The sequence below is a fragment of the Phaseolus vulgaris genome, chromosome 3 (assembly GCF_000499845.2).
Source record: "Phaseolus vulgaris cultivar G19833 chromosome 3, P. vulgaris v2.0, whole genome shotgun sequence".
Taxonomy (NCBI): domain Eukaryota; kingdom Viridiplantae; phylum Streptophyta; class Magnoliopsida; order Fabales; family Fabaceae; genus Phaseolus; species Phaseolus vulgaris.
Window position 1 is genome coordinate 45944133 of NC_023757.2, and position 56817 is coordinate 46000949.

The window sequence follows — 56817 nt, forward strand, 5'->3', positions numbered from 1 at the left end:
TAAGGAAATTTTTGTCTTTTTCGCTGGTGCAGTGATATGGTGATTGCCTTTTATTTCCTAAAAGAGCATCCATTTGAACTTGGCTGAAAATTTTAAAAAAAATGAAACGTTAATAAATTCAAAAGATTAGTTATACACATTCGAAAAATTTCAGAAGTTGCAAATCTATTGAAAATAATCTATTTCCCCCTTATCCAATGGTTACGGAATAATTTTATCGAGTACTTTAATTTTGTGAAAATTCATATTTCCATATTAATTAATAATCTTGATAAAAATAAAGTGAAAAAAAAACATGTTAAATTAGTTCTTAAATGTAGCCCTAAAATGGTGAAATTTTAATAAAAAAAGGTTAACTGGTTTTATTTCAAAAATTGCATGGTCAATCAATTTAATTCTTACTGTTACATTTCTAATTAATTTAATGTTTAAACTTGACAACTATTAACCAATTTAACCGTATAAAGACCAAGTTGACTAATACATTACAACGTATTAACTAAATTTGCATATGGTTATTTATTAAATTTCAGAGTATTTTTTTCATTCAAAATTGTAAGAATTAATTGAATATATTACCCTGGTACACATCACCGGAGTTCTGAATCGGAGAAGAACAGCGTAAGCATGAAAAAAAAATCAATAAATGGAATTCTTCTAATCTTTTAGCATTAAAAGTTCCATCGAATTAAGTGAGGATTCATTTCATCCCGACCAACAAAGAGCTTCAATCTCATCCCTTGCTGAGCTGTATAACTCCAACCTCTTGGCGCATTGCTGTCTTCTTTCCATCAACTCGGAATCTTCACCAAGCAACTGTGCAAGTTGCCTTTCCTGAAAAATAAAAGTATTCAATATTTAGCCATAGATGTTTAGTTTGATATGGCAGTAGCATGTGATTCATAAGTTACGTATTATATACCTCCTTTTTGCACAGTTGTGCGTAAAAATGTTCTAGTAAAGATCGCTTAGCCTCCCTCACTTGACAATGAACCACGGCCTTTGGTATGGAATTCCTCAACGTTTCTGACACCATCTCCACATAAGATGAAACATTTGAACCAATTCTCTGGAAGTGTCCCTCAGCATAGCGTTCTGCAGAGGAGGAAGCTGGATTCTTTCCCTTCTCAACTTCCTGAGGGAGTTTTCGGAAGAAATCAACAGTGATGTAGGAAGATTCCATTTCCACCAGCCGTATCGTTGTCTTCCTACCGTCTTCACGGAATTTCTCTAATGCCTCATTAGCTGCTGCTGCTACTTCGGCTTGAAGAGTTGGAAACCGCTTCAATTCCTGCAATCATTGTCATAGCATATTACTTCATTCACCCCATCAGCAACCAAAACTAAATAAATAAATTCAACTCAAACCTGTGTTTCTGCAATTGACTTTCTCACTAGTTCCTTCAGTACGAAATGAACCTGCCACAAATATATAGCATAAGAATTAGGAAATACCAGGCAGCAATAATAAAGCAAAATTACTTCCAATCGAAGAATATGACTGAATCAAAATATTTAAAGCAAAAGCGCTTACAGCATCGACGGAAGCTTGCGCGGGACCTTTGAAATAGTGGAGTGAGCTCTCCAGGAGACGCCGGTAACCTTGTTCTGGAGCGATTAAATGAGGTTGGTACCCGTCTGCCTCAGAAATCACTTTTCTCACATTTTGCAACGACAAATGACGGTCCAGTGGAAGCTTTCTCAATGCAGCAGGAAGCTGGTGATCGAAAATCCCATAAATTCTATCGCCACCTGGTCGCCTGAGAGGGGAAATACAAGAAACTAGAAAAGGTCAAGGCCTTTCTTTCACGAAAATGTTATATCCAATTTATAGAATTAGATGCCTAAACAGTCAACGGTCGAAGTAGCTTGATTATCACCGATAATCTCGTCACTCTGTAAATCAAACAGATTATAGCTGACGAACATGGATGATTATTGAGGAAAATGATCTAAATTACGACTTCATTTGTTATATTACACTTTAGTTACCGCAATTTCTTAAAGTTCTCCATTCGTCTTACCGTCCACACCTTGTGTAGTTTGTAGTATCTAGTTACTGTTTCCTGTCGTGTTAAAAAAAATATTTTTTTGGGTGGAACATAAGAATTAATAGCATTGATATAATGAGGTCTAATTCATGAGAAAGTTGATTTGAATTACTAATAAAACACAATCACGCCCAAAATATTGAAAAGAAAAACACAAAAACAAAATATATAGTTGTGATTTCAAGGGGTTCTCAATAAAGATTAAATAATCAGCTCCTCTATTCAATTGATATGGTTGCTAGTTTGAACAGAAAATAAAATACAAAACTTACCCACCATCCAAATGCTCCTTAAATACTTGTTCAAAATCGCGGCACAATTCTAGAATAGTGTACAGCTGAGCCTGATCAAATTAGAGGGATCAAATTAAAGGAATAACTTCAACTTTAAATACATCAGTAGTAGACGGAAGAAAAAAAAACCTCCTCACCCCAGCATCAACAGCAACTGGTCTACCAAGGCGTGTCATCTCTGCTACGAGCTCATCAATGTTTTTATTAATTAATGATGCAATTCTTGGAATCCGAACTCTTATCAGAGACTCTAGATGCTGAAACCAAATCAGTTCTATAAGTAACCAACCAAGTGGACAGCAGAAAAAAATTAGCAAAAATGCATGTCCTGCCAACATGCAAAACTTCACGAGAGTCAGGTAAATAGAAACCTTGGAGAGAATCCTTGCTAGATATTCCGAGCCCATTTGGCTGGCTAAGTGTGAGTAATCAGGGCTGGTAGTGAAAAATTCACGTTCCCTCCGCCGAGCAGCAATCATATCCACACTCCTATTAATATCTGCCTGAGAACGGTTTACAATTCCCACCCAAGGGTTTTGAAGTCGATAAGATCTTCCCTCAAGGACCTACAGGATGTTCAAAATGGTAACATTAAGGGTGAGTTGTAAAATTATTCTGTATTCATGTCAATAAGATTCACGTAAAATCGGTACTAGGTTCATCACAGGCCAACAATACAATCTACGAGTTTACACAGTACTAGAAAACCAAGATTCTTACGTCCAGAGCATTTGTTCCTTTGTCCATCAAATCGAGCTTTGTTAACACACCAAACGTTCTTTCCCCTAAACGAAATTTTTTTTGAACCCAGTATCAAGAAAACACCATAATAGCATAATAAAAAAATAAATGCATATAATTTGAATAGTTGAAGCATAATGGTGCACAAAATGAATGAAGCATACCAGAAGGGTCAACTTGTCTGGAAACCTTGATGGCATCTGAAGTTGCTATATCTTGATTTGCAGGTGTAATGGCCAAAATCAAGCAATTAGGCTGCAAAAACACAAAAAATAATAAGTGATGAATAGATTTTGAAAAAATGCTCTTAACTGAAACAACAGTAAATCTATGATAATGTCAAATTCTGTAAAATGAGGAATTAATTAGAAGGTGCAAGTTCAAATTATTATCATCGTTTTGCCACACGTTCAAGGGTATAATTTCATATTGGAAAAGGTTTAAAAAGTCCGAACAACATTTACAATTCAGAATGCTAACAACTTTTGACCGAAAAAATAATGTGACCAACAATTGCCAGTACATTAATCACAGGTGATGGAGAAGTAATTTAAATTAAGATAATGAACTTATTATATATCATCCTCCATAGGCTTTTTATCCAACGTGGGATAGGCAACCAAATACGAAAAATAAAGAAAGAGAAAAGACCAATAGGTAGTTTTTTCTTATAGCTATAAATAAAAGTACGTCTTCTACTACCTTCTCAACATATGAGTGAATCATCCTTTCAATGTCTTGAACAGTACTTTCTGGCTGTCCCTCTGAAAAAAATGGAAGATCCTTAACTTATTATTGGAAAAAAGGAAAATGATAATAAGAATCTTTGTATATTTGAGAAAAAAAATAATGAAAAGAAAGCATACCTACAGCAACCTTTGTCAAACCAGGCAGGTCGATCAGTGTTAGATTGACAACTATCAAGAACAAAACATAAAACCTTTAATGTCACAATGCAAAACGCAAAACTAAAAATTCACATACAGACAGCAACCTCCCTGCAGGCAGAGGCAGAGCAGCCAAGCACACACAATTCCCTTGTAACATTAGAATGATGGTTCTTTGATTGTTATAATAAATTTCTTCTTCCATCAGAATGATATTAGTTCTTGGACAACTTATAATGCAATTCAATTATAAATACGGTACTAAAGGAAAAACACTGAATCGCCTGTAATTGATACGCAATGCAAGTCACATAACACGCTAACTAAAATCTAAAAATATAGCATAAATAGCCATAAAACTATCAAGATATCAGGGTACGTGTAAAAGTGACAAGGACTGATTACATATTCTCTCCGGCAAACATCATTTATACTTTAAGACAACAGCAAAAGCCTTTTCCTTCCATATCGCAGAACCATGAGGGGATTTCTAAATCAGGCATAGCGGGATACATATCCCACCAAAAAATGAAAATGTAAAGTATAAATTCTTTACCGTTTGGAGAATAAATGCTGAGATGAATAGGAACAGGAGATATCCGCTTTGATTTCTCGGTCAGTCTATCAGTTTCATCTTCAATTTCTTTTCGAACCATAGCTACAGAAGATGAAAATTACCGAACATCAAAAATTGAAAATCGTTTATCTAAAATAACACATATATATATATATATATAAATAGATGACAACATATTGCTTATCCACTTCTGACTAATGCAAACCATATATTAAAAGATTCCTACACTGTCAAAAACATACTAATTCATGTCATTACGATTGCAGAGACCACGGATGAGATTTTAAGTCTTTGACCAGGAAATGCTAACGTAGCAAGCCAAATAGAAACTAAGATATTGTATGTAGAAGCAAAGCATGCAGTTGTGGAATACACAAATTTAGCAAGCAATGCAAAAAAGAATTAAACCTCAAAGAATGACAGATCGGCAAGAAAAGAAAATTCAGAGATAAACCAGGCTAGAAAGAAACACTTCACTACATTTTAAATTACATATTTTGAAAAGACAGAAAGGCATGCATGCATGCAGAGTATGCACTCTGTAGTCTAAGGAACTCTTTTTTCCAGAATCTTGAAATGGGGAATAAAAATCAAATATCATTTGCATGAGAAGGAAGAAGACGTACAGAAATCAGTAAAGCGTTTCTTAGGCAAGTGCAGAAACTCCGCATAATCCTGTAGTTCCTGTTCTATTTTGTGCAGCTGCAGCACCAAAGGCCTCCGAGTCACAATCCCTAAACATGACGTAAAACTTAAATTACACAAGCAAGGTTCACGAGAAAACGAAAAGAATTTATCTTTCAAAAGATCCAACAATTTCCTTCTCCTAACCAAACAGCATAGATCGGAATAAAAACAAAGAAACTAATCGTCAAAGAATGAACGATTAAAGCTATAAAAATAAAGAACCTGATCCCCGCGGAAGAAAATCGCGGCCGACAATGCTCTCCAGAACTGAAGACTTTCCAGAACTCTGCATTACGTACAAAAACTAAAAATCAGTAGCGCAGACAGCGAAATGGATTGAAAGGGAAGGAATGGAAGAAGCGAGAAGAGAGAACCTGGCCGCCGACGACGGCGACGGAGGGAAGAGCTTCCCAGAGTGTAGGCAACGCGGCGTCGGCGCCGTGATCGCCGAGGACCGTACAGGCGCGCTGAATTCGGTTAACGAGTGCGATCAAGGTGTCCATTGGTTTGTTGGGAGAGGGAAGGAGTGAGAGTGAAGGTGTGGAAGTGGAAGAGAGGAAGAGGAGTAGCAGAGGAAGGAGGAGGAAGAAGAAGAGAGGAATGAGCAGAAGGGAAGCTATTTTTGTTGTTTCCGTTACGTGCTTACGCTTTTTCTGAGAGAAAATTTTTAAAATTTGGGATGATGGACCACATAAGCGAGAGGCGTCTTTAATAGTGGACTTGGCGTTGATCCTATTGCCTTCTCAGCTCAACTTTCCGTTCCTCTTTCTTCCGTTTTTTCCTGTCAGTCAATTCCTTTTGAAAATTAATCATACTATTTTCTTTTTCTTTTTCGCTCGCAGATTTTATTACATGTACGTTAATAGTTATTTTTCATAAAATTAAATAAATATGTAAATATATTACCTTCCATTCAGGGATTAGTAATAACTTCATAAAAGATAACTCTAAAAGGTTACATTCAAATAAATTATTTTGTTTATTATACTAAAATTACAAACAATCAAAAAATTATTTAAATTTTATAAATAATTAATTATTAATATATAATTAAATTACTCATCAAATCATTCTTCTTACTTTTTAACTCATGTTATCCACGTTTATTCAACTTTAATCCATAACTACAATTATTCAATGAAAAATACATTAAAGTTTATCATGATGAAAGATACAGTGAAAAATATGTTTATTACATCATTATTTTTATATCAATTATCCAAAAAAATAACATAATAAATATCCGATTACATTTCGAAATTAAATCCAACTCTTTTTTTTATGTAGGATCTCCTAATCGTGATGTGAAAGGTCTGTTTTCATGTTTCTTGACCTAAAATCAGGCCATCACTAATATTGCAACCAAATCTGAAATACATATGAAAGCGTGGGATAATTGTTAATTACAAGAAAAGTAACTAACTAAAAAACAAGATAACTAAATTAGAGGTATGGAAACTCTACAATATCTTTCAGTCAGTTGATATTTCAACTGCAAAAGAAACTCGAATACTGAAATTGGTAAAAACGAAAATGTCTCAATAGTTATGTCATGAGTAGAATGTGTTGGAACTGAAATAAAAATCAACATTGACAATATATCTGCATATATTGTAGTACTGAAGACCGTGAACAAAAGTTCATAGTTTTAAAAAAAAATGGTTGTGACTTTTACAATTATTTAGGAAACTAAAAAAATAAAGATTAAGTTAAATTTTGTATACTTTTGATAAGTGTGAAAAATAATTCAAATTTAAAAACTTTAAATTTTTTTAAATGAATTTATTTCAAATTCAAATCAATTTTTTGGATTTTAAATCCAAATCACTAATTGAATTTGGATTGCATATATACATAGGATAATTTCTTAGATTTGTGTATAGTTCATATAATTTATTAGATCCAAATAAGATAGTACTAAATCAAATTCATACAAAGTCGGTTAAAGTTAAGTCAAGTCAACTCATATTTAAATTGAGTCAAATTAGTTTATTTCCAAGTCAAACTGACTCGACCCATACTCAAGTAAAATTGAGTTGTTTTAGACTTAAATTGCGTTAAGTTGGGACAAGTCCACATTCACTTGAATCAAAGGTTGTAAGTGACATCAATTATCCCAGGACAATGTTTCATATCACAATTAAATTATATTATTTGGGTTGTTACACTTTTAAATAGAAAAAGTTACATTCTTACTATTAATTATAGTTTTTAACTTAGTGATATTTATTTAATCTAAATATAGTTCAATAATTTATATTAGAGTCAATGTTATAAATTCAATTTTTACTAGAACAATTTTGGAGAAAATTGTTGGAAGTTATGTAATTTTCTGTTATTTTAGTAAATCTAGACTGAATTATGATTAAAAAATATAACTAAAATATTTTATATATAACTTTTAACAAAATCTTTATAAATATCAAACAAATTTACTATATATGACAATATAACAAAAAATATACTTTACTTTAAACTTTAAAAGCTCTGGTGTAGCGAATCTCAATGCATAAATATATAGTTTTGATAAATATGTGCTACATTACCATCAATTCTATTATCAAATTTGTTCTTCTCCCTTTAAAACCTGAAGGCCATCATCACTTCTATCTTGGTTGGCCATTTGGTCATCGAGATAATGTTGATATATATAGGACAGAAAGCCCCATATAGCTAAAAAGAAGGCTACAATCTTCACCGCATAAATCTTGTCATGGAAGACAAATACAGCAAGGATAGGAGTTATGGTGAGTTCCAGGTTACCTATTACAACAGAGAACAATGAAGATACTTCAAAAATCAACCCTAACATACCAATGCATGCTATTTGCCATGACGCAGCAGTCCAAACCAGAGTCATTACATAAGACACCCTACCGTATTCAAATTCCTTCATCTCCATTCCCATACTTCTCCAATCTCCGCTTCCAACCAATCCCACAACGGCACCAACTGAAGCAATGATCATAGGGTAAAAATTCAGCCTCAAAAGAACAGAAAAGACTCCTGTCTTTGCAACCTTCTCAAAATAGAACTGCAAGAGAGAGTGCTGTAAAGCAAACGTGGCAGATGCAGCAAGGGCACAAAACAACCCGATTAGTCGCTTCTCTTTGGGAAGGTCCGTTGAGTCCTCGGATTCAGTGTTGAGTGCAATTAGGATAACTGACATAGTAAGAACAACTATAGAGTTTAATATCAATGCAGTGAACTTTTGGGAATTGAGGAAGTAAGTAGCTACCCCATTGAAAGCTAATTGTGTGGCACAAACTAGAGCAAAAGTGGAAAGAGAAAGATATGAAAGTCCACATGAATACAAGAAGTCCATTGCTATCATCAATAGACCAAAACCTAGGTAGAAGGTAATCATGACTGAACGTTTGGGTTTGGAGAAATCATGGTTGGTTGATTTGGAGGAGTAAAATAGAAGCGGAATTAGTATAGGGAACCCGGCTGATTGAACAGATGTTGCAATCCATTTGCTTTTACCACCTTTGGCAAAGTAGAATCTTCCCAAAAGTGTGGCTGTGCATTGGCCTGTCAGAAGTAAGATTGTATAAAGGGACACACGCAACCAACGTTTGTATTCTCCCAGCGTTGAATGTTGAGGTTGCTGAGTAACAGTTGTGGACATTGTGTTCAAGTTCCGCACTCAGTAATCTAGCAGAATACAAATCAGAAATTGAGATTACAAATAGAATTGGTTCACAAATGCAGACCAGTTTCTTAACTTGATTTTCACCAAATCTTTACACTAACTAATAAAATTGGACTATTGAAACATTGTTGGGGCAACCTCTATGGTTTAATCAGATACTCTTCCTCACTCCTTTTTATATTGTTTTCCAGCATATAGCCATTGTCTCTTTTTGTTCCTGATGCAATATTTCACCATTTTTTTTATTGAAGAAACATTTTTGGCCTTCGTGAAAAGTTTAATCGCTCTTATCTGATTTTAAATTGTTTTTATTAAATATTCATACAGGTATACTTTGTTTTTACCGTCCACTGTGTAAAACAAATAAATTTTTCAAAGTACGCATCTCCGTAATATTTTATTGCTCAATTTTTTTTAAAATAATTATTTGATTTAAGCAATGGGCAGTACATACGCTTTATAAAATTTAAAAATAGATATGGATATGATCATGCTCATTTAAATAAACTTCTTCTCAAATAATTATAAAGAGGAGAAAAAAAAACTAATTAGGGGTAAAATAAATAAATAAAGATAAAATTAACTTTTTTTTATATAAACTCCTCCTAGAAGTTTTCTCGTTCGGTCTTCTATAAATTGAGATAAACTGATTAATTTACTTCGGTAAGAAATTTTGAATTCATAATTTTATTTTTTATTTGTATTTGTTGAAAGATCTATTCACAACTAACATACACGGCACATGTATCCCCCAATATTTTATTTGTAATATATTTGATAAAAAATATTTTTTTCTCCACAAAATTCTTCCCAAAAGACACAAAATGATTATTTCACCAAAAACAACCAAATCTAAGTAATCTATATTAATGCTGTATTTTTTTAATAGTAGTACCGCATGTTTGATAAACATGGCTAAAAAACCAAAAGAAATTCCATATTTGTAAGAAACGAGGGTTAAGTTAGATTAATAAATTTTCATTAAAAATATTTATTTAATAAAAAAAATATATAAAAATCATGTAATTTTCTTTTCTTTAATTAATTTGTAAGAATATAGATGTTGAACAAATCATTAAAGGCAGTTCAAATATTTTTCGAAACACAAAATCAAAACTTTTAAAATGTATTTATTGGATTTATTAAACATCAGTTTTAAGATGCAATATTGATAGGTATTAGTTCTAATATGTAAAGAAAACTAAAAAAAAATACAATAAAGAAACCTAATTAGAGCATCTCATATAATAATTAAGTTTTGTGTCACTCACAATCCTTCCTCATATTCATGTTTACATGTGAAGACACTCAACAAAAACAAATATAGATATCATTAATATATAGTAATTAAATCGTTAAATTATATAAAAAAAATATTTTTTGTAGTTTTTATTTAAGTTTTAGTCAATATATTATTTTTAACAGAAGATAGATGAATATTATTTCAAAAAAAATTATAATAATATTTAATACTAATTTATTTTTATTTTAATTAAAAAATGAGAACAATTAATAGGCGCAAAACCTATTTTTTAGCTAGTTTATTATAAAAATAATTAATATATTTTAAAAGTTATAGAGTATGATTGCAATTCTATTAAAAAGTTGCTAAAGTAAAACTATATTGTGTAAGTGTTAATTAGCATAATAGAAGGAATATAATGGTAATTTCATCATAAATTAACTTAACTTTTTTTTGTTTAGGAGGTAGGGTGCACAGCATCCCAAACTTATCATAGAATAGCAAGAGACAAGTGTTTATTGTATTTATTTATTTTTTTCTTAAATTTACAAATTAAATAAATACTTTATAATAGAAATAATAATAAACAGTCTTACGTTAACGAAAAGTAAAGAAAATTGTTTTTTCTAAGTTTTTTTTTTGTATAACTTGTTTATTTTTTGAAAATTTCATTTGATCATAGTCTAAGTTAATTGACGGAAAACAAAAAACATTTTTGCCTTTTGGTGGTGAATAGTTTAATTAACTGAGATGAAGGCTTCTCATGGTCCAATTACATTTCAATCATGTTGTGGGATAAGAATTTAAAATGTTGAGAGTTTGTTCTAAGTTTCTTCTCTTTTTAGAGAGATTCACGTATAACAGATATGCAATGCAGGATAAAAAATATTATATAATTTCAGAATGTGAAAAGTATATATAATAATCTCATATAGTTAATTATAATCAATATTACATAATCATATTAATTTCTATAAAATATTTTATTTTACTTGTAAAGTACAAATCAAGCTGTGCTGTAATATCTACAAAGACACAAACACTTCACAGAATTGCAACAGCAACAGCAGCATCATCCTGAGCCATAATAATTTCATCAAAATTTGTTCCATCCCATTCCAATCAGCAAATTTCTACCTCAGCTTGTGAAACCACAAGGCCGTTACTTTTATCTGCCTCGGCTTTTTTGTGATCTACATAATGTTGATACACATAAGATAGAAAGCCCCACACTGCTAACAACAAGGCTATAAACTTCACCCCATTTACCTTGTCATGGAAGAAGATCACTGCAAGGATGGGAACAATGGGCAATGCCAAGGTACCTATCACATTTGAAAACAGTGAAGACACTTCAAAAATCAATCCCAGCATACCAATAGATGATATTTGCCATGTTACAGCAGTCCAAAGTAGAGTCATTCTATATGACACCCTTCCCTTCTCATAATCCTTAGTCTCCTTGTCCAAACTTTTCCACTCTCCACTTGCAAACAAGCCCACAACAGAAGCACAGGTAGCAATGAAGGATGGGTAAATCTGCATGTCCAACACAGCAGTAAAGGTTTCTCTCTTTATAACCTTCTCGAAAGAAAGCTGCACAAGAGAGAGATATAAAGAAAATGTAGCTGATGCACCTATAGTGCAGAAGAACCCAATTATATGTTTTTCTCTGGAAAGTCCCATTTGATCCTCAGAATCAGCATTGATTGCTACCAGGGAAGCTGATATGGTAAGGAGGACTACAGAATTGAATATAAATGCTGTGAACTTCTGCGAATTGAGGAAGAAAGAGAACACTGCATTGAAGCCTAATTGGGTTGCACATAGTAGAGAATAAGTGGAAAGAGGGAGATATAGAAGTCCATAGGAATACATCAAGTTGTCCCCTGCCAGAATTAAGCCAAAAGCTAGGTAGAGGAAAACAAGGGTACAAAATTTTGGTTTTGGTTTGAGGGAATCATTGTTGAGCTCGGTAGTTAATTTGTCCTGTTTTTGCGTTGAGAAGTAAAAAAGGAGTGGAAAAAGTAGAGGGAATCCAGCTGATTGAACAAAAGTAGCCATCCATTTGCTATTACCACCATTGTCATAGTATAACCCTCCCAGAAGAGTAGCTGCAGATTGGCCTGCCAGAAGAAAGATTGTGTAGAGGGACACACGCAACCACCATCTGTATTTTTTGAATCTTGGAAGTTGAAGTTGCTTTCTGACATTTGTGCTTCTGTTCAAGTTGTGCACTTTTCCATCATCTGAGGAATACACACGAGATACCTAGATTAGCTCTATGATTTCTAACATAATCAGAAGTAGTTTAAACTAGTGGGATGCTAGGGACAATATTTTTTGTTTTTTCGCGAAAGTGTTCCTCTAATCCAAATAATAAACAATAGAATTATTTCACGCCCTAGACCCTAAACAATGAGTACTTAGGCCTTATATATTTGTTTAGTTTATGGCATTAATAATTTCTTTGTGAAGAAAATGACATAAAACCAAAGACATACTGTTTTCAACCAAACATTCTCTAACTTTTTCAAGTTTCATCATTAGATATCGAAACGGGACATGACCATGTTATTAGCCAATTACAAGGAACACTTTCTTAAGAGAATTGACCAAACACAAGGAGGCTAAGCATCCAGCTGTTTGTCGTCATAATATCTAACTTGATATTAAATCCTATTAGAAGAAACACAGTGATTGCGTACGATAAAGAAAGAGGATGTTGGAAATCAGAGAGAATCATGTTTCGTTAGTGTCTATTTCTGTTCCAGAATAACCAAGCAGGTTCCACTCACCCCTCTCTCTTAAAAAAATGCAATAGTTTCTTTAACCAGAGAGAGTGTTTAAGAAACTAACCTGTATTTTGTAGCTGCTGCTGGTCTTGAACCATCTCCATTGAATGAAAAGTAATAAAAACTGGGAAGAGGATATCATCAAGATTTGAAGTGGAGCTTGAAAAGCATAAGTAAGCCGCAGATTTTGAAGTATACGAAGTAAATTCAGAGCCGACATATTAATGTTTGACTTCGCTAAGTCGATCCTATTGGACTTTTGCGTACTTCTATGAATACTAATTTGTAAGAATTGACATGGTAACTATTGTGAAAATCATAAGCACCGCAACATTTTTAGCATTTCTTTGCTTGACAGATGTACTTTCCCCCAATTCGTCGTTGCAACGTAAATTCGTTGTCCGACTCGTTTGTGTTTTCTCGTAATCCAGTTGAAAATTATTATTTTCAATCTTAAAATATTAGTGTTTTGATTCCCACTAAATATTTTTTACATAAAAATATTACTTATTCAGAAATAATGTTTTGATAACTATTTTTAGTGTATAATACAAATTAAAAAAGTATCATCAATTACGTTCTAACCATGAATATAATTAATATTAATTATCAATATGATTGTTTTGTACCATTTCCAAATGTTTTATCACATAAAGAAAAAATTTGATTCTGAAAACAAAGATGATAAGGTATGCACCAAAATTAACATAAGTATACAGAATTCAAATTTTTAAGACTATCGTCTAAAATATCAATCATGTTGATAATAACAAATAATACCATATTTTGTTTATTAAAAAAGTTTAATGTGATATAAGTTATTTAGTGTACATAAGTTTATTACGACCAAATAATCATACATAAGTCTTAGATGTAATGTAAAGAAAGACCACACACATACAACTTAGACAAAGTCTTCATAAATATAGAGCGGTAAACCATTTTATTTATAGAATTGATGAATTCTACTAAGAAATGTCGGATAAATAAAAAGATAGATGTAATATGATGAAGCAATAAATGCAAGCTCAAGAAAACCAAGTCTAATGAAGAGTTGGACGCAAGCAACGAAGACAACACACCTAAAATAAATACACAAAGTTAACACGTGTATATCACAAGATGTATTTGATAAAAATGCAAGAACATATAACATGAAGAATCTGATTCACAATTCCCAAATATATTTTGAAACATACCTCCCTAGTATCTGAGTTTGTATATACTGGTTTTAGTGTTGTCAAATGTACAAAGAAAAATACATCTTTCACCAAGCACATTTAGTGTAACAGTGGGAGTTGTTAGCATAAAGATTAACATATTGTGAAAACACTAAAACAAAGTACAACAAAAACACACATATTACAAAAGTAATTCTTAAGACTATATAAGTAGAAAGCAAAGTCATGCAAGATGCTTAATGAATGAAAGGAGTGAAAAGCAATATACAAGTGTTTGTGAAAGTATTTATAAACATATTTTAAAATTATTACATGATATATAAGGGTTGGTTTCATAAGAAGCTAGTAGTGTACAAAACATATTCATCAGTGGAGAAGGGAAGACTGATCAAAGTAAAAACACAACCAGAAGATGCTTCAATCATCAACCGAACGTTAAATCATCTAATATGTCTATAAAAATGTACAATCAATCCCCATTGCTTTGGATGAAAAACCTTCCAACTCTGGTCCTCTAACTTTGAGGTCTCTACAGAGTGTTAATTGTTAAACGCCATTTAACAGGGCCTCTTCGTTTCAAATGGGTTAAAGATGATGAATTTGATATGTAAAAGAAAGAAAAAAAGGTGACGACGCTCCTACAAGCAAACAAATCAACTGCAAAGTAAATAAATACATTTTCTTACAGGAAGAAGGAAGCCTCTCATGCCCTCAGTTCAAAGAATACTATAATGATCTTCATCGTTCATCCTCATGTAACACATTATGGCAGATACAAACACAAAGAATGAAGAGAGTTCCATTGCAAGGGCTCCCCAACTGATAACACCACAATGCTTTAATATGGCTGGAATGGCAATGCTTCCAACAGTTGATGCCCCACTTAAGAACTTGCTTGCATTCACCCAGCTGCTCCATCATTTATCAGACCACAAATTAAAAACACAAACTTATTTTATATTTCCAGACTAAAGTTAAAGATTTACTTGTTATCAGATTCAGAAAATAAAGAAGAATGCTCAGATCCCGCAGAGAAGAGCAGAGGTATTGGAAGAAACACATATGTTATCGCTGCATGAGGAATAAAAAAAAATTAATAACATACAAGGATGCTTTCTTGTCTCCCATAAATGAAAAAGAAACAATTAATTAGGATAACAGAGATGCTTTATCTTACTAGTCAGCATTGGCCACCAATTTTTATATAACGCACATGCCTGCCACACAGAATAAATCTAAGTAAGCAGTGAACTTTTTTTCCTACTAAGACATCTATTATCACATTTTATATTAAAAAGGAATTGGTGTTCATGAACTCATGTCACATTTTAGTTTACAGAATAAGAAAACACAACTAGATCTCATTAAATAGCTAAAATCATAATGATTCTGAATTGTAAAATAATTCTCTTTGACTAGGATCCTAATTCCCTTTGAAATGAAATGGAATGATCTTTTTCTGCAACCACATATTTATATAGGTGGGGGGAGAAATACTGACCAAAACATGCAAGACAACTCCTCCAGAGACCAAAACTGCTAAAAGGAGAAGTTTCCCAGTGTTCAAGCAGTAACGAAAATATCCTGCAAACTCTGCCATCTCCTACTCAACTCAGTTTATGAGAACTATCTGAGTAAAAATATAATAACATACTGCTATGAGAGCATTAAATTTGAAGAAAATGATAAATAAAGAAGTAATTTTAAAGATTACGTTAATGCAGCAGTCACAAGTAATATAATTTATTTTGGAAACCTCACATGCACAACAAAGATTTGAAGGGGAGACACACAAAGTACATACAACATCAGTTAATCAACAAAGTTTATATTTAATTATTTTTAGTGTGATCCATCATACATCTTAACTCAAATATGTAGTACACCCTGTCTGTAGAAGATAACAGAAACAAAATCTAGTATAGCTTAAGAACTAGAACGAGCAAGTGAGACTCCCAGTTTGACAGACACAAACACAAACAAGAAATGATGTCAAATAGAGAGTAAAAGCCATAGTTTTTTTAGCTGACACAAGTGAAAGATGTATGATTTTATCCAAATTTTTGAAAAGAACATTACATGAAGATTATCTGTGTATAATATACTTGTTTGTCTGTGTTTGTGTCTATTGTCTTTCTATATCTATCTTTAATCTTCCTTAACCAAAAAGCAAAGAAGCCCAAAGAACCCAATCTAGTACAAGAACTGAAGAAAAAATTTATAAGAGCAACAAAATTGAATATATAGATGTATATATGCTCGAAAAAAAAAAAGATAATAACAGATAGAAGAATGTTTGGAAAGATATTTTGTTCCACCCCAACTGCTAAGGTTTTTAAACGCTTGGAGCTAACTTTGTTTATACCAATAGCAAACTTATTTCTAACATTTTTATGAGATAAAAATAAAAAGAAAAAATAAATTAATTTTTTTATACACTAATTTACAGATCTTTTGAGATATTATATTTTTTATTTTTAATTATTGTATAAATTAACATTAACTTAGAAATAAAAAGTATTTTTTTATTTTATTTTATTCTTAAAAATATTAAATAACTAGTTAAATCCTATCTTAAAACAGTTAGTTACATCTACTCCACCAGCGTCCATCCACCAGTCAGGCTCTGACAGACGGTGGCCAATTCTCAAAGCTTCGTCAAATAGAAATTGTATTAAAAAAAATATAGATTTTTTTGTAGGTGCCAGTTGTCTGTTGCCGAACTTCTTTTTACTTTGACTGGTAGCAGCATTCTCTCATAAACCTGTTATTTTTTTCATTCGTCTTTTAAACATGTTATTTGTTAATAGTAAACCTCATAAAATTATATATAAAATCTAATAAAAAAAAAATAAGTGTTAGATTCTTGAGTTTAAATAAATTGTAAAAAATAAGTGTTAGATTCTTGATTACTGTTAAAAGAAATTAATATTTGTGTTTATATTCTACAATTTATTTATGAGTGATGAAGAAAGGTACAGAAATACAGAGAAAATCACAACTAAAAGTGATTTTACAATGTTAATTTTTGCTTTTTCAAATAAACCAAGGTCATTCAATAGTATTAATATTTCATATGCAGAAATAATATTTTAATATATCAAAAATAATATTTTAAGTTAAAACAATTATAATTTATAAATAATCAATCAAATTATTTTTTCAACTATTTTTAAATACAAAAATAAATGTTAAACTTACATTTTTTATCAATTAAAAATACAATTTAAATCACACTAATCACATAACTTACAAACTTTCATAAATTTTTTTTATATTTTTATTTTATTTATCTATCCAAACATCTTAACTTTTTTAAAATTTTCTTTTCAAATCATTTCAAATCCACTCCATCAATTTTATCTTTTTAATGCAAACAAAAAATTAATCAAAATTTCAATTATAATAATATAAATAAATCATATTAAATATTTTTTTTCTAGACGGTGGAGATAAGGGTGAAAATGATTAGGAAGGGTTGAGAGAAGGCTGAAGAAATATGAGTGGAGTGCTGCTACGATAACCCAAATGCTTGCACCCATATGTCATGCGAACGTTCCACTATATTTAAAGAAAATGTTACATACACATAATATGAAATATATAAGATATATAATGTGATAAAAAAGAGAAAAAATAAATGGTGTATAATAGTAATCCACATGCTAATTTGTAAATTCCTATAAAAAACATTGATATGTCGCTACTGTGACATCATGTGTCGGTATTTCGGCTCTTGATAAATAATCATTCAGGTAAAACCGACCAATCTACAGGCATAAATCAACATTGAAACTATCATTAAGGAGACCTTGAATCTACTTGGCCATAAATTAACTATGCTTACATATAGAAGTGCAATTCAGATAGTATTAATATTTATATGTACTAAGATAAAAGGTAATAACTATTTGAAGACTCATTTTCTTTAATTCACACTATAATTGAAGGTACCCTCTTCCGGAAGAGGTCAAGATAGAGACAAAAATTAAAGACAAAAAAATCATCGTTATAATAATCACGTGAATTAATTCCAACTTATAATAATAGTAGATAATATTAGGTGCTCATATTTATGTATATTATTAATGTAACTGCGTTGAGGTTTTTTTTAGAATATATATAATTTTCTTATAATTTTTTGATAAAACAAAATTCATATTTTTTAGTTTTTAAATAATTATTGTTTCGGCCGGTTGACCTGGATACGTCTTTGTGCACAACCTTACCCGTCAGCTAAGGACACCTTCCCTCTGGCAACCTGTGAACACCTGCAAAGAAGGACAAATAGGCACCCTAACGGCCGTTTGCACTCCGACGCTCAAGTCAGCGAGCAAAAAACACCAAAATTTTGTACCTCCGTATCGAAACACCGTGGATGGTGCTCTGAAGGTGGTAAAAAGAACTGTGTATTGTGTCTATTTCTCCCTCTGGCAAACAACCTTTCTCTAGTCCCTTCTGCGTAGCCTCAAGACTCGCGCAAGCAACTAGAGTGTATTCTGGGAAAATTTGCCAAAAGTCCGAACCCCGTTTAACATCCCAGGTTAACGCCTCTAGCATTTAAAGCGTCTTAAAGCGCATTTAATTATGAAACGTTCAGCGCCTTTAAGACGTTTAAACCGCCTGAAGCATTTAAAGTACCTTAAAACGCTTGAAACGTAAACTTTAATTACCTTTAAATAGCTTTAATTACCTTATACCTGACAAATGGATGTTGCTATTCTGACTTGGCTGTTATTACACGTGGAGGGCCTCACAGCATCGTGACCCAACTTGGGGGTATTTGGTCGTGTGAGTCCTCCTTCCTTGGAGTGCATCTGGCGCAAGGGGTGACTTTTTGGGTGCCAACTCATGCCCCCAAACCTCTAGTTACTCGCTCTGAGAGCGTATCTACCTTCCTCTCGTACCCTGTCCCCGGTTACCCCTGGGCGTGACCCTCTCATGAGTCGTATCTATCCCAAGGGTCTCCCTGAGGTGACATGGGCACTTCGCGAGTCAGATTGCTCTCCACTAGCACTAGTACTATGGCCTTGAAGCCACCTTTCTCTTCACTTTATCATTGTTTCTGCGCTAGGCGGGCCCGAAGCCTCCATGGCGTCACTCCCTCCATGGTCTTCCCTACCCATGGGTATCGGGGAGTGACACTACTGGTGGCTTGTTTGGCGACGCCTTATCTTGGCGGCACCTTGTTTAGGCGACGCCTTGCTTGGGCGACGCCTTACCTTGGCGACGCTATGTTAAGGCGGTGCCCTTCGTTGGCGACGCCTTGTCCTGGCGACGCCTTGTCCTGGCGACGCCTTGCTTAATTATTCCGTTGATTTCCTTTCTTTGACCCCTTCGCAGGGTCTTGCCACATGTTGACCTTGGCCCCGACGTTGACTTTGACTTTGGTCAACGCCCCGGGGGCGGGACGGTACAATTATTTACCTTGTTTATATTTTTATTAATAATATTTATTTTTCTTAAATTTTTTATAAGGTATGTTTTTTCTTATTTTATTTAAAATCCTATTAACGAAAAGTAAAATAAGAAATATTCTGAAATATTAAATTTTAAAATATAAAAAATTAAATAATTTTATTAAAAATGTGAGCAAGATATATGTGTTTTTAAAAAATATAGGAAACATGAATGTCTTTTATTAATAATAGAGATGAGTATCTATTTTAAAATTAGAGTTATGTGAATGTTATTTAATATAAATTTTACGGTAGGTAAAGGTATTTTTTTTCCTATATATAAATATGCACCTACTTCTCTTTTTTACATATTTTGTATTATATTTTGCATTTCTTTATTTTTTTACTAGTTTTTATTTGTATCTTTTTTTACTTTTCTTCTTAATTTTTTACTTTTTTTTCTCTGTTATTGTCGTCTCATCTCATGTTACTCTAGTGTGTTTAATCAAAACTCCATTACTTGGATCACATTCTTTTTCTCCAAAAACATTGTCGTTTTGTCTGAAATTCTAAATCATTGGTCCATCACTATTATTGTCATATGACTCTTTCCTTCGAACAAAACCCCTTAACTGCGTCTTTATTTCTTAGTTTTTCCTCTGCCACACCTTCACCTTGTAGTCAACGAAGTTCACGAACATGTGCCCTTCAAAACCTACTACCATCATTCTCTCATAATTGTTGTCACTGTCATTCGATTCAAATCTCATAAGATCACACACACACCACAACTTTTAATTTAATCCCATGACACAGTATTTATAACAACACACACTCCTTATTGATGCTCAAAATTGAAGGTTATGAAGCACAAGATTTTGGTTCTGAAGGAATTATGTTTGCTTGGAGGGAAAAATATCCATTGTTAGGCTCTTTAAGATGTTAAGTTAGCAAATATAAATAACAATAATGGAAGTTAGTGGTACATGTTAGAGTTGGTTAAACCAAGTGAGAGATATTTGTTGACCATTATTTCACGTATAATACTTTCATCGTATCTTCTTTTACATGAAATTACCATTTATTCCTTTTGTGTTATTTATCTTCTTTTTTGTGTTATATTTATCATGATGCGAAGCAATCATTTTGCTTCCACTTCTAACGTCAATAATGGTTCTAATGAAATTATTTCTGATTCGCAACATCAAATTCATGTAAGCAAAAATTCACGGTGAATCTAGTTATAATTAGGGTGGCAAAGTGGGGCGAGCTGTGCGGGTTAGTCTACGGCCCGTTAAAAAAAGCGGAACGAATTTCTTATTTCAACTCACTGATCTGCTTAGACCTGTCCTACGTAATTTACAGTCTGCGTGGGTTAATGGCGGGATGGGGCGGGTTGGTCCGCATAACGTGCATAACTTTAAAATATATAAAAAAAAATTCTGCACCTCCATATTTTTTTCATGTAACCTCGTATTTCACATTCTAAAAATTTTAATAACTTTTAACTACACAAGTCTTGTGAAAATAATATTATGAGATCATTTATTCAATGCATCTAAATAAATAAATAAATAAAAACAAAATTTTTATTTAAAAAATATTTCTTATGCGAAATGATCCGTGAGTCAACCCTTATGCGGGACATACTAAAAAATCAGCCCGCAAATTCTATGCGGGGCGGGGCAACCTGACCCGCTTTTTGCAGACCAAGTGCGGAGCGAACCAGCCCGCTTATCACCCCTAGTTATGATGAAAAATAACTATCATTCCTTGGAGCAAGTGATGTTTCCCAGTATGGTTTCAAAACACAAGTTTAAATTTGTTTATTATTTACTTCCTTCACTTAATGTCTTATATTCCAAACATAAATACATGCAATAATGTGTGTATCTTTGATCTATTTCTATTGCACCCACAGATCTCACACCCAAAAATTACTAATTATTATGTTGTGAAACCAATAAATAATCTGTACAGAGTATTTATAAAACAAACAAACATATGAAAGTATAAGTGAAAAAAAACATTTAAATTTGAAATTCATATACAAATATAGACACACAAAATTTATCTATCAACCACAAGAATTCAATTTCATTCAAATGGCAGTATACAACAATCATATAAATCACACATAAATCTATACATTAAGGATATTCAATAAAGGGAGTATCAATTGATGTCTTCTTGAAGACCCGTATTAAGTATGTCCCTGCTAGATAACATTCGATCTAATACCAAAGACTTAGATTTACAAACCGATCTAAGAAAATGGATGATGGTAAGTTCAAAAATTCAATATTGCAAGTCTACAATGGGTCATGGTGTGTATAAACTCTCTCATCAGTTTCTCACCACTTGATGTTTTAGCTTATATGACTTAGACAATCACTAAAGTTAGAGGATCTTTGTTACAACATAGGCTTTTTATACTTAATACACAATCAAACAACAACTCATACATTATCTCAAATGTATGACCTCAATTTCATCTTAAAATCAATACAAATTTTTTCAACATTTATACAATTAGTACTATATAAAACATAGAATTATTGGTAATAATATATATATATACATTCAAGTTTTTCATATATTATATGAATTTTAAATATTTAAGTAAAATATATAAGTGAACATAATATATTTTTATTATTGATAATGAATACATAATTATATTAAATAGATAAAAGTCTTTTAAAATCATTAAAAAATTATGAAATAAGTTATTCAAATCAAGACATATTATATTTATTAATAAGAGATAACATGTATTTTCGATCATAGAAAAAAAAATATTACTAAATATTTATCTGATACATATTTAAAAAATATTTCAAGATTATACGTTACTGAAAAATCAAGTATTGTGATAATTTGTGTTATGAAGTGTGATGGGTGCAAATACGGAGTATGAATATAATTTAAATTATGAAAGTCTTCAAATTAAATTCTATACATTGATTTAAATTATGAATGTTTATAAATGAAGTTTTAAACATTGATTGCAATTGACTAATTTAATATGTAAACATATACTTAAACTTGAAATAATAGTATTCTCAATTTATTTAACTAGAGATATTATAGTTGATAAATTAAAAATTAAAAAAATTAAAAATTAAAAATTCAAAAATGAGTGTGTTTTTAACACATACATATACTTAAAAAAAATAAAAGTAAAAAATTAAAAATTCAATGAATTAGCATGTCAACCTGTTTTTTTTACAATATAGATTAAGACTTTCAATCCCTTCTCATTATAATTTGGCTCCATATATTTACGAAGAATCGTGTCAAAATAGGTTGATTAGTCCATTTTCCAACTTAAATCTTAGTCCTTTTAAAGAGAAAATTAAAAATTAAAAAAAATATAAACTAAAAAGGTAATTAATTTTTAAAAACTCAAGTCATATAAATAAAATTAATTTCCACATTTAGATGCTGTAATTTGATATATAAATTTTATCACATTATATATTTTAATAAGATAATGTTATTTCCAACTTTTCTAAATTATAATTATTATTCTAAAAATAAACAGTGAGAATAAATGAAGGTTGGAGTTGGGGGAGATTAGTATAGCTTAACAAGTTTTATTTTGTGTATTTTTCTTATTTTATGATTCTTAAATATTCCCTTTAGTGAATTCTTAGGGACTTTGGCGTTCAATTTACAAAAGAAAAAAAAACCATCAACACGTTTAATGTTATGATAAATTTTTAAAAAACTGATAATATATTTTAATATGTTTTTATTATTAAATAAGTTATATGCGAGTTTTTATTGAATAGAAAATACAAACTGAAACTATTTTATAGGTATTACAGATAAAACTTATAAATAATAAAATATTAAAATATATTATTAATACCTTTAAATTTATACATTTTTTATTAATAATAAATTAATTTAATTGTGTAATATTATTATTGTCTATTTAAAAGTATTAATTATCCGTCACATTTTATTTAACCTTTAAAATATATCACACCAAATTAACTATTGGAAGCAAATTACTATCAAGACAAATAATGTCATATTATATATCTCTCAGAGTATTTTAATTTATCGTATTAACTTATTTTATTAAAATAATATTTATCAATTTTGTAATAGTAATTTCATTTACAATATCTAATCTAAATAAGTAAAAGGATTCGTAGTCATACTCCAATCTTTTTAAAAGGTCACTATGTAATAAAAAAACTCCTTTATAATATAATAACTTGTGTAATCAATAATTTTTATAAGAGAGCATATATTATCTTAAAAGATATATAATATGAAATGGAAGAAGTACTTTCTAAATTTGCGTTTGATAATATTTTATTTTATAAGATCCAATTAATTAATTTATTGAATATATGTTAATTTTTCCAAGAGGTATGCTACTGGAAGATCCAACACTTCACACCTTTTTCTGGATTCTCTTGACTCGTATTAAATGTACACGCGTCTCCAAGCAAATCATTCTACTTAGTTTTCGTCGTCTCATTAAGGACTACAATTAATCAATTTTATTAATCATATTTTTAATATTATTTTTTTATTAATTGAAAAGATATGTTTGAGTCCCTGAATTTTGGGTAGATCTATTTCCTACTTTATTTAAGACAAATTAGTTTTTATCCAATGTCACAAATGATGACAATATTGGTATGGTAGAAACTATTTTTTATTACCTGATATTTGTCTTAAAATTTGTAACAGACATTAATAGCTTTAATAAATATGAGTATGTGAGTATGTGTGGCATTTTACATGTAGATATTTGTTATTGTTAATTATTATGAATACTTTTTTAAATATTTCTTTTAAAAATAAATCAAGTGGTTAAAATAAAATTATTAATAAAAATATTTATTATTAAATATTTTTTTACAATTTAACTTTATATATGTATATTTTATATTTATATAGATGAAATTGAAATTATTTTAAAAAATTATTTCTTAAAACTTATATTTTATTTCTCGATTTATTTATACTAATAAAAATTTATTTAAATTATATTTTGAATTAATTTTTATCAAAGTTTATATTTTAAGTAATTTTTTAACAGAATTTTATTTAAAGATAAAAAAAATACCCATAAATATTTATAGATAGTTATAGACATAAAAAAGATTTGTAACTATTTTTTTCGGCAAATAGTGATATAAATAGAATATCAAGATTTTTTAATATCTTTTTATGGTGGAAAAAAATAAATAAAGATTTTTTATTTGTGAATGAAAACCCAATCCACTTGCAATTTCAAAAAATATAAAAAGATATTAAACAAGTTGACTAATTAAAGAGAAAATTTTGTGATTCATAATAATTTTTCATTGGATAAGATCTATACAAAAAATTAAAGTGGTAAAAAAACAGCAAAAAGATGTTGAATATCCTAACATATGACATTATTAATTTTTTGTCGTTGAAAAAGGGGTAAAAGTAGTAAATGAAATACTTATGGAAGAAAGATAAATTAGTAAGATATGTTGAGTTGGTTGGGTAAAGTTTCATGAGCACTGGAATTCAATAAATTGAGTGTGCTTAGGGGAGAATTGCAGGCCAAATGGTGTGAAGTTCTGGATTTGGATGTATTTGAAGGGGTGAGAACACAACATTCCAAAAACAAGTGGAGGAAGTTAAAAACCAAGCAGTAATGAGTTTATGTTACGGTCTGTCGGCAATAATAAAGGGTGAATAGCCAAAATTGATGTATTCCACTACTCCAACTGTCACAACTCAATTTTTTTCCTTCCCTTCCCCTTTTCATCCCCCATTCAGCAGTCACTTTCCAACATTGTTCCACTGAAACACACACACTGCCATCTCTCTCTTTCTCTCTTACTCTCTTTGTCTCAGGTAACTCACCTTGCTGCTGTCTCTCTTTTGAGTGATTTGGATCTAGAAGGTGAAAGAGAACTAAAGACTCATTTTTCAGCATACTTTTCTTTCTGGGTCATTTCTCAAATGATATTTCCATGCTCCTGTTGCTTCCTTCTTCTTCTTTTTGCCAAAACATAGCATTTATTTGGCTGTGTCATTATTATTATTGTAATAATCTTTATGTCGTTGCTAAAGTAATTGGATTTAGTTGCGACCTTCCAGCTTAATTTGTTCATCTTCTGAGTTCGTTCACATGTGTGCTCATAAGTTTCAATTTTTGTGAGCTTTATCTCTTGCCGGATGTAATTTTAGATCATCAGCTAACTCGGATAAAAAGTTCAGATTGGGGGTTGAGAGAGTGTTCTAAGGAGATTAAAGTGGCTTTTTGGATTTTGTGAAGATCGGTTAATAGTGGCAAACAATTTCTGATTTAAAAATTTGCCTTTATCTTTGTGTAAATTCATTAGCAATCTCATTTTAGATCGGCTTGCATGCTTGTGAAAAAAACCCCGAAGTTCTGATGAAACTTTGGTTGAAAGAGAGTTAAAGTTGTTTCCTTTCATTTGGTTTTCATTTAGTTTATGTGGGGAATATAGGTCTTTCCGTGCTAGAAATTGTGCCCCCAAAACTGGCTTATAATTATAAGTCAGTGCTACCTTTTTTTTAATATATACTAATAAATTCTTTGTGATTAGATAATTGTTAGTTCGATTTCGGTGGATTGCTTGATTTGTGATGATATACTGTAACTTGTCACTCACTAATTTCAGTATACATGGCATAGGGTTGAGAGGGTAGTACCGGCCAATTAATGGGTTCTAAAACTAATCCATCTGGGCATAGAGCACGAAGGCCACTGTCAATATTTGCTGTGCTTGGTCTGTGCTGTTTCTTTTATCTTTTGGGAGCATGGCAAAGAAGTGGGTCTGGGAAGGGAGACAACCTTGCTTTGAAAGTTAATAAGCTGATGACAGACTGCACTGTTTTACCCAATTTGAGTTTTGAATCCCATCACAATGATGTAGAAATTGTTGAACCTTCTGAGCCAAAAGCTAAAGTATTCAAGCCATGTGATGTAAAATATAGAGATTATACACCTTGCCAAGAGCAAGACCGAGCAATGACATTCCCAAGAGAAAACATGATCTATAGGGAGAGGCATTGCCCTGCTGAAGAAGAAAAATTGCGCTGCCTCATTCCAGCTCCTAAAGGGTACACAACTCCTTTTCCGTGGCCCAAAAGCCGTGATTATGCCTACTACGCTAATGTTCCTTACAAGAGCCTGACAGTGGAGAAGGCTGTTCAAAATTGGGTGCAATTCCAGGGAAATGTTTTTAAATTTCCCGGTGGAGGGACTATGTTTCCTCAAGGAGCAGATGCATATATTGATGAACTTGCATCAGTTATTCCAATTGCAGATGGGTCTGTCAGAACAGCACTGGACACTGGTTGTGGGGTAAGTTTTAATGTTTAATTTATCCTTCTGATAGTATTTTTTTTTATAGTTTAAGGATACATACTAGATGGAAAAAGCTCTTCTGATGTAGATTGAGACCAGGAAGCTCTGTAACTCAACTTATAGATGCATACACTCTTACTTTTTCCCTTTACCCTCTAGAAGATTCTTAACTAAAGGGTCAGATTACTTTTTCATGTTAAATGTGTACATTTTCACAGTTCTTGTGCCAATATTCTCTTGAAGTCTTCCCTCTAGAATACTTATAACTGCCCTGAGATGCATTTGAGCAGAAAGAAATTAGTTCTGATGGCTACTACTTGGGAGCATCATGCTGACCATCTATATATATATATATAATGTTCTTTTGTCTATTCTATTCCAAATTTCTCCATTTTCATGTATATAATTTGAGTATACTCATAATCTATTGCCATTTTGTTGCTTGCACAGGTTACTTGTTTCAATAGGTACAATTTCAATAGCTTTGTGATTGCTTGATCAATATAACGTGAAAATTATACAGGTTGCAAGCTGGGGAGCCTACTTGCTAAAGAGAAATGTGTTGGCTATGTCCTTTGCTCCAAAGGACAACCATGAAGCACAAGTTCAGTTTGCTCTAGAACGAGGCGTACCTGCTGTTATTGGTGTCCTTGGCTCCATCCGCCTTCCATACCCATCAAGAGCCTTTGATATGGCCCAGTGTTCTAGATGTCTAATTCCATGGACTTCAAATGGTCAGTGCTAAATTGGATAGCCAATATGATGATCAGGAATATTGTTCTCCTTTTCTTGTGTAGATGATGAAACATCTGAACTTTCAAACAAAATAATGCATGTCTGTAAATTTGACATCCTTTTGTCCTATATGCCAATGCAATTGCTTAAAAAAATTATGAACGTCCTCCCCCTTATTGAATGCAGAGGGCGAGTATCTAATGGAAGTTGATCGAGTCTTAAGACCAGGAGGATACTGGATTTTGTCTGGCCCCCCAATTAATTGGAAAACATACTACCAAACATGGAAGCGATCCAAGGAAGATTTGAAGGCAGAACAGACAAAACTTGAGGAGTTAGCTGAAAGTCTTTGTTGGGAAAAGAAGTATGAAAAGGGTGATATTGCTATTTGGAGAAAGAAAATAAATGCTGAATCCTGCAAAAGAAAGTCTTCTAATTTATGTGATTTAGCTAATGCTGATGATGTGTGGTAAGTCTTGCTTATCTTTATGCACTTCATTCAGGCATCATGATCCTTACAGGTAGTCACTGCCAATCATATGTAGTTGAAGAGATTTGGATAATGAATAGTTACACAAGACCTCAAACACTATTCCTCTGGTTCTTTTTATTTGTTATTCACAATTTTGGAGAATGACGAGCTTGTGAATAACTTCATGCCATGCTCTAAAATTCGTCTGTGTTGAATATTTTTCTTGTTTCGATGATTCTTTTTACAGGTACCAAAAAATGGAGGCCTGTAAAACCCCTTTACCTGAGGTAACCAACAAAAATGAAGTCGCTGGGGGGGAATTAAAGAAGTTTCCTGCTAGGCTTTTTGCAGTCCCTCCTCGAATAGCCCAGGGAAATGTACCAGGGGTTACAGCTAAATCTTATCAAGAAGACAACAAGTTATGGAAAAAGCATGTTAATTCTTACAAAAGAATTAATCAATTAATTGGCACTACTAGATATCGGAATTTGATGGACATGAATGCAGGCCTTGGAGGATTTGCAGCTGCACTTGATTCACCAAAGTCTTGGGTGATGAATGTTGTTCCCACAATTGCTGAGAACACTTTGGGTGTTGTCTACGAGAGAGGTTTGATTGGCATTTATCATGACTGGTATGTTCCTAAAATTTTTTTAACTTAGTAGGATTCTTCCAATTTCATGAAAAATTCCTTGCAAATTGACTTCCTTTACTACCAGAAAAATTATTCATTAAACTGAAATGAATGGCTATGATATGATTTTTCATGTATGAATACTGTAATGCAACATAGGCTTCCTGTTAGAATACTGTATGAATACTGTATTGTATTTTTCTATTTTTTATTAAATTAAGCAAGTATTCAATATTTCTCTGGTTGTTTCTTCCACTGATAAAGACATATCAACAGGCAATTAAAGTTCCCTACATATATATGTATATATGCCTATTGGAGAAAGAAAATTATGGAGTACGAAATTGCAATGACTTTATTTTTCTTTCTTCAGGTGTGAAGGCTTTTCTACATATCCAAGGACATACGATCTTATTCATGCTAATGGTTTATTTAGCTTGTACCGGGGCAAGTAAGTTTCTTCCTTTTTCTTTCATGTGCTAATCATAGTTTGTGGATTCTAGTGTCTAACATAAAAATCATCAAGAATTATTTCATATTTTAATCGCTCCAATCCTGACATAATTGGCATTGAAACTAGAATTCCTGATCCTGTCATCCAAAATGGACATTGAATGAAAATGTTGCTACTAATTTGATTAACAGATGCAACCTAGAAGACATCCTTCTAGAGATGGATCGCATCCTAAGGCCTGAAGGAGCAATCATCATCCGGGACGAGGTTGATGTTCTTAATAAGGTTAAGAAAATTGTTGGAGGGATGAGATGGGAAGCCAAAATGGTGGATCATGAGGATGGCCCACTTGTGCCTGAGAAGATTTTGGTTGCAGTGAAAGAGTATTGGGTTGCCACCACCAAAAAAGACTCATCCAATGAGGAATAAAACCACTATTGTTCTGCTCTGAAACTTACACCTCAGCCTGTAGTAACATTCAAGGCCTAAACCCAAAGCAAAGAAGAAATGGAGAAAAGTTATGAATAATGCAATGAGAGGAAGAAAAGTAGAGCAAAGAAAATAGAATGTTGGAGTTTATTCTACGTCTGCCTTATACCAAGTGTAGAACTGTAGATAAAATGGTTCTGATTAGTCTTAATTAAATTAATTTTGAAGGATATGGTTCAGCAAGTTTAGCTCCCCGAATATTTTAAGCCCAAGATGTTTTTAGATGAATATTGGTATCGTTGGAACATTGAGATATTGCAATTTTATTTATTCTCTCAAGTTAAAATGTTTGTTTGTGTTCATTTTAAACTCCACTGGGATTTATCTTGATGGATTCATTCTGAGTTGCATCCGCCATTCTTATTTAAAACATAGGGTATTTTTGTTATTTTATATCAGTGATTAATTATTCTATCTGAGCAAATCTGAACCTGCACCTGATTACACGTGAAATAACAAATAAAAAAGGGACTTGTTTGTATTTCAGATTTGCTTTTCCAATTTTTTTAAAAATGGACCAGGTGCATGTTCCACGGGAAGAATTTGCCTGTTTTGATAGTACTAGTTGGTCTCAGACACAGTACCACCACATCCTAAGACAGAGGCATGTGTCTTGCGGGTAATTGACATTTAACAATTAACGTATGCTCTTCTATTCCTCAATGTTTCTTCCACCCACAACATCATCTTCTAATAATTGATTTTTAACTGTTTTGGAGTATGTTTTGAAACATCTCATAATAAAATTTATTATTACACAATAAATTTTCTAGAACAATTTAAAATATGTTTTAGAGTATTATTTTCAGAAATTTAAAATCTAAAACTTCCCGGCAAGGTTTGGATTTGTTTTCCGGAAACCTTTGAACCCTGCCTTTTCAGACTATTTTAATTTTCACACTTCTACAAATAATATTTGGAATGGATCTTAAGCTTATGAAAATTAATGGTAAATCTTATTACAGAGAATAATGTGAAACTGAGAAAAAATAGTTTAAATACACATTTCAGAATATATATTTATAAAGGTGCAAATAGTATTGCCAAAATTTTATGAGTCTAGGAGTTTTTTTAAGCCAGATCCTTTATGAAAAGGTGTTCGGCATAGAAAAAAAAAATCATGTGCCCTTTAGCCTTTATATAAGATTTCTTTTTATGATTAAACTAGTTCGTTTATGAATAATATTATATCCTCCTACAATTTTCTTACAAATCTTATTGGTATTTTAAGAAGAAAATATTAAATAAAAAAGAAAAAAATATAATATCTTAGAAACTTTAAAAGTATTGTCTAGTGGCATGTCTAGTAGTAAAATATACAAAGAACGTTTCACTCTTAACTTAACTCTTGGACTACGTTTAATTATTCTTTAAAATATTTTAAAATGATTTCACTAGTCACAAGTTGATTATAAACCAAGTATAAAATATATTGTTTGTTATTCTTTCTTAATCCCTCCCTAATATTAAGAATTTCAACTATTATTATATGTTATTTTTGTCAAAAAAAAATTATATAAAAATTAAGGAATAATTCTCATGAAGATGATATATAATAAGACATGGAGAGGTTCAACATTGTTTTCCTAGCTAAATGAAAATGGAGAGTTGGGATGGAAAATTAGGGATTGTGGAAAGCAATACTAGATTCTAAGTGTGGGTCATGAAGGAGTCTAGATAAAGTAAAAGGAACTAGAGAGGAGTCAGTATTGTGGAGAGATTTAAGAAAAGTGTGTGGAGAGAATGAGTAAATGAACTAGTTTAACAATAATGTAGAGTGAGAAATTGGAAATGGGAACATAAAAATATGTTCTAGGAGGGTTCCTAGATTATACAAGTACCCCTTCCAAATAGATTCCCTAAATTATATGTAGTTTCAGAAAGTAAAAAGTTAGGGAGATGGTGTGATCAAACATAGGAATGAAATTTAAGTTGGAAACTTTGGAGATTTGTATGGGGAACACAACATGAATTAGATTTCAGGCAAATTTTAGGGGAGAAAAAAATACTCACATGATTAGGAGGGAGGAGATGAGGGGAATATAGTGTCAAATCTGCTTATTGTAGTCAACAACAAAATCCAACAACACAAAGTGTAAGTGGTTACTCTATATTGGAGCACAGAGGTGTCTCCTACTGCTCAACATGTGGCATGGCGATTGTTGAATGGTAGAGTCCCAACTAAAGTACAATCGTTGTACAAAAGGACAGGGTTACCAACACTCACTATGGATTTTGCCATCTAGAAGATAAAATTGTTACACACCTCCTATTAGAATGTAAAAAATCATACATTGTTTAGTATATGTGTGATAAATGGATTGTAATTCATTTTGTACACCATAAGAACTTAATGGATCCATTTCATCATTTCTATCTAATAGAACTAAATGATAAACAAAAATGAAATATGGAAAAGAGTGTGGATAACAACTGTTTGGATGCTCTGGAATCATAAGAATAATATCATTTTCAAGCAAGGGAGGGTAGATGTACAAGAGGTTTTTTGTATGGTATAACTAAATGTTTAGGTATGGTTGTCACATTAAATACCTAGAGTTAGGCTCTCTTACTCTAATTTTGTCATCTCTAGTTTTTGTATGTACAATGTCCATCCTATGTCCTATGTCAATTTAATTATTGTAGATTAGTTTTTTCACCAAACATATTAAAACCTCTACAGCATAGTTGGCATGAGAAATATAATCATAGTAGAAAGATAATTTGTTACCACTTTCCTTCTCACATCCCGCAGAATATCAATTTTTGTTGTTGTTGATATATATTGCAATTATAATGAAGAATATTATACTTACGTAAGTTGTTTTTGGTATAACGGATTAGTCACAAGTCACATATTTATAAAGTATGTTTTAAAGTAGGATGACGGATAGAACATGGAAAGAAATAAGAATTAATTAGTGAATTAATTAGTACTTTATATTTATTGTATAAGAGTTGAAATATTTTTTAAATATCTACTCTAATATTATTCATTCTTTTTATTGAATAAGACTTCAAACACTCAATAAATACTTCATTCTAATATTATTATTTTTTTGCAAAAGAAAAAAAAACGAGAAAATCAAGTTCTAATATGAACCACTTAATTTTAATGATTTTTCTACAAGGATAAGGAGAGGTGGAGGAGTCCCTGTATTTTTAATAGGCTTTTTTTTTGGGAAATCAATTATTCTATTAATATTATAATAATATATATAGTGGACAAAAATGTATCAATTATGAATGAAAACTAAGGACAAAAGTGTATCAACTTTGCCAGCAAAGATCTTAATAAACTACAATATTTTACTTGTCCTCTTGATGTTGACAAACCCAATAATTAAAGGTTATATCATTTATTCTAAAGTAAATTATCATATATCTGCCCTTAAATTGAAACAAACGCAATAACCTATTCCTACTTTTTTTAAAGCTTTATTTGAGTTTTTAAAAAAATGGTTTACTTGGATTTTAAAAGTATGTCATTTTTCAAATAATCACTCGTGCTTTTAAACTAATCTAAACAAAATACCTTTTCTTATAATATAATTAAAAGGAGTCAAATATATGAGATATTTATAGTGTGTGTAGTGAGAGAAAGCAAATAAGTTAGTAGGTTTTTAGTTTGAGTAACTTTGTTTGCCTAAAAATATATTTTGAACTCATAATTGCCTTTTCCTACTCTTTTATTTCTTCTAACCTTTAATATGAGTTTCGTTTTCTAACACCCTCTTTCAATCTAAGTTGAATAATTCACAATTTTGACTATTTTTTTTTTAATTTTAAACATAAGTTTCATCTTTAATTATACATTTTAGAGACTTATCGGATCTTAGAAATTACAGGCCTTGCTTTCATTTATTGTCTATATTTATTATCTATTGTTAAAAGATAAAAAATTCATATTACATAAATAAATATAAATCTTATTTTATAAATAATTTTGTAAAATTGAGTTAGATTTAAAGTTTATTTCTTAATAAATATATTTGTTTGTATTTTACTTTAATATTAGACTTCATATATCTATATTTATTTTGTTTGTTTGTTTTTCTTCTGTAATTGCAACTTTTAAATTTTTATTTTTATTTTTAGTTTCACCTTTCTTTAGTACAAATTTGATTTAATTGTGATTTAATAATTTGGCCAATGTCTGATTTTCGCCTGCCCTTTTTGTCCGTTTATTCTTTCTAATTTTAAAATTAATCATTCATTCATTCATTGATTATTAAAACTCTGGAATTGTCTCCCTTCTTCGATTACTGGAAATCAATTAAATAAATTGCTGAAACTCACTCACAAAGGATTAAATTTGGTTAAAAAATCAATTGTGTTATTCTTTAAATTCTAATTTCACATAATTCTTAAATGTGTACCAAATTTCTCTCTTCAAACTTTTATTTAAAATTAATTCTTACATGAGATTCTCTGTAAACCTCTAAAGATTTAGATATTAAATCAAAAGAATCTAGCAACTTGTTATCTGGTGAATGTGGTTTGAATAATTTTCTAAGGCATAATAAAATAAATAAATAAATAAAATGCAAAGCTTCCGTGAAGTTCGTTTATTGAAGTGAGTTCTAAGTGCCTTCCCTTGTTTTCGGCAGTGCAGTGAATGGGTCCATTTTATGTTTTGGATTTCTGTTATAAACCCAACACTTTTATGGCCACCTGGAATATCATAATGGGCCTCTGCTTCTTTGCTTAGTTTTCTGCAAGCTCATCGATGGGCTGCTCTTAATTTACATTAATAACATGCCAATTGCTTCTTACACCCGATATTTTTTTATCTGCACCTAATATTTTATGTGAAATGATAAACATGTTTTTCTTAACTTTTAAATAATAGAGGGGTGTGAATCAAAATACATTTTGGATTTGGTATAGAACATTTTTGGATTTTGGATTTCCAAAAACATTTTTATGGATTTTGGAATTTCTTTTCTAGGATTTCTAGATATTGTTTTCTGAAAAAAAAAATCATAATATATTTTTTATATTCCAATTTTCAAAATGAGATTTTGATTTTCCAACTCTATTCTGAATTTTCATTTCTAGAACACAAAAATATATTCTGGATTTACTGGAACACAAACGTTTTAATAAGTATGTATTGAATTCAATACAAAGTTGGAATTGTTTTAATTTCTTAAAAAGTTTAATCGTGACCACAATAGTGAATATTGGATAACAAATTTTGGAAACACTACGTTTTAAAGTAACAAAAAAAATGCCTATACAAACTTTACGAGTCTGTATAATAAATAAGTAACAATTTGCACCAAATTTTACTTTGTATGGACAGTTTTTGTGTGACAATACACTAATTGAGACTACTATATTGCTTGATAAAAAGTATTGATGACTAGTAAATGATTTTCAGTCAAAATATACTTTGTAAGAGCAATCATTAGAAAAAATTATTGGTATACCCACAATTATTATAATTGCCATTAATTATTTAGATGATTTATAACTTAGGGTTTAGCATAAAATGGACATCTTAAAGGTAGTATTTTCTACAATAATTAAAATTAAACTAATTAGTTATAAGTAGTGTGACTCAATTAATATCCAAAATACTTTGAATTCACCTTCTAGTACACTACAAGAAAATCATGAAATATAAACTAATTTTAGAGACAAAAAATAATTAGTTGTTATAGTAACTAAATTAGAAACCATTTTAGAGACTAAAAATAGTTTCTAAATTGGTATCTAATTAGCTATCAAGGTTTTTCTACCAAATTTAAAATCTAAATAATTGGTAGTTAAAACCTTGGTAACTAATTAGATACCAATTTAGAAACTATTTAACAATAATATAAACTAATTTAGAAACCAAAATTTTTTTTAGTCTCTAAAATGGTATCTTATTTAGTCACTATAGCAACTAATTATTTTTTGTCTCTAAAATTGATTTTTATTTCATGATTTTATTGTAGTGGTATGACTAATGGATCCTCTTGTAATATCTTGAAATCAGAGGTTGTTCATTCCCATTTGGTCATAACATATGTGAAATTCATGTCAAAATCACAAGCTACGGATACATTCTTTAGTTGGTCAATCTTTACTTCTGCAAAAAACGAGGAGCCTCCACTCGTGAGACCTTCACACGAACATGAGTTTCATCTATGACACCTAAACAATACTACTGAGCACCAAATTCACATTAATAAATAACAAAAAACTCAAACAATATTATCAAGAGTTAAACTTTAGTTTAAGATATGAGATTTCAACTTGATCCCATATGGTTTAGTTAAGAAATCTTCCCCCAAAATTGCATTAAAGACATTATGAAAGTGTCGGACCCTGTTTCCCAAGAGCAATGAAAGAAGAATGAAATACGTTATGGCCAATGATATGCAGAAGTTTAGCGAATTGTTCCTCAACTATTGATCAGAATGCATCATTTACAATCATCGTTCCTCTTATCGTTAACATAAGTAAATGAATGTTTATGGTCTCGTGCAAATAATGTCACAACATCTTTTAGTGTGGACCAAGTACGACATCAATTATTATTGTCAACACTCCTTTTGTGGTACAAACTTCGATATGTTGTTTGTGGTTTCAGTTAACACACACAACACATTTAATCCATGGACAACAATGCAAAGGATCATCATGTTGCTACTCACGTGCACAAATTGATTTGTTCTTGTAGGTGTGAAATTAAATTGAGTTCACACCAACAATATCGTCATTGATATTATTCGTGTTATCCATCTCGACATAATCGAAATACATAGACCAATGATTATCATTATCGATATATACACTACAAGAAAATCATGAAATAGAAACCAATTTTAGAGACAAAACATAATTAGTTGCTATAGTGACTAAATTAGAGACAAAACAAAATTTTGGTTTCCAAATTAGTTTCTATTATTGTTAAATGGTTTCTAAATTAGTATCTAATTAGCAATCAAAGTTTTTGCTACCAAATTTATAATCTAAATAATTTGTAATTAAAACTTTGGTAGTTAATTAGATACCAATTTAGAAATCATTTAACAATAATAGAAACTAATTTAGAAACAAAAAAAAATAGTTTTTAAAATGATCTATAATTTAGTCACTATAGTAACTAATTATTTTTTGTTTCTAAAATTGGTTTCTATTTCATTATTTTCTTATAGTGATATAATTCCTTTCACACAAACAACCATATAACTTCAATTACTACATGAAAGCAACCATCACTCTAGGTTTAAGTTTTATGGTTTAGGTTAGGATTTATGGTAATGGTTAATTATGGTTACACTACAAGAAAATCATTGATTAGAAACTAATTTTAGATACCAAAGATAATTAGTTGTTATCGTAATTAAATTAGAGACATTTTGGAAACTATTTTTTTTTTTTTATGAATCAAAAGGTTAAGCTAAGAGATAAAAAAATATTAAACCATAAAGATATTGTTTGAAAAATTGGCTTGAAATAATTGGGTATGAGGTAAGGTGTCTGATTACTTAAAGAGAGATCAGAAAAGTTGCAAGTGAAACACTATAAAGCTTTTTGAAGAGTTGTATGAAGATAGCAAGAAAATTAATGTATCAAAAGTAGAAAAAGGAGAACTACAAATTTGACAAAAGATCTATTAAAGGATGAAAATGAAATGTGTTAGACACATGGTGGTATCAAAAAGACATGCAGTGACAATTTTCATAAGATGTTCAGTGTTAGTCAAGGACTAATTATGAAACTAGGGACAAATTATGGTTATTACTGGAATATGATTAAAGAACACAGTAGACTCTTAAAAAAAATGTATTATGGCAAATATGTTGTTAGATATTATCTCTTTGTTTAAGATAGAAAGAACCCTATTTTTACAGTGATGAAGGTGATAGGTGAGTGAAAGAAAAAGACTTTGATTCTTATATTTAAGAAAAAAAGAAGAGATATTTAGAAGGTTGAGATATTGTTAGTAGTTGAATGTATATTATTAGTTATAAGGTAGTGATTAGAGTTGTGGGTGAGATTGAACCAAGTGGTTGAATCCAAAGGTGTGGCTGGAAATGAAGAGAAATGTATGCATGATTGATTAGAGTTTGAAAAGAGAGGGTTACTAGTACTGCCTCAACAGATCAATCTGCACACACCATTGGGACTTGTACTTTTTAGCTCAACCTTTGTCTCTTTTCCGCTAAAGTCGACCACATGGATTGTTGCATGTTCCACAACTTCACAAAATGACAACCCTGCTTTTTCTCTTTCTCTGCACTTTTCTATTCACTTCAAATCAAAATTAACCACCACTTCCATCACAAACTGCTAATCTAACAAATTTATATTAAAATCTCCTACATTGATATTGATGTGGACGCTAGAAGATGTTACTAAAATTAAAGGTTTAACAGCTTTTTTTTTAACTTCTATCTACTATTTTTAGTTTCATTTTACTTTTTTTAAATAAATTAATACAACTCTTTTAAAAAATTAAAATAACATGTTACAATAATGATATCACTCAAGAGGAATAATGAATGTCATGTATTGTTACACCTCACATGTTAACAGAAGCTTGGTTAGCTATTTAATATATACAAGGACACTTAAAAACAACACGAACACAAATATCTAGAAATATAACATAGATATACGAATTTAAATATTATATAATTATAATTTATATAAATTAATAATAAAAATTTATATGCACAAATATGTTTCAGATTTTTTTGGAGTAGAAAATATTTTTTATAATTAATTAAAAAAAAATCCTATTTATATAACTATAATAAAAATTTATATAATGAATTTGAATTTTTAAAAAATTAATATATTTTTTTAAAATTATGTTATAACTTTGTATAATTGTAAAAAATGCAACAAAATATTTTTTAAATTGAATAATTTAACGTATTATATGAATATCGATGTACGATATGTTTATCCAAAATAGATAAACTATTTACTATTTAAATGAAGTGTTGGAATCTAGATTGTTACATGTTAGAAAAAGATTTGGTTGAGATAAAAAATAAAGTGAATATATATATATATATATATTTTGACAAACTATTATAATATAATAATATTTTAAATTAAATATAATTAAAATATTAATTTATTGTTTATTAAATATATGTTTATTATTGTTTATGGTTTCAAGTGACATAATATCCTTTGATAAACCTCTTCTTAAAAAATTAGAACCAAATTAAACATATTTTAAATAGTAAAATGAAATTAAAAAAATTATTATAATAGTGAAAAATAGTCATAAATCAAAATTAAAACTTATTTTATATGTGAAAAAATAAAAAAATCTGTCAATAAAAACAAATAAAATAAGTGGTTATTTGAATTTTGAGGATAAAAAAAATAAAAATAAAAATAACATAAAATATATATATATATATATAATTAAAAAAAGTAATAATATATAAAGTAGAATAAAAGGAAAAATGCGTATTAGATAATTTATATATATATATATTATTTAATTTTTTATTTATTTGGTTTAAATTTGTAATATAATTGTTTGGGCTATTTTTATGAGTTTTTTGAATTTTTATTTTTTCGCATATATTTAATTTATTTTTTTATTTTATAAATTTTATGTTATTTTTCATAAGATTTTTTATAAATAAATAAATAAATATTAAAAAGAAGAAAGAAGAGAACAAATTTTGTGGATGCATTACTTGTCCTTATCTTTTATCATATCTTATCTTTGAACAATGAAAGAAACCAAACTACTAATTTGAATATAATTTAATTTTAATTCTAGAATTCAATTATGAAGAGAAGCAATGATTACCAGATTTTGTTATAAATAGAAGCATGAATTTACATTCTTCATTCACCAAAAAGTAGTCAGAAAGAAAAATCTGGAGTGACAAGAGCGCCACAAATAATATAAATTTTTATTTTCCAAATATTCAAGTAAGAAGAAAATATATTTAACATATTTATACTATCTTACTTATTTATCTTCTATATTTTATCGTGTCTATAATATTATATTATTAAATTTATATATATATATATATATATATTTTATAATTATAATGATTTAATATAATATTTTTAAATATTGTTTAAAAAATATAAATATAATAAAAAAATAACTAATATATTAAAAAATAATAAAAAATAATTTTTAAAATAATAAATAATTAATTATCGTATTATTTAAGTTATAGATTATTTTATAAACTAAAACAATATTAATATCTGAAATAAACTTTATTATTAATAAAAAATTATAAACTGAAGACTTTAATTGTTAATTAATTACTTAATGAGATATTCCTAATTTTATTATTAGGTTGTTATAATTTTTTTATGATTATAATAGTTTTATATTATATTCTTAAATATTATTTGACAAATATAAATATAATAATAAAAATCTTAAACAATTAATAGTTGTATTTTTTTAATAAACATATTATATATATAATAATACATATAAATGTAAGGACAGATAAAATTAGCATATAAAATGAAAATAACATATAAATAGAAAATTCAGTTAAAATAACATCTTAATATTTTATTATTAAAATGAAAATAGCATATAAATAGAAAATTCAGTTATTAAGGTTTCAAAATCACCATCTCTCTAGAAGTTTTGTTTTCCTTTCCTCTCCCTTCTATTCTGACCTCCTGCTCATTAGTTTGACTATTGGAGTCCGCATTCAGACTCCTTGGCAGTGAATATTACAAACTGCCCGACCAAAATCTTTAATAGAGTAAGTTCATGTTTGCTCTTCTCTTTTAGTTAAATTTTGAATTTGTTAGGTTTGTCTATGTTTAGGCTTTGCATGTGACCCTTTTAGTTTTAGGGTTAATCTTTGTTAGATCAGGGTCCTAGTGATATAATTAGATTTTTTATAAAGACTATATGGTGCAGGTTAAGTTACCTTTAAGTTTTTTGCAGAGTTTGAACTCTTAGTGAGTATCTCCTCAATTTCAAGTAAGGGAAGTTAGTTTAAATTTTCAATAGAATCTTAGGTTAGAAGATCTGGATGTGGGGGTGACATGATCACCAATTCCAAAATTTTCTTGCAAGATTGTTTGTTTTAAGTATATTAGAAGTTGATTGAGATTTGAATGTGAAATTTGATATATGGTAGATGTTATAAAATTATATTGTTTTTATTTGAATAAGTAAATGAATGTATTTAAATAGTTTGATGAATCACTTAAAGGATAATGTTGTTGAGTATTGGTTGTTTGATGTTGATTTAGAGTAATTATTCAACTATAGCAGAGATTTTGTTACTTTGGTTTAGTATATTTAATAAAATAACAATTGAATGACAATATTAGGTGCCCTCAGGTGCATTTTTGCTCAAAGTGAAAATTTTTGTTCAAGCCAAATGTTTTAAGTAGCTCACGGGTGCATTTTTGCTCACACTGGAACTTTTCAATCAAACCAAAATTTTTAGGTAGTTCGCGGGTGCAGTTTTGCTCACACAGAAAGATTTTCGCTCAAGCAACAAAAAAAATCTAAAAAAAAAACTTAAAACTGAAATATTTATCTTTGCTTTTAAAAGGTTGGTTTATTTATATTTTATAGTTTTTCTTATAAATTATGTACAATTTTATTTCATGTCTATTTAATTAAAAAATCCTTTAATTAGATATTTATGTGATTATTGGATATTTTTTGTGTGATTTGAAATTCTAAGCTTTGGTATGATTTAATTGTGTGATTTTGGATATTGTGAGATGTGGAATATGCATCTTAATCAAAACATAGTATTTTCAGGAAAGAAAATATTGTGTTAAGATTGTTTAGGATGTGTTTTCACTAGGGATTCGTCTAGAAGGAGATATTTTGACCCTCCTGAGATAATGAAATCGTATAGATGAAGTTATTCAGGTAGTGAGAGTCAAAGGAGATTCATATGAATGAGTAAATTGTTTGAAAGATAACTAACTTGACCTATTATATGAATTAACCTTGTCATAGTGGGAGAGAGATGATATTAAGATTATTTATGCGTATAGCTGTGTAGATTCCACAGTGAGATAGTATGACAGGTGCAAATCTTTGAGTCTAAGTTAATTACACGAGTTTTCCGAAAGTATAGTCAATTGTCTATGTGTTGTGAGTCCGTAGAAGTCTGACAAGAGAAAGATGAATTATGATTTAGGATAGACACTTGATGGTTATGTGGAGATGTATGAGAATTAATGACTTTACGTGGATATTTAAAGTTATATTTACATTAGAAGTTTTAAAAACAACTAATTTACCCTTTTATTTGTTTTGTGGTGTTTTTCATTAATTTGTGATTATTGTATATTTACACAAGAACAAATAATGTTACAGGTGATAAAACTCCTCAGTGAGAAACTGAATGATGAAAATGTTTATGTTCTTTTGAATATTTGTTTTAATTTTATATAAATATTTAAAGTTTTATGAAAAGGGACATGTTTTTGAAACATGAAAGAGTTGTAAACATATTTGTATTATATTTAATTAGTAATATGTTCATTAACTTATAGTTGGAAATTTATCTTTAAAATTTTAAATAAAAAAGAAAAATTTAGACAATATAAAATAATCTTCTATGAATAGTTTCCTTCATCTAGACTAGTTGCTACAAATATAATTCACATTTATTCTTCTAAAATCAAAATCAAAATCAAATAAATTTTTATATATGTAGGTTATTTTATTTTGTATGTTATATATTATATATCTATCTTTATTTTCACCTATTTATGTTTTTTGGTTTTTTTTTCTTGAAAACAATAATATATATATATCTATATATATATATATATATCTAAAATGTTAAATAAGTAAGTAGAGTAAAGATATATGTTTTATGTTAAAAAAACTATACTTTGTAAATAGAATCATTAAATTAGAAAAAAAATTTGCAGTGTATAAAAAATTTAATAAAATTAGAAACTACAAACGATATAAAGAAGACGTTACACAAAGTTTGTACAAATTGTTCATCATTCTACATTTTTAGGAAGGTAATTAAAAGAACTCTTTGTGTATTAAAAATATCCTATTATATTTAAATATACAAAGCGTTGATATTCCTTTCAAATCATAGAAATCATAATTTTAGTTTGTTGTAATCTATATATCTTTCTATATGTTGTGGACAATGATGAACCATTATCCAGTGAAGTTTATTAGGAATTGATGGAGTAAAATGCAAATAGGTGTTTTTAAGAAGTTAGTGAAAATAATTACAGATAAAGTTTAAACTTCGAGGACATGACAACAAATCACAGGTGGATTAATGATAATATTGTAACTTAAGCAATTGTGAACTTTAATTTGAGGACAACATTTTATATATTTAGGCAGTGACAAGGGTTAATTAGATTAAGGTAATAACAAAATTGAATGTAGGTTTTATATCTATGATGTTAAATGATATGCATTATTTTGTATGATTGGTTCATTAAAACATAGTTTAATAGCTTGTAATTTACACTAAAATTAAAAGGTTAATATTTCTATTTTTAGAGTAATGGCAACTTTTAGTTTTTTGCAAAATACTTAACTTTTCAAGGATTTGAGCAATTATTTCACATTGAGGTAGTTACTATTTGGGTATAAGTGTTGTACTCAAATTTGAAAGTGGTAAATAATAAGATTATAACTATAAAGTCACATTTGTAAAGGTGTAGGTATTTTTACTATATAAAACATTATTCCAATATGTTTGAGTTTAATACTTTTTGGTTTAAATGCTAAATTTACTATAATATAAGATGTAATAACATTATAATTATTAAAAAAATCTCACTTTGTCATCTCTTTCCTCTTATTTTTAATGAATATATTCTTCTAATTTCTTCAACTTTCTATTTTTTTCCCTAATCAAAATAATTTCATTTTCATTCTAATTTTTTTATTCCCAAACAAAAATTAGGGAACATTATTTTTTGAAAAAATTTTCTTACTTGTAAGAACAATCAAATGACTCCTACCACTTTTTCTCTTGTCTTCTAAATATAAATTAGATAATATTGTGAGTAAGAAAGAGAAAGAAGTGATAAAAAGAAAAGTAAGAAAAGCATGGAAGGTAATGATGGTGGGTTGTGTCAGATGTTAGAGTCACATGTGACAAAAGAGGTGAATTGATTGGGCCATCCAGTATCTGGAAACCTGAGATTTGGTTGCAGCTTCTATCATCGAACAAAATAATGAATTGAAGAACTTGACAACATCGACAACATCAACATTTTTCTCGGCACATTCAAATACATACTTTGCAATTAATCCGTACCCACCCGCTATGTACATTATTAATGAGGATGGACTTCTACATGGGAAACATCTTACTTCAATTCTTATTTCCTTTGTTACCATTTAATATACTTCTTAAATCATTTAGAATTCATACCTCACTATATTTTTAAATTTGTTCATTTTTAAAATAATAATAATCATAGTATAATTTTTAAAATAATTGAAATCGATCTAATACTTATTAGAAAATAATGTATTCTTATTACCTTAATGTAAACATTAATTTACAGGAATATTATATATATTACATTTTTTACTTATGCAATTACATCATCATTCTAAATGTTGATATAAGACTTATGGAGTTTCATGAAGATGAAATAATAATTATAAGATGTCAATGTTTCTTAATGTTTCTTTAGGAAAGAAGATTTATATACATGCTAACTATGCTAACTAGAGTACCATTCTTAATGTTATAATATTAACATTTGAGTACTAAAGTTATATATATATTTTTTTTATGTTAGGCATATGTTTTGCAATTTCGAGTATGTTATGATAACATAATTAAAGATAATTGTCATATTTAAAGATATTGTTCGTTTTGAAACTCAAAATTCTGTCATAAATTTTTAAGCCTTAAAAAAATTAAGAGAACAAGATGTATTTAAATTGTTATTGATCTTGACTCTTGAGTTAGGTGAGATAGTAACTATTAATTATGACTTATTATAATTTGATTTAGAATAAATATGTTTTCGTTCCTATTTTATTTTTTTTACTGCTTTATGAATGTTGTAAAGTTTTACAGATTCTTATTATTTCAACTGATTTAAATTTTTAAAAAAGTGTTTTAATTAATAGAATGACATTTTTCTAGGTTATTGGACAATTTTAGTATATTTTTTTAACATTTTTAATATATTAAGATTGTTAGTGCTTGAAGAATAAGCAACCTAAAGTAAGGAGAGATGAAATATGTTTTAGAAGTATTTAGATTTGATCCTGTAATATGAGATTGTTAAGTATATGGTTGTATAGTTATTCTAGAAATAAGTTATAAATTTCTATATTCATATGATCAAGTGTTATTATATTTGAATGAATGAATGAATATGAACATAGTATATGATTCATATTTATGATTCTGTTGTTTTTTATTAAATTTGAACATTGAACATATTTGAACATTGAACATACTTATATATTTAAATGAATGATATACTTGCAGTTTTGATTGTTGAAATTAGTTGTATGTGAGGTATAAAAGGGGTTAAAATAGTTGGTCTTGTTATTTCTTATAAAAAAATTGTGATAATCAAGTATAAAATAATAAGTATTGTAATTAATTATCTAATGAATGATTATAATGATAGTGACAACTAGAGTACCACAAGGTTACCAATACTAAAAATAAGTTGTGGGTAATGGCCAGTGGACTAAGACCCAATAAATCATGATAATGGACCATTGTTAGTGTTGAAAACACAAATTTAACTAACTCAATATGAAAAAATGTTACTTTTAAAGACTTTTTAAAGGGGATGAAAAAGAGTGAAGTAAGATTACAATGAGACAATCTTTTAAAAGAAAATTGAAGTGTTTAGAGAAATGCTAATGTTTGAGTATAAAAGAAAGATAAGCTTATCACTCACTATTTTGAATTTAGGTTTGATGACGAAATAAAAAATATTTGTGAGGTGATGTCTATTCTAACTAATTGAGGAAATAAAAAGTTTTTTATAAGAAAATTGAGGAATTTTAGAGTTAAAATAATTAAAGAAAGAGTATTTTAGTAAAAAATATGATATTTTTATTTAAAATATTGCTATTTATAAATAATTAGTCAATATTGTAATTAAAAACTGTGAAAGATATATAAGTTTATATTTCTTTAACTTAATTATTAGTGATTAAGTATGATTTTTTAAGTTTCACTTTAAATATCTTGACTCTCTTAATAAATTATCTTTCCTAAAACTATTTCTTAGCTTCAAGCTTTTTTTAACCAAGTTATTAAGTTGTTTGAAATTCTTTGTTGGATATCAAAATATTTTCACAAACATCAATCTATTCGGATCAATTATTAAACTAAACTACACTCACGCGTGTTAGTTGTCCCTATCAAAAAATGTGATTTTGCAATAATTGAAACAATTTTTAATCATGTAAAAATGTGCAAGATAATGTGTTATCTAGATTTTATTTCTATTAATATTTTAGTTTATCCATTGCATAAGTTAAATATTAATTTTATATACTTAAAATTTATAACAAATAATTTTTATATATCTTTTTTAAGAAAAAAAACTACTCACCATTTTATTTTCTTTTTCTTATTTATCTGTTTTGTTTTCACTATACTCTTTATTTCTCACCCTGACTCCAACCTTCAACATGCAACTTTTAGCATCTCTGCAACTTCGAAGGCTTCTCTTCCATTTCGTTTCTTTTCATTCAAATCTCCTTCACCTGTTTTCATCTCTTCTGGTATTGGTGGTGGTGTTCAAGTTGAGATAGGGTTGGGTTAGATTGAGAGAGAAAAGGTACAGGGGCAAAATTAGGAAAAAAATAGATAACTAGAAAAAGAAAAAAAAAATAGCCATCGGAAAAGATTATTATATTGAGTGTACTTTTAGAAAAAAGACCAAATTAAAATATATAAACAGTGAAATGAAACTAAAAAACACAAATAATAATGAATCAGTCTAAAATATATTTTAAATTGATAATAAATCATTTATATTTTGATATATCATCTAAATCATTGATCACTTCTTTTTTAAAATATTGAATTTCAAGTCAAAACTAAACTATAAAAAAAAAAAAGCGACAAATCTTGGTCTTTACTCTTGAAAGCCAGGATTCTTAAATCAAAATATGAATTTCGAACGGTTTATAGATCTTCTCTTTGGCTTGGAATTAAGCAATTTTATTCTACCATACTTGACTATACTTATTGGACGGTTGGTATAGGTTCTTTTATTAATTTTTGGAATGATAAATGATGCTCTACTACTTCTTTAGTAAATATTGCAGGGTTATCTGATGGTGTTAGCATTCCGGATACAGTCTCTCAATTTTGGACAGGTTGTGATTGGAATATTTCCTTCTCTTTACAGCAGATGCCTCTTTTTTTTAATCATATCATGATTAGAGAGGATCAGGATATTCATAATTGGATTCTAAATGAGTCTGGTCGTTTCACTCTTAAATCGGCTAGGACTTTTTTCTTGGAACCAGGAGTTCCAGGTGGTTGGGGTAAATTCATTTGGTCTTCATTTATTCCGCCTTCCAAAACTCTAGTACTCTGGAAAAAATTTTCATGGGCGACTTCTTACAGATCAACATATTCAGAATAAGGGTTTGCATATATGTTCTATGTGTTCGCTTTGTGAAAAGCAAGAGGAATCTATTCAACATCTATTTTTTGAATGTTCTAACGCATTGCATATTTGGAGTTGGGTACGACAAATATTTCTTACTTCTCATTTCTCTAATAAGGATGATCTACTTTCTTTTATTAAGAGTGATGGTAGTCATTTGGTTAAATTGATTAAGCTTGCGGGGATAACCTTTTCTATATGGATGATATGGCGTATGAGGAATTATGCTAGATTTCACGATAAGATTGGGGTTTCTGAGGCTATTTCGATAATTAAAGATTTAACTTGTCTAGTGGGAAATTCGTCTAAAGCTTCAATGAAGAATGATATGTTGGACTTCAACGTGATTAAGTTTTTCGGTATTACGACTCGTAGTGGTAAAGTTCTTCGTCCTCTTTCTATTAGATGAGAATTTCCTTCACCAGGCTGGGTCAAAATTAATATTGATGGGGCTGCTAGGGGGTATCCTGGTCTTGCTACTTGTGGAGGTATTTTTCGTGGGAGTATGGGAGAATTTATTGGTGTTTTTTCAGCGTTTCTTGAAGTTCAAACTGCTTTGGTTGCTGAGTTTTATGGAGTTATACATGCTATGGAGGAAGCTCAAAAAATGGGACTTACTAATGTCTGGCTTGAATGTGATTCTGCCTTGGTTTGTGCTGCGTTTACTGCTAGGACTAATGTTCCGTGGATGCTTCAGAATCGATGGAATACTTGTCTTAATTTTTGTGGGACAATCAGGTTTAAGGTAACTCATATTTTTCGTGAAGGGAATGCGTGTGCTGATAAGTTGGCTAATTTAGGATTTATTCATAGAGAATCTTTTCATTGGTATAATAGACTCCTAGCTAGTCTGTTCTTAGAATTCTTTATGAATAGGTATAATTTACCTATGTATCGTTTGTGTTAACATATGGGTTTTGGTCTAGTCCTCCCATATTTTTGTATTTTCTTTCTTTTTTCTTTTTTTAATAATATTTTTTTTTCATGTGATGGCAGATGATTGTTGTTACTTGAGGTGTTAGCTTAGCTGAGATGTCAAGTTGCATAGTGATGCCTAACACGAAAACTTTATAAAAAAAAAAGAAAATAAAATTTTCAAAAAATCTTTTGTCAATGTTAATAAAAATAATTAAAAGAGTTCCCCTAAAAAAACATAATTAAAAATATTTTTATTCAAGATGATTTTAAATATATAAATAATTAAAAATAATAATAAATTAAATTTATTAACTTATTACATAATATATTAATAAATTTGTTAAGAATCTAAGAAGGTTTTCATTTTAGAGTTTTTGTGATCATGTTAGGATTAAAGAAAAAAAATATGTTTATAAATTATTACTGAATGTGATTTCTAGGGAATGAGACTAACACATTTTTTCAATTGAAATCTAAGGAGTAATAATATTCATTTTAAAATTTTGTTTTCTATTTTATTTTAAAAATTACTTGTATCTTTCTCTTAATGCAATTTTAGAAAAAAAATTATAACGAAATTATTAAACTTTAAAGTGGAAAATATTTTTAATATATATATATATATATACATGAAATAGTAAAAGAAAAATGAAAAGAAATTGTGATTCCGTATCTACTTTATTCGATTTGAATAAAATGACCTCCAATAATAAGAAAAAAAGGTTTGGAAACATAAAAAAAAGTCTTTGTACTTCGTAGGTCGTTGATGAAATATTTAGCTACTTGCTTAATCCAAGATTATTCCATCAGATAATATCACTGCACGATGATTGGGCACCCAACAACTTTAAAAACATAAATTATTTTTTAGAGAAATAAATGCATAATAATAAGTAGTATAAAAAGAACGCCATTAATGACACTGATGAGGAGAAGACACGTTATGAAGTTATCTTACTTTATCATGAAATGGTTAAAACCTCTAAAAGTCCAACATCAATTACGAACTATTCCCCTTAAAGTTTTACCATTATGAGTAGTTGAGCGTGTTTTCCTGCAACCATTTCTTCTTGGTTGATTGGTGAAGTTGCTGCTACTCCAGAGGAAGGGTAGTGTTGGAATATTAACCTTTGAAGAAATTTGCAGAAAGGTTCATGGACCTTTTCGAGAGGCTTACTTGTGGTCCGTAACTGCTGATGGCAACTGCTCAGTGGTCACAGGAAGCAACCTCCAAAGCCAGCACTTAACTTTCCTCTTCCTTTAACTTCCCTTCCCTCCCCTTCCCCCATCTGCTTATTAACAATGCAATAAGAGGAGAAAGACCAAAGCTTAAGCAATGGAACTGAACAAGCATTTTCTTTTGTGCCAAGGTAATGAAAATGGCTTCACAGTGAAAACTTTTTTTCCTCTCTTCTTAATAAACTTTTTTTTTTATGTGCATGCTAATTCTCTCTCGGATCATGTCCAAGTGTTCATCTTTGTTGTTTCTTTAAATTTTGTACATTTTGAGTTAAAATATGCGCATGCATGTCTACCCTTTTGAGCTTTCTGCTTGTCTTTTGGAGTCACGGTTATGGATAGCTTGCCAGACCCGTTTTTTGGTGTAAAGTCTTCTTCTTTTGTTTTTCTGTCATGTTTGTTTTGGTCGTCATGTCATGAGATTTAATTACTGGGAAGACATATTTGTCAGTTTACTGTTCTGTGAAAGCGGAATCAGCAATGGATATTTAGAATGCAAAAGGAGAGTCTTTGATTCTGTTTTCCGTAGAAAATGCTTGCTGAAAAAATTGGTGGGATTCTGATTTTTGTGATTTTCCAGCTGTTTCATTGATGATCAAAGGGCATGACAGTTTTGATCTGAACCTTGTTTCGGGGCTGACCTATAGGTCTGATGCCACTGTTCTGCATTTTCTGTTGGCTATTTGGGATCTGTTTACCATTTTAACAAAATTGAGTTTGCAATGGATTTTTTTTGTTTTGTTTTTAAATGTTATGAAGTCTTATGCTGAAGCCTAGCCAACTGAATCAAGCTTGTGATCTCATGGTTGTGCTGAAGGAATTGGACTTTGATATGCGGTATTGATCTTTTACTTTCTGGGGGAGACTGAGAAACGATGCCAAGCCAGCTATGGTTTTCACTGCCAATGATTTACAAGAATGGAAAGATTTTCCCAAAGGACTCAAGGTTCTTCTTCTTGAGGGAGACAGCATTTCTGCTGCCGAAATAAGGGCAAAGCTCGAAGCCATGGACTATAATGGTAAGACTTTTTGGATTCCATCTTTTTGTTATGGCATGGCTCACTTCTTTATCTACATCTAACAATTCCCACGTATGGCCCATAGTGGGTAAGTTGGTCCCCATCTTTCTATCCGATGGCATCTTGTAAAGCCGCATTGCTTTACAATCCTTATATGGTCAATTGGTATAATTGTGGTTCAGATTTTAGTTGCTCTTGGAGCCTAGAAAATTTGACAAAATTTAGTTGCCCTTTGGAGCCTTGAAAATTTGGAACAATACCTTTATCTTTTCACATATGGTATTTCTTTGCACCTTATGAAGCTGATATAAGTGTTTTTAAAACTGAATGTGGTCTAAATCGTAAAGATATAAAGTATTAAAATTTGTCAGTTATCTTACTCGTATGGGTTAAATTGTAAAGATCTGAAGTGTAAAAAATGGTCAGTTAACTGTGTCTGAACTATCGAATCTACACTAATTTTGTACATTGGCTGTCATTTCAGTTGCCTAGACAGGAATTTAGTAGTAAAAAAAAGTTTCATGAAACAAGTTTAACTGGAGTTATATCTTATGTCTTGGGGATCAACCTAAGTATAATTTGGTCTTTATTGAAGTCACATGGTTCTTTTACTCTCTGCTCCTTGTCTCCCGCATCTCTCCCATTCTTGTTTCCCGTACATGCTTGTTCTGTCTATTAATTTGTTTAGTATGTTTCGAGTTTCTGTACAGTTTCTACATTCTGTGATGAGAATGAAGCCTTGTCAGCAATCTCAAGTACACCTGAAAGCTTCCACATTGCCATAGTAGAGGTAATGGATTTTCATTTTCTATATAATGAAAAATCATTATGATGTAATTGCAAAATTTAAAATTAGAAAAAGAAGGTCCTTGTTGCTGCCAAACTTAAGAAAATAAAATACACTTCTTTCTTTGGTATAACTTTAAAGTTCTTAAATCTAATCACAAGGGATGACTGTAGTCATCCTGTATATTTTGCTCTTTCTGAGGATACTTGTATCTTTGTTGAAGTTCTATATCTGAATCTCATGATTGGTACAACTTTGATGAAATCATTTTTAACCGAATGTATTCATCCTAATTGCAGGTGAGTTCAAGCAGTAGCGAGGGAGGTTTCAAATTTCTTGAGAATGCCAAGGACTTGCCAACCATTAGTAAGTATAGAGACCAAAATGAATTTGCTAGTTTAACCTCTGTTAGATCTTTAAATCTCCAATCTTTACTCTATAATAATGGTCATTTGCACATCAATTATCTCGTCTGAATGCGGAACCAAAACCAGTTGCAGATAAGGAGATAAACATCAATATGCCTTTGAAGTCCAATTCGGGAGAGTTTGTATTGCATTGCATGCTGTTGTTTTCATACCTGCAACTTGTCATTTTTTTAGTAGCTTTTATCAATTTAATTTATGAATGATCTGGAAGAGAACATGGCATGGAAAATGTGGGGTAAAGTTTGCTTCAAAGCTGTTTTCTGCTCATTGTAAACTTTCTTACGAGTGATACTTCCAATTTTTCATGTAGTGACTTCTAACAACCATTGCCTGAACACAATGATGAAGTGCATAGCGGTAAGCTTACATCCCCATTGTTTAAGCTATATTACTTGAACTAAGCTAAATGCAATCTTGTTTGTCATTGTTTAGGATTTTTTCTTAATGGTAGTTAGTTAAATTCAACCATTTGATTCATTCAATATTTGCGCAAAATATGATCTTTAACTCACTAGACACAGTACGTTTTCCTTTTGTTCTGATTGGTAATGGAAGCTTCTTGACTCTTTGCTCCATTTTGTTTTTAAGCTTGGTGCAGTTGAGTTCCTCAGCAAACCACTCTCCGAGGACAAGCTCAAAAATATCTGGCAGCATGTGGTTCACAAGGTCTGTGATGTTGATGATACTACCATGGTATTTACTATTAACTTAATATCAGCAAAATAATTTCTCATGTGATTGAACTCAAGCAGGCATTCAGTTCTGGGACAAGTATCCTGTGTGAATCGCTTAAACCTGTCAAGGAATCTGTAGTGCCCATGTTGCAGCTCCAAAAAGACAATGAACAACATGAAAGTAGCGTATCCATTGATATAGAGAAAGTATCCAGGTTTACTGATAATGATCATGTACTCTCTCCTGGAAATGATAAATATCCAGCTCCTTCAACCCCACAATTGATGCATGGGACAAGATTGTTAGACGATGGTGATTGCCAAGAGCAGACTAATTGCTCAACAGAAAAAGAAAGTGGGGAACATGATGGAGAATCTAAATCTGTCGAAACTACATGTGGAAATTTGAATGCTGAAACTGAAAGTACTGCTCAAGAGAGGAAATCGGAAATTACTTTGGCTAGGAAGGAAGTGGATTTAGTTGACACTTCCAAGGGTGAGAGTGTTGCTTCTCTACATACACAAAAAAGAAAGGTTGTAAGCAACACTGACAAAAATACAAAATCTCCAAATAAAGTAGGTGTTCGTAGTGATTCATGTGAGATAAGACCAAGTCGGAAGAAGATGAAAGTAAGTTGCTTTACGACTATTCATTGATGTTTCGGTTCCTCTAACCCTCTTGCCCATGCTGCTGTTTGCTTGAAAATTACAGTGACTGTCTGACACATTTTGAAAAATGTTTCCCATTTATTGTGCCTGCATATCCTGGAGAGTTGATGTAGAAAACTCGGACATGATTCCATTTGATATTCATAATCATGAAGTGATAATTAACTGAAAACTAGTAATGGAAGTGTCAAACTTAACTAATCTATGATTGGAAATCTAGGAAATACTCTTACAGTTTTGGTACTTGTTTTGGTCGCAGGTAGACTGGACGCCTGAGCTGCACAAAAAATTTGTGAAGGCAGTTGAGCAACTAAGCATTGATCAAGCCATTCCTTCTAGAATATTAGAATTAATGAAAGTGGAGGGCTTGACAAGGCATAATGTGGCAAGCCATCTTCAGGTCATTTTATACATTACTGAGAATTATGGTTGATCAATTTTGTATCCGCAATACTGAAACAAGTTTTTAAATAAACAGAAGTACAGAATGCACAAGAGACAAATCTTTCCCAAGGAAGAAGATCGGAAATGGTTGAATCAAAGAGAAAGGAGCTATTGTCTTCAAAGACCAATTATGGCCTTTCCTCCATATCATTCTAATCACACACTTCCTCTGGCTCCTGTATATCCTATGTGGGGACAATCTAGCAGTCAAACGGCTGGCATGCAGATTTGGAGCTCTCCTGGTTATCCCTTGTGGCAGCCTACTGCTGAAAATTGGCACTGGAAACCATTTCCAAGGGTAATATTTTATTTTCGGAATATGATGTTTTTCTTCCATGTTATATAGCTCTCAGGCTTGTGAGATGTCGATTTTGCGGTTATGAATGTAGTTTGACCTATGGTTACTTGATCTTTCAGATGCATGCAGATGCATGGGGCTGTCCAGTGTTACCAGTACCACCACCTCCTCAAGCTCCTTTTCCCTACTCTCAGGTTAGTATCAGCAAAACGAAGATATTAACCTAGTATCTGTAGTATTTTGCATGTTAATGATTAGTGTCTCTCTATGCATGATTCATTTTTTCTAGTTATTTATCTGTGATACTAATCATATATTTTTCATCAAACCTCAGAATATGCCTGCGTTGCTCAATGCTGATGCTGCAGATCACACGTTTACCATGCCACAAAGTTCCTTAGAGCATTATCCGGTATGCAACACTGTCAGTTTTTTTCTACTTGATCATGGTGGCCACTGGCCAGTCACTCATATATACATGCATTCTAATTGGCTCTCAGGAACTTCATGTTGAGATGAAATTATAACTGAACTCAAAAGCCTTAGAAAGATGACAATGAGGAAACTTAAGTGTATTGTACTCAATCAGTGTAGAATTGCATGAAATAGCTGGGGACGTTTAGAAGTAGGTTGGAAATAGATTTCTAACAGGCATGCATGTTACAATAGTTAAGTCTTTGATAAACTTTTGTATAAACACTAAGAAGAAAATAAAGAAATAAAATGGATTAATTTCTCTAATAAGATAAAAAGTTATACATAATATTGTGTCCAGTCAAGCACATGTGATATGAGATCATGATGGATGTTGTTCTTGTAGTGCTAAATCAAGTGGTGTAGTTCTAGCTAAACTTGAATGCAACAGGGATGAAGTCGTTGAGTCTTATAATAATTAACTAAGCCAGTTTTTTAGTGAAATCCAAACAAACTCAATGATCTCTCACCATGTAGTGTGTTATACCATGCATGCATGCAGGCACAGGAGGTGGTTGACAAGGTTGTGAAAGAGGCAGTAAGCAAGCCATGGTTACCCTTGCCTTTGGGCCTGAAACCTCCTTCCACAGATAGTGTGTTGGCTGAGTTATCAAGGCAAGGCATTTCAAGCATCCCTCCTAGGAGCAGCAAGGGTTCAAATTCAGGCTGACATGGATGCATGCACCAAGAGTTGTTATGATGGTGACCAACTAGAAGGGGGTCTACCTGATCAACAACACCCTGTTGTAGCAATTATTTTTGTTTTCCCAAGTGTAATGAGGTTCCAACTAGGAGTTGTTGTTGGGACTATTTTGTTTTACCTCATTTGGTCCCATCACCCCACCTACCAATTTTAGGTCTCTCCTATTCTGCTGTCTGGTTACAGATTCCATGATGAAACCAACAAGTAGACTTTGTTTGTTCCTATCCAAAGACACATGCCAAACAAGGCAACAAATAATAAATGAAGAGAAAAGTCAGCTGCTTTAATGCAGTGGTGAACACCCGTTAGGCAACTTAGCCGGTTCAGAATTTGCCACGCATCCATTGATGCTCTCTTCAAAATTTGTGGCTGTAAATACATTATGAGCTCAACCTTGTGACTGGGATATTAATTGTTGTGAATGAGGTACTTTTGGGGGCATAAAGTGTACTCTTAACAGTGATTTTCTATGGGGGGGTGGGGGTCCGTGGGATGCCTAATAATGATAAAGAGGATGGGGTACACTTCGTGAATAAAGTTGAGTACACAACTTTCACACATGCTTCCTCTTCAATTTGTTCTGGTTTTACCAAATCTAGTATCCACTTGTGTCCTAACTATCTCATCCCTTATTTATTCTTCAATTTTACTTTTTTGCCCTTTTGACAAAGACAATCCTTCATCCTATTGCAAGGCATTAAGACCCTCTTAGGTTCAAAAGGAGAAGTAATAGAGACAATACCTTCTTTGTTCGGACCTAACACCACATTTCTATCCTTCTAAATAGGGTCACATTTTTATCCTTCTAAATAAGATTAAATATATTTTTGTCCTTGTTAAGAAATTAATTTTATATATTTTAGATACTAATAAAGAAATTATTGAAATGAGGTGTTGGTAGTTTTTTTTATTTGGCAAACAGATTTTCAAAGTAGAGGAAGGACCCATTCTATTACAAGTACGGTTTAAAGTTTGAATTAGAAAAAAAAAACAATTTTGTATTTTAGTACAAGATACAAAATTATATTTAAGCGTTCTAAATAAATATTAAGAGTGGGGAAAATTGAAAATTATGAACAATTTTTTTCCTCTTCTGGTGGAAGGTAGAGAAAGTAGATTTTGGTTTCTTCATTTTATCCTTTTCCCCAAAATTTTGAAATGAATTAAGTTAAATTTTAAAAAATATATTTTTCATTTAAATTTCCCATTTTAATGATTAAAAATTTATTTTTAACATCATTTATCTCAAAATTATTTGAGTAAATAATTATACATTATGGTTGTATGAGATGTTTAAATTGCATTACTTTCCTTTCATTTTCGAGTTTTGCGTCATGAGTGATGAAACATTATATTTAAAAATGCTTTAGTGAAAATAGATTTGAAATAATATTGAGCTAGAGGAAATCTCTTACTTATGTTTGCATCTAAGACAGGGTCTCTTTCTTTATCTGAATATATTGTTTACAAGTAAAGATACGAGGCTATATCTTTTATTTGGATTAATAATTTTATAGAGAAGAGAATGAGAAATACAAATTTAAACACTAAATTTTTTTCTTTTAAAATAAAGAGAATCAAAGGAAAAAATAAACATCTGAGTCTTATTAATAAAAAATAGATTTCATTACAAATATTAGTTATTAAATAAATTTAGCTAACTCAAATATTTTAATAAAATAAAATAATAATAATAATAATAATAATAATAATTAATAATAAAATAAAATAAAATTTTAATACGAATATATAGTTATTTATAATAAACAAATTTTATAATTATTATTATAAATATATTATTATTATTTACATTTAAATTTTTACATATACTCAAAATTCTACATATTGTAAGGTAAGGGTAGTTTTATCCCTTTATCTCTGTACCTTACACAATTTTCTGAACATATAATAGTGCAAAAGTGATGCTAAAA

The 56817-nt window shown here is 30.2% G+C and overlaps 6 protein-coding genes across 19 annotated transcripts; 2 read left to right on the plus strand and 4 right to left on the minus strand.

Moving 5' to 3' along the window:
- Positions 1 to 515: 515 nt before the first annotated feature.
- LOC137808155 (phragmoplastin DRP1E-like) lies at positions 516 to 5946 on the minus strand. The gene is made up of 15 exons (XM_068609116.1): positions 5611 to 5946; positions 5459 to 5522; positions 5176 to 5283; positions 4529 to 4630; positions 3952 to 4002; positions 3788 to 3849; positions 3250 to 3340; positions 3065 to 3129; positions 2716 to 2910; positions 2482 to 2601; positions 2324 to 2394; positions 1535 to 1760; positions 1369 to 1419; positions 923 to 1291; positions 516 to 834 (listed from the first exon to the last, which is right to left on the minus strand). The coding sequence occupies exons 1-15, from the start codon at positions 5737 to 5739 to the stop codon at positions 706 to 708; spliced, it is 1833 nt and encodes a 610-aa protein (XP_068465217.1). The 5' UTR covers positions 5740 to 5946; the 3' UTR covers positions 516 to 705.
- A 1792-nt stretch (positions 5947 to 7738) lies between these two features.
- On the minus strand, positions 7739 to 9034 carry LOC137805951 (probable purine permease 11). Of its 2 annotated transcripts, XM_068605829.1 has the most exons (2): positions 8114 to 9024; positions 7739 to 7999 (listed from the first exon to the last, which is right to left on the minus strand). In XM_068605829.1, exons 1-2 carry the CDS (start codon positions 8865 to 8867, stop codon positions 7797 to 7799), a joined length of 957 nt encoding a protein of 318 aa, XP_068461930.1. In that variant the 5' UTR covers positions 8868 to 9024; the 3' UTR covers positions 7739 to 7796. The 2 variants fall into 2 exon arrangements, with proteins under 2 accessions (XP_068461930.1, XP_068461929.1); XM_068605828.1 differs by having other exon boundaries at positions 7739 to 9034.
- A 2006-nt stretch (positions 9035 to 11040) lies between these two features.
- On the minus strand, positions 11041 to 14931 carry LOC137808156 (probable purine permease 11). Of its 3 annotated transcripts, none has more exons than XM_068609118.1 (3): positions 14797 to 14931; positions 12994 to 13053; positions 11041 to 12383 (listed from the first exon to the last, which is right to left on the minus strand). In XM_068609118.1, exons 2-3 carry the CDS (start codon positions 13031 to 13033, stop codon positions 11257 to 11259), a joined length of 1167 nt encoding a protein of 388 aa, XP_068465219.1. In that variant the 5' UTR covers positions 13034 to 13053; positions 14797 to 14931; the 3' UTR covers positions 11041 to 11256. The 3 variants fall into 3 exon arrangements, with proteins under 3 accessions (XP_068465219.1, XP_068465220.1, XP_068465218.1); XM_068609119.1 differs by lacking the exon at positions 14797 to 14931 and having other exon boundaries at positions 11041 to 11327; positions 11404 to 12383; positions 12994 to 13458; XM_068609117.1 differs by lacking the exon at positions 14797 to 14931 and having other exon boundaries at positions 12994 to 13455.
- Positions 14827 to 15710, minus strand: LOC137805673 (vacuolar protein sorting-associated protein 55 homolog). The gene is made up of 4 exons (XM_068605611.1): positions 15612 to 15710; positions 15324 to 15327; positions 15097 to 15181; positions 14827 to 15019 (listed from the first exon to the last, which is right to left on the minus strand). The coding sequence occupies exons 1-4, from the start codon at positions 15708 to 15710 to the stop codon at positions 14827 to 14829; spliced, it is 381 nt and encodes a 126-aa protein (XP_068461712.1).
- A 9262-nt stretch (positions 15711 to 24972) lies between these two features.
- LOC137808157 (probable methyltransferase PMT14) lies at positions 24973 to 29940 on the plus strand. Of its 5 annotated transcripts, none has more exons than XM_068609122.1 (7): positions 24973 to 25371; positions 26166 to 26851; positions 27378 to 27588; positions 27776 to 28058; positions 28309 to 28695; positions 29069 to 29146; positions 29341 to 29940. In XM_068609122.1, the coding sequence occupies exons 2-7, from the start codon at positions 26207 to 26209 to the stop codon at positions 29576 to 29578; spliced, it is 1842 nt and encodes a 613-aa protein (XP_068465223.1). In that variant the 5' UTR covers positions 24973 to 25371; positions 26166 to 26206; the 3' UTR covers positions 29579 to 29940. The 5 variants fall into 5 exon arrangements, with proteins under 5 accessions (XP_068465223.1, XP_068465221.1, XP_068465222.1 ...); XM_068609120.1 differs by having other exon boundaries at positions 24979 to 25371; positions 26180 to 26851; XM_068609121.1 differs by having other exon boundaries at positions 25072 to 25420; positions 26180 to 26851.
- A 19134-nt stretch (positions 29941 to 49074) lies between these two features.
- Positions 49075 to 55331, plus strand: LOC137808159 (two-component response regulator-like APRR2). 7 transcript variants are annotated; one of them, XM_068609125.1, is made up of 12 exons: positions 49075 to 49521; positions 50208 to 50409; positions 51120 to 51199; positions 51496 to 51562; positions 51935 to 51981; positions 52213 to 52290; positions 52377 to 52928; positions 53227 to 53367; positions 53446 to 53709; positions 53829 to 53903; positions 54044 to 54121; positions 54686 to 55331. In XM_068609125.1, the coding sequence occupies exons 2-12, from the start codon at positions 50280 to 50282 to the stop codon at positions 54851 to 54853; spliced, it is 1680 nt and encodes a 559-aa protein (XP_068465226.1). In that variant the 5' UTR covers positions 49075 to 49521; positions 50208 to 50279; the 3' UTR covers positions 54854 to 55331. The 7 variants fall into 7 exon arrangements, with proteins under 7 accessions (XP_068465226.1, XP_068465230.1, XP_068465229.1 ...); XM_068609129.1 differs by having other exon boundaries at positions 49079 to 49521; positions 50150 to 50409; XM_068609128.1 differs by having other exon boundaries at positions 49079 to 49521; positions 50150 to 50409; positions 53829 to 53898; positions 54039 to 54121.
- The last annotated feature ends 1486 nt before the right edge of the window (positions 55332 to 56817 follow it).

What these genes read in the sequence shown, in the direction of transcription:
- LOC137808155 (XM_068609116.1), bottom strand. Translation starts at nt 5,739, where the DNA reads ATGGACACCTTGATCGCACTCGTTAACCGAATTCAGCGCGCCTGTACG. An exon ending in TCGCCGTCGTCGGCGGCCAG is followed by an intron (nt 5,523 to 5,610) that starts GTTCTCTCTTCT and finishes TACGTAATGCAG; the next exon opens with AGTTCTGGAAAGTCTTCAGT. An exon ending in CGCAAGCTTCCGTCGATGCT is followed by an intron (nt 1,420 to 1,534) that starts GTAAGCGCTTTT and finishes TATTTGTGGCAG; the next exon opens with GTTCATTTCGTACTGAAGGA.
- LOC137808156 (XM_068609118.1), bottom strand. Translation starts at nt 13,033, where the DNA reads ATGGAGATGGTTCAAGACCAGCAGCAGCTACAAAATACAG. An exon ending in GCAGCAGCTACAAAATACAG is followed by an intron (nt 12,384 to 12,993) that starts GTTAGTTTCTTA and finishes TGTATTCCTCAG; the next exon opens with ATGATGGAAAAGTGCACAAC.
- LOC137805951 (XM_068605828.1), bottom strand. Translation starts at nt 8,867, where the DNA reads ATGTCCACAACTGTTACTCAGCAACCTCAACATTCAACGCTGGGAGAA.
- LOC137808159 (XM_068609125.1), top strand. Translation starts at nt 50,280, where the DNA reads ATGGTTTTCACTGCCAATGATTTACAAGAATGGAAAGATTTTCCCAAA. An exon ending in CAATGATGAAGTGCATAGCG is followed by an intron (nt 51,982 to 52,212) that starts GTAAGCTTACAT and finishes TTTGTTTTTAAG; the next exon opens with CTTGGTGCAGTTGAGTTCCT. An exon ending in GTTCCTTAGAGCATTATCCG is followed by an intron (nt 54,122 to 54,685) that starts GTATGCAACACT and finishes GCATGCATGCAG; the next exon opens with GCACAGGAGGTGGTTGACAA.
- LOC137808157 (XM_068609122.1), top strand. Translation starts at nt 26,207, where the DNA reads ATGGGTTCTAAAACTAATCCATCTGGGCATAGAGCACGAAGGCCACTG. An exon ending in CACTGGACACTGGTTGTGGG is followed by an intron (nt 26,852 to 27,377) that starts GTAAGTTTTAAT and finishes AAAATTATACAG; the next exon opens with GTTGCAAGCTGGGGAGCCTA. An exon ending in GCTAATGCTGATGATGTGTG is followed by an intron (nt 28,059 to 28,308) that starts GTAAGTCTTGCT and finishes TTCTTTTTACAG; the next exon opens with GTACCAAAAAATGGAGGCCT.
- LOC137805673 (XM_068605611.1), bottom strand. Translation starts at nt 15,710, where the DNA reads ATGGCAGAGTTTGCAGGATATTTTCGTTACTGCTTGAACACTGGGAAA. An exon ending in TTTTCTGAATCTGATAACAA is followed by an intron (nt 15,020 to 15,096) that starts GTAAATCTTTAA and finishes ATGATGGAGCAG; the next exon opens with CTGGGTGAATGCAAGCAAGT.